Genomic DNA, 61,521 nt, shown 5'->3' with positions numbered 1-61,521 from the left:
GCTGTGTCTGTCAGCGTAGTGTCCAGAGCATGGAGGCGCTACCAGGAGACAGGCCAGTACATCATGAGACGTGGAGGAGGCCGTAGGAGGGCAACAACCCAGCAGCAGGACCGCTACCTCCGCCTTTGTGCAAGGAGGAGCAGGAGAAGCACTGCCAGAGCCCTGCAAAATGACCTCCAGCAGGCCACAAATGTGCATGTGTCTGCTCAAACGGTCAGAAGCAGACTCCATGAGGGTGGTATGAGGGCCCGACGTCCACAGGTGGGGGTTGTGCTTACAGCCCAACACCGTGCAGGACGTTTGGCATTTGCCAGAGAACACCAAGATTGGCAAATTCGCCACTGGCGCCCTGTGCTCTTCACAGATGAAAGCAGGTTCACACTGAGCACGTGACAGAGTCTGGAGACGCCGTGGAGAACGTTCTGCTGCCTGCAACATCCTCCAGCATGACCGGTTTGGCGGTGGGTCAGTCATGGTGTGGGGTGGCATTTCTTTGGGGGGCCGCACAGCCCTCCATGTGCTCGCCAGAGGTAGCCTGACTGCCATTAGGTACCAAGATGAGATCCTCAGACCCCTTGTGAGACCATATGCTGGTGCGGTTGGCCCTGGGTTCCTCCTAATGCAAGACAATGCTAGACCTCATGTGGCTGGAGTGTGTCAGCAGTTCCTGCAAGAGGAAGGCATTGATGCTATGGACTGGCCCGCCCGTTCCCCAGCCCTGAATCCAATTGAGCACATCTGGGACATCATGTCTCGCTCCATCCACCAACGCCACGTTGCACCACAGACTGTCCAGGACTTGGCGGATGCTTTAGTCCAGGTGTGGGAGGAGATCCCTCAGGAGACCATCCGCCACCTCATCAGGAGCATGCCCAGGCGTTGTAGGGAGGTCATACAGGCACGTGGAGGCCACACACACTACTGAGCCTCATTTTGACTTGTTTTAAGGACATTATATCAAAGTTGGATCAGCCTGTAGCGTGGTTTTCCACTTTAATTCTGAGTGTGACTCCAAATCCAGACCTCCATGGGTTGATAAATTGGATTTCCATTGATTATTTTAGTGTGATTTTGTTGTCAGCACATTCAACTATGTAAAGAAAAAAGTATTTAATAAGATGATTTCTTTCATTCAGATCTAGTATTTTTTTGAACAGTATATATCCCAGGGACCAACCAGCTTAGCCTGCTACAGCTTGATAGTAGACTGTCCTATAGTCCTATTGTCCTGTTGTGTTCAGATTAGTCATGTAAATCAAATTTCTTCATTTTTTTTCATTCATTTGAATTGAAGAAAATTTAATTGGGAAATTGCCTGTATGTGTGTGTGTGTGTTTAAGCAGAAAGGGGTCTCTGTTTCTCCTTCTTTGTCAATATCAGGATTTCCTTTTTCTTCTAAAACCTTAATGAATCACATTAAGACCAATCTATGGTATGTCAATGTTTTCAGTGTGATTCCAATCCTTTTGGATGTGTGGATCAGGTATGAAGCTGTGAGATTTGGCATTACTCATGATAGGATTGGAAAATAGCATGAAAGGCATTTAAACGATTAGTGTAATGATGAGTGAAGGTAAACAAATCACATTGAATCAGATCTGGCTGGCTCTCTATCTCTGACGCATACACACATGCATGCGCACACGCACACGCACACGCACGCACGCACGTACACACAAACGCTGATATGAGAAAAATCTGTCTAAGCCCTCCGCCTGAGGGAATGAGATAATTTTAGAGTGTGTATGTGTGTGCGTGTACATGTACGTACGACTGCAGGCGGGCGTGTGTCTGTATGTGTGTGTGTTTGTGTGTGCGTGTTTGTGCGTGTACATGTGCGTGCAGGCGTGTGTTTAAATGTCCGAAAGCATTGTGAGCAATCACGGCACAGCTGTGTGAGAGGGAGAGAGACACAATTGATTGGTGATGAGTGTCTGAAACACGTGTCAAACATCTGGAGACATTGGGCAATGCCCTCCACATGGCTTCTTCATTTGGCAATAGTGGGGCACACTCACAGCCTTACTGACGAATCCACTCTGCACTCACACAAGAAACAGCCATATGGAGGGAGAGAGGAGAGGATGGGAGAAAGAGAGAGAGAAGGAGACCGGAAATGAGTGTGCAGGAGAGAAAGAGGAAGAGAGAGCGAGAAAGAGGGAAAGGAAAGAGAGATACAAGAGTTGTGAAGTCATCTAACAGGAAATGAATGCACTTTGAAGATAAGTGCTGTTCGAAAGATTCAAGGAGAGGCCCCACTGCCCACCATCACTCAACAACAAAATCCCAAACGTAAACCTTTATCTCTCTTCCATCAAAAAAGGGAATCCCCATCAGATTCCAAATTGCATTTTAATATCATGATGTTGTTAGCTTAAGCAGGTCTGAGTATAAAACCCCGCAACCCGGCCACATGAATAGGCACAAGGCAGGCATATGAGGCTAACGTAGCATAGCGTAGCATAGCCCAATTAAAAGCAGTGAGCAGGAATGCGGTCGATGCTACATGCCGTACCAAAGAGATATCAAAGAGATGCTAACGACTACATGGTTGGGGGATGAAGGGGGGGGGGATGAAGGGGGAGAGGGGGGGGATGAAGGGGGAGAGGTTGAAACGGTTCACTCTGGCTTATTTCAAATATGCACCATTACAGGAATCTAAATATAGCACCCAGAGTCTGCTACTTAACAGATTAAAATGAATTAAGATTGCTTTTCCTGGCTCCAAAAACAGAAATGAAATAAACTGTAACATGTTTGTTCTCAGATGTTTTTATGTACAGTCGAGAGAAGAGAAGGTTTGTAAAATAACTTTTCCTTTTCAGACATTTTCTGTATAGCCTACAACCACTGGGTTTTTTTTATACCTCACTAAAATGGGCAAAATGGTGTTTCAGTGGATTTTAGATAATCAAGTCAATGTTCTACATGCTGTTAAAAATATTAGGTGATTTAGGCCATAAAGGGAATACAAAGGCCACAATTTTAGGATATGCAATCTGAAAGGATTTAAAATGCTTCTCATTTCACAGTATGTGCCTTACTGGTCATCTGGCTATAGCTGGTTATAGCTGGTTATAGCTGGTTATAGCTGGTTATAGCCAGCATGGCAACAAACTGCTAGGCCGCTCACAGCAAGCTGCTTTCAAATAGCCTCCCACAAAACGTGTTTGAGCCCAGATTAGATTCTGACTCTGTGGCATTTAAAAACTCAACAAGCCACCACAGTCAGTAAAGACCTACCAAATAGGGGTGATACAGTGGTTCTTCCTTTAGAAGTATGTTCGATCTCCCGGCAAGCATTTAGGGACATTCTGTGGCCGTTAGTTATCCGAATGTGGTAGAAAACAGTAAAGTGGTATTACAGCACTACTCCTTTAATGCAACACACTGAATACACACACCAACACGTCTGTGTCAAGCTTTTCCAGCTGCGGTACTGCAAGATAGAAGAGACATTGCAACTGCAAAAGGAAGATATTGGAGTCTTCTTTGTGTGCAAAACTCTTCTCTTTTTCCTTTTTGACGTAACAAAAAGACATCAAATCAAATCAAATCAAATGTATTTATATAGCCCTTCGTACATCAGCTGATATCTCAAAGTGCTGTACAGAAACCCAGCCTAAAACCCCAAACAGCAAGCAAAGCATGTGAAAGAAGCACGGTGGCTAGGAAAAACTCCCTAGGAAAAACTCCCTAGAAAGGCCAAAAACCTAGGAAGAAACCTAGAGAGGAACCAGGCTATGAGGGGTGGCCAGTCCTCTTCTGGCTGTGCAGGGTGGATATTATAACAGAACATGGTCAAGATGTTAAAATGTTCATAAATGACCAGCATGGTCAAATAATAATAATCATAGTAGTTGTCGAGGGTGCAACAAGCACGTTCGGTGAACAGGTCAGGGTTCCATAGCCGCAGGCAGAACAGTTGAAACTGGAGCAGCAGCACGGCCAGGTGGACTGGGGACAGCAAGGAGTCATCATACCAGGTAGTCCTGAGGCATGGTCCTAGGGCTCAGGTCCTCCAAGAGAAAGAGAGAAAGAGAGAAAGAGAGAATTAGAGAGAGCATATTTAAATTCACACAGGACACCGGATAAGACAAGAGAAATACACCAGATGTAACAGACTGACCCTAGCCCCCCGACACATAAACTACTGCAGCATAAATACTGGAGGCTGAGACAGGAGGGATCAGAAGACACTGTGGCCCCATCCGATGATACCCCCGGACAGGGCCAAACAGGCAGGATATAACCCCACCCACTTTGCCAAAGCACAGCCCCCACACCACTAGAGGGATGTCTCCAACCACCAACTTACCGTCCTAAGACAAGGCCGAGTATAGCCCACAACGATCTCCGCCATGGCACAACCCAAGGGGGGGCGCCAACCCAGACAGGAAGACCACGTCAGTGACTCAACCCACTCAAGTGACGCACCCCTCCCATGGACGGCATGGAAAAACACCAGTAAGCCAGTGACTCAGCCCCTGTAAAAGGGTTAGAGGCAGAGAATCCCAGTGGAAAGAGGGGAATCGGCAAGGCAGAGACAGCAAGGGCGGTTCGTTGCTCCAGCCTTTCCGTTCACCTTCACACTCCTGGGCCAGACTATACTTAATCATAGGACCTACTGAAGAGATAAGTCTTCAGTAAAGACTTAAAGGTTGAGACTGAGTCTGCGTCTCTCACATTGGTAGGCAGACCATTCCATAAAAATTGAGCTCTATAGGAGAAAGCCCTACCTCCAGCCGTTTGCTTAGAAATTCTAGGGACAATTAGGAGGCCTGCGTCTTGTGACCGTAGCGTACGTGTAGGTATGTACGGCAGGACCAAATCGGAAAGATAGGTAGGAGCAAGCCCATGTAATGCTTTGTAGGTTAGCAGTAAAACCTTGAAATCAGCCCTTGCCTTAACAGGAAGCCAGTGTAGGGAGGCTAGCACTGGAGTAATATGATCAAATTTTTTGGTTCTAGTCAGGATTCTAGCAGCCGTATTTAGCACTAACTGAAGTTTGTTTAGTGCTTTATCCGGGTAGCCGGAAAGTAGAGCATTGCAGTAGTCCAGCCTAGAAGTAACAAAAGCATGGATTCATTTTTCTGCGTCATTTTTGGACAGAAAGTTTCTGATTTTTGCAATGTTACGTAGATGGAAAAAAGCTGTCCTTGAAACAGTCTTGATATGTTCTTCAAAAGAGAGATCAGGGTCCAGAGTAACGCCGAGGTCCTTCACAGTTTTATTTGAGACGACTGTACAACCATCCAGATTAATTGTCAGATTCAACAGAAGATCTCTTTGTTTCTTGGGACCTAGAACAAGCATCTCTGTTTTGTCCGAGTTTAAAAGTAGAAAGTTTGCAGCCATCCACTTCTTTATGTCTGAAACACAGGCTTCTAGCGAGGGCAATTTTGGGGCTTCACCATGTTTCATTGAAATGTACAGCTGTGTGTCGTCCGCATAGCAGTGAAATTTAACATTATGTTTTCGAATGACATCCCCAAGAGGTAAAATATATAGTGAAAACAATAGTGGTCCTAAAACGGAACCTTGAGGAACACCGAAATTTACAATTGATTTGTCAGAGGACAAACCATTCACAGAGACAAACTGATATCTTTCCGACAGATAAGATCTAAACCAGGCCAGAACTTGTCCATGTAGACCAATTTGGGTTTCCAATCTCTCCAAAAGAATGTGGTGATCGATGGTATCAAAAGCGGCACTAAGATCTAGGAGCACGAGGACAGATGCAGAGCCTCGGTCTGACGTCATTAAAAGGTCATTTACCACCTTCACAAGTGCAGTCTCAGTGCTATGATGGGGTCTAAAACCAGACTGAAGCGTTTCGTATACATTGTTTGTCTTCAGGAAGGCAGTGAGTTGCTGTGCAACAGCTTTTTCTAAAATTTTTGAGAGGAATGGAAGATTCGATATAGGCCGATAGTTTTTTATAATTTCTGGATCAAGATTCGGCTTTTTCAAGAGAGGCTTTATTACTGACACTTTTAGTGAGCTTGGTACACATCCGGTGGATAGAGAGCCGTTTATTATGTTCAACATAGGAGGGCCAAGCACAGGAAGCAGCTCTTTCAGTAGTTTAGTTGGAATAGGGTCCAGTATGCAGCTTGAGGGTTTGGAGGCCATGATTATTTTCATCATTGTGTCAAGAGATATAGTACTAAAACACTTTAGTATCTCCCTTGATCCTAGGTCCTGGCAGAGTTGTGTAGACTCAGGACAATGGAGCTTTGGAGGAATACCCAGATTTAAAGAGGAGTCTGTAATTTGCTTTCTAATGATCATGATCTTTTCCTCAAAGAAGTTCATAAATTTATTACTGCTGAAGTGAAAGCCATCCTCCATTTGCGAAGGCTGCTTTTTAGTTAGCTTTGCGACAGTATCAAAAAGAAATTTCGGATTGTTCTTATTTTCCTCAATTAAGTTGGAAAAATAGGATGATCGAGGAGCAGCGAGGGCTCTTCGATACTGCACGGTACTGTCTTTCCAAGCTAGTCGGAAGACTTCCAGTTTGGTGTGGCGCCATTAACGTTCCAATTTTCTGGAAGCTTGCTTCAGAGCTCGTGTATTTTCTGTATACCAGGGAGCTAGTTTCTTATGACAGATGTTTTTAGTTTTTAGGGGTGCAACTGCATCTAGGGTATTGCGCAAGGTTAAATTGAGTTCCTCGGTTAGGTGGTTAACTGATTTTTGTCCTCTGACGTCCTTGGGTAGGCAGAGGCAGTCTGGAAGGGCATCAAGGAATCTTTGGGTTGTCTGAGAATTTATAGCACGACTTTTAATGCTCCTTGGTTGGGGTCTGAGCAGATTATTTGTTGCGATTGCAAACGTAATAAAATGGTGGTCCGATAGTCCAGGATTATGAGGAAAAACATTAAGATCCACAACATTTATTCCATGGGACAAAACTAGGTCCAGAGTATGACTGTGGCAGTGAGTAGGTCCAGAGACATGTTGGACAAAACCCACTGAGTCGATGATGGCTCCGAAAGCCTTTTGGAGTGAGTCTGTGGACTTTTCCATGTGAATGTTAAAGTCACCAAAAATTATAATATTATCTGCTATGACTACAAGATCCGATAGGAATTCAGGGAACTCAGTGAGGAACACTGCATATGGCCCAGGAGGCCTGTAAACAGTAGCTATAAAAAGTGAGTGAGTAGGCTGCATAGATTTCATGACTAGAAGCTCAAAAGACGAAAACGTCATTGTTTTTTTTTTTTGTAAATTGAAATTTGCTATCGTAAATGTTAGCAACACCTCCGCCTTTGCCGGATGCACGGGGGGTATGGTCACTAGTGTAACCAGGGGGTGAGGCCTCATTTAACGCAGTAAATTCATCAGGCTTAAGCATTTACATACATTACATTTAAGTCATTTAGCAGACGCTCTTATCCAGAGCGACTTACAAAATGGTGCATTCACCTTATGATATCCAGTGGAACAACCACTTTACAATAGTGCATCTAAATCTTTTAAGGGGGGGGGGGGGGGGTTAGAAGGATTACTTTATCCTATCGTAGGTATTCCTTAAAGAGGTGGGGTTTCAGGTGTCTCCGGAAGGTGGTGATTGACTCCGCTGTCCTGGCGTCGTGAGGGAGCTTGTTCCACCATTGGGGTGCCAGAGCAGAGAACAGTTTTGACTGGGCTGAGCGGGAACTGTGCTTCCTCAGAGGTAGGGGGGCCAGCAGGCCAGTGGTGGATGAACGCAGTGCCCTTGTTTGGGTGTAGGGCCTGATCAGAGCCTGAAGGTATGGAGGTGCCGTTCCCTTCACAGCTCCGTAGGCAATCACCATGGTCTTGTAGTGGATGCGAGCTTCAACTGGAAGCCAGTGGAGAGAGCGGAGGAGCGGGGTGACGTGAGAGAACTTGGGAAGGTTGAACACCAGACGGGCTGCGGCGTTCTGGATGAGTTGTAGGGGTTTAATGGCACAGGCAGGGAGCCCAGCCAACAGCGAGTTGCAGTAATCCAGACGGGAGATGACAAGTGCCTGGATTAGGACCTGCGCCGCTTCCTGTGTGAGGCAGGGTCGTACTCTGCGAATGTTGTAGAGCATGAACCTACAGGATCGGGTCACCGCCTTGATGTTAGTGGAGAACGACAGGGTGTTGTCCAGGATCACGCCAAGATTTAAGCCATGTTTCAGTCAGGCCAATCACATCAAGATTATGATCAGTGATTAGTTCATTGACTATAACTGCCTTGGAAGTGAGGGATCTAACATTAAGTAACCCAATTTTGAGATGTGAGGTATCACAATCTCTTTCAATAATGGCAGGAATGGAGGAGGTCTTTATACTAGTGAGATTGCTAAAGCGAACACCTCCATTTTTAATTTTGCCCAACCTAGATCGAGGCACAGACACGGTCTCAATGGGGAAAGCTGAGCTGACTACGCTGACTGTGCTAGTGGCAGACTCCACTAAGCTGGCAGGCTGGCTAACAGCCTGCTGCCTGGCCTGCACCCTATTTCATTGTGGAGCTAGAGGAGTTAGAGCCCTGTCTATGTTCGTAGATAAGATGAGAGCACCCCTCCAGCTAGGATGGAGTCCGTCACTCCTCAACAGGCCAGGCTTGGTCCTGTTTGTTCAACCAGCGATTGAGTTGTGAGACTCTGCTGTAGAGCTCATCACTCCCCCTAACTGGGAGGGGCCCAGAGACAATTAATCGATGCCGACACATCTTTCTAGCTGATTTACACGCTGAAGCTATGTTGCGCTTGGTAACCTCTGACTGTTTCATCCTAACATCGTTGGTGCCGACGTGGATAACAATATCTCTATACTCTCTACACTCGCCAGTTTTAGCTTTAGCCAGCACCGTCTTTAGATTAGCCTTAACGTCGGTAGCCCTGCCCCCTGGTAAACAGTGTATGATCGCTGGATGATTAGTTTTAAGTCTAATACTGCGGGTAATGGAGTCGCCAATGACTAGGGTTTTCAATTTGTTAGAGCTAATGGTGGGAGCCGTCGGCGTCTCAGACCCCACAACGGGAGGAGTAGAGACCAGAGAAGTCTCGGCCTCCGACTCCGACTCGCTTAATGGGGAGAACCGGTTGAAAGTTTCTGTCGGCTGAATAAGCGACACCGGTTGAGCATTCCTACAGCGTTTCCCTCCAGAAGCCATGAGAAAGATGTCCGGCTGCGGGGACCGTGCGAGGGGGTTTATACTAACGTTACTATCTGTACTTACTGGTGGCACAGATGCTGTTTCATCCTTTCCTACACTGAAATTACCCTTGCCTAACAATTGCGTCTGAAGCTGGGCTTGCAGCACAGCTATCCTTGCCGTAAGGCGATCGTTCTCCTGTATATTATAAGTACAACGACTGCAATTAGAAGGCATCATGTTAATGTTACTTAGCTTCGGCTGTTTGAAGTCCTGACGAACCATGTCCAGATAAAACCTCCGGGGTGAAGAAGTTGAATGAAAAAAGTTGAGTGAGGGAAAAAGTACAAATATAGTTGACCTAGAGCCAACTACTGATCACACCTACTGTAGAATAATTTACTGTGAGATGCATGCAACTCCCAATCAATGTAATGACTGGGACTGCTCTAAATAGGGGTACTAGAAAAGTACAGCGAGATATCCACAGCTACAAAAATGAATTTATTTTTGAATTTGGAACGGTGTACTGCAATGCACTGCAATACAGTGTGCGCTTATATAATAGGCCCTGTTGATTTAAGATATGGGCCCTACGCGATCACATCTGCAGTGTCCATTTTAGGACGTTCTCTCTCTCTCTCTCTCTCTGCTGTGATGGCAGACTGTGGGGGAGACTGTGGGGTAGCCTAGTGGTTAGAGCATTGGGCCAGTAACCAAAAATGTGTAGGATCGAATCCCCAAGCTGACAAAGTAAAAATCTGTTGTTCTGCCCCTGAACAAGGCAGTCGTTCCTTGGTAGGCAGGCATTGTAAATAAAAAAATATTTTTAACTGACTTGCCAGGTTAAATAAAAATGGTGGTATTTCACACAAAATTGGGTTTGTTTTGAAATTCTTTGTGGATCTGTGTAATCTGAGGGAAATATGTGTCTCTAATATGGTCATACATTTGGCAGGAGGTTAGGAAGTGCAGCTCAGTTTCCACCTAATTTTGTGGGCAGTGTGCACATAGCCTGTCTTCTCTTGAGAGCCAGGTCTGTCTATGGCGGCCTTTCTCAATAGCAAGGCTATGCTCACTGAGTATGTACATAGTCAAAGTTATCCTTAAGTTTGGGTCAGTCACAGTGGTCAAGTATTCTGCCACTGTGTACTCTCTGTTTAGGGCCAAATAGCATTCTAGTTTGCTCTGTTTTTTGTTAATTCTTTCCAATGTGTTTTGTTTTCTCATGATTTGGTTGGGTCTAATTGTGTTGCTGTCCTGGGGCTCTGTGGGGTCTGTTTGTGTTTGTGAACAGAGCCCCGGGACCAGCTTGCTTAGGGGACTCTTCTCCAGGTTCATCTCTCTGTAGGTGATGACTTTGTTATGGAAGGTTTGGGAATCGCTTCCTGTCTGTTTGTGAACAGAGCCACAGGACCAGCTTGCTTAGGGGACTCTTCTCCCGGTTCATCTCTCTGTAGGTGATGACTTTGTTATGGAAGGTTTGGGAATCGCTTCCTGTCTGTTTGTGAACAGAGCCCCAGGACCAGCTTGCTTAGGGGACTCTTCTCCCGGTTCATCTCTCTGTAGGTGATGACTTTGTTATGGAAGGTTTGGGAATCGCTTCCTGTCTGTTTGTGAACAGAGCCCCAGGACCAGCTTGCTTAGGGGACTCTTCTCCCGGTTCATCTCTCTGTAGGTGATGACTTTGTTATGGAAGGTTTGGGAATCTCTTCCTTTTAGGTGGTTGTAGAATTTAACAGCTCTTTTCTGGATTTTGATAATTAGCGGGTATGGGCCTAATTCTGATCTTCATGCATTATTTGGTGTTTTACGTTGTACACAGGTTAGATTTTTGCAGAATTCTGCATGCAGAGTCTCAGTTTGGTCTATGTCCCGTTTTGTGAATTCTTGGTTGGTGAGCGGACCCCAGACCTCACAACCATAAAGGGCAATGGGTTCTATAAGTATTTTTAGCCAGATTCTAATTGGTATGTCGAATTTTATGTTCCATTTGATGGCATAGAAGACCATTCTTGCCTTGTCTCTCAGCTCGTTCACAGCTTTGTGGAAGTTACCTGTGGCGCTGATGTTTAGGCCGAGGTATGTATTGTTTTTTTGTATGCTCTAGGGCAACGGTGTCTAGATGGAATTTGTATTTGGGGTCCTGGTGACTGGACCTTTTTTGGAACACCCTTATTTCTGTTTTACTGAGATTTACTGTCAGGGCCCAGGTCTGACAGAATCTGTGCAGATTCTCTCTCTCTCTCTCACTCCCTCCCTCTCTCCCTAGTCCTGCGCCTGTTGACTTTGAGCCGTGCTCCAGGACAGGAGCCAAATCCAGGGTGTTGTGGTGCACTCCCCCTGCAGCAGCCAGGAGCCACGGCTCCAGATGAGCTGAGCTGCTCTCCAGTGTGTAAAAGGAGCAGTCACACTAGAAGCTTCGCCTCCACTGCAGCTGCCACCCACACAGTGCAGAAACACATTGACACACACACACACACACTCTGCCACTTCACTTCACTGTAGCCTGCCTGCAGACATATGATTAGAGTTAAACAAAAGGCATGTGTACAGTTAGCTGAATACAGAAATAAAACTGTAACACACACTCACTGGATGGTACACATTGCTGGGTAACTAGGAGTGTGGAGAACGCCCTCCAGAACAGGCAGCTAGACCAGCTGACAAGCAAGAGCCTCATTACCGCCTATACTTCACTCACACACTCTCTGCCTCTCGTACAAACATATTGTACACAGCATGCATGCACACACACACACACACACACACACACACACACACACACACACACACACACACACACACACACACACACACACACACACACACACACACACACACACACACACACACACACACACACACCTTCACACACATTCTCACACATGAGCGAGTTTCACATCACTCCCCTCTGCAGGGAAACTAGCCCTCCCCACAGCACTCCAGCACCAGTCTCCATAGCGACGGCCAATCCAGAGCTGGGGGGGGAGTCCGTCATCTTCGAAGCAGAACTGGCAGAGGAAGTCCAGGAAAGGAGAGGTGCAGGAAAATATGGAGCAGGAGAGTGAGGAAGAAGGGGGGAGAAGGCGAGGGAAAAAGGCTCTGGGGCAGGGGCCAGGAGGAAAGAGTTCAAATTTAACCAGAAGAGAAGAGAGGGAGAAGACAGGAGAGAAGAGGAGCTCTTGGGGTGTAGAAGTGAGAGGTTGCCGTGAAGCCTTGCGGGATAGGTAGAACAGTTTCCACTTCCACGCCCCACACCACTGAATAACTGTCAAATCTCCGCATGTGCCGATACTGTACGTAACTGTCAGCATGTTATGAATGCTTCTCTAGTTTAGACAGCCTATACCGGCTTCAGGGTAAACATTACAGAGGTTATAGTCAGAACCTAATGCACATGTCTTTAGGAAAGAGTTGGTTTCCACCACGTAGTCAAATTGCCTGTTGCCAGGATTCAATCAAAGCGCAGTGTTGACAAGCGTACTGCAATATGCGTTTAAAGGTAATTTACTTCACCGTGAATGCAATCGCCTGAATGTCCGAAAAACGCCTTCAAAAAGGCACATTGTCGACAATGCAGTTTGCTTGTGAACAACGCATCTAATTGAATCCTGGCCTGTGTGTCGGCTACGTAAAATGGTGATGTCATCCTGAGATTATGGAAAGTTTCTCTGACCCAGCAGGCCTCTGGAGGGATGGTTATAGAGAGTACAGTTGTAGCTAGCAACACGTCCATTCAACAATATTCCAGCAGAATCTGGAAATGTCCTGTTCCTGGAACCTCCTTTGACACTTCAGTGTTTCAGGGATCAAAACTGAGAGTCGCTCCCTCAAGTTAGGGGTTGGGTTAAATGCAGAAGACACATTTCAGTTGAATGTGTTCAGTTGTACAACTGACTAGGAATCTCCCCTTTCCCTTTCCATTTAAAGCCGTCCCTTTCGTTTTCCACCATCCCATTGAGAAGCTGCAATAGGACAATAGATTTTAGTCACAGTGCATTCAGAAAGTATTCAGACCCCTTTACTTGTTTAATTCTAAAATGGATTACAAAAGAAATGAATCTGAATCAATCTACACACAATACCCCATAATGACAAGGGAAAACAGGTTTTTAGACATTTTTACAAATGTATTAAAAATAAAAAACAGAAAAACCTTATTTACATACGTTTTCAGACTCTTTGCTATGAGACTCGAAACTGAGTTCAGGTGCATCCTGATTCCATTGATCATCCTTGAGATCTTGCTACAACTTGACTGGAGTCCACCTGTGGTAAATTCAATTGATTGGACATGATTTGGAAAGGCACACACCTGTCTTTATAAGAAGCCATGAGATCGAAGGAATTGTCCGTAGAGCTCAGAGACAGGATTGTATCAAGGCACAGATCTCTGGGAGGGTACCAAAAAATGTCTGCAGCATTGAAGGTCCCCAAGAACACAATGGGCTCCATCATTCTTAAATGGAAGAAGTTTGGAACCACCAAGACTCTTCCTAGAGGTGGCCGCCAGGCCAAGCTTAGCAATCGGGGGAGAAGGGCCTTGGTCAGGGAGGTGACCAAGAACCCGATGGTCACTCTGACAGAGCTCCAGAGTCTCTATGTAGAGATGGGAGAACCTTCCAGAAGGATAACCATCTCTGCACCAATCAGGCCTTCATGGTAGAGTCGCAAGACAGAAGCCACTCCTCAGTAAAAGGAACATGACAGCTCGCTTGGAGTTTGCCAAAAGACACCTAAAGGACTCTGACCAGGAGAAATAAGATTCTCTGGTCTGATGAAACCAAGATTGAACTCTTTGGCCTGAATGCCAAGTGTCACATGTGGAAGAAACCTGGCACCATCCCTACGGTCAAGCATGATGGGGGCAGCATCATGCTGTGGGGATGTTTTTCAGCAACAGGGGCAGGGAGATTAGTCAGGATCGAGGGAAAAGATGAACGGAGCAAAGTACAGAGAGACCCTTGATGAAAGCCTACTCCAGAGCACTCAGGACCTCAAACTGAGGCAAAGGTTCACCTTCCAACAGGACAACAACCCTAAGCACAATGCCAAGACAACGCAGGAGTGGCTTTGGGACAAGTCTCTAAATGTCCTTGAGTGGCCCAGCCAGATCCCGGACTTGAACCTGATCTAACATCTCTGGAGAGACCTGAAAATAGCTGTGCTGTGTTCCAATGGCACGATGTGTTAGCTAATCCAAGTTTATCATTTTAAAAGACTAATTGATCATTAGAAAACCCTTTTGCAATTATGTTAGCACAGCTGAAAACTGTTGCACTGATTAAAGAAGCAATAAAACTGGCCTTCTTTAAACTAGTTGAGTATCTGGATTTGTGTGTTTGATTACAGGCTCAAAATGGTCAGAAACAAAGAACTTTCTTCTGATACACAGTATATTCTTGTTCTGAGAAATGAAGGCTATTCCATGCGAGAAATTGCCAAGGAATTGAAGATCTCATACAACGCTGTATTCTACTCCCTTCACAGAACAGCGCACACTGGCTCTAACCAGAATAGAAAGAGGAGTGGGAGGCTCCGGTGCAAAACTGAGCCAGAGGACAAGTACATTAGATTGTCTAGTTTGAGAAACAGACGCCTCACAAGTCCTCAACTGGCAGCTTCGTTAAATAGTACCCGCAAAACACCAGTCTCAACATAAACAGTGAAGAGGCGACTCCGGGATGCTGGCTTTCTAGGCAGAGTTGCAAAGAAAAAGCCATATATCAGACTGGCCAATAAAAAGAAAAGATGAAGTTGGGCAAAAGAACACAGACACTGAACAGAGGAACTCTGTCTAGAAGCCTGTAATCGAACCCACAAATGCTGATGCTCCAAATACTGAACTAGTCTAAAGAAGGACAGTTTTATTGCTTCTTTAATCAGGAGAACCGTTTTCAGCTGTGCTAACATAATTGCAAAAGGGTTTTCTAATGATCAATTAGCCTTTTAAAATGATAAACTTGAATTAGCTAACACAACGTCCCATTGGAACACAGGAGTGATGGTTGCTGATCATGGGGCTCTGTACGCCTATGTAGATATTCCATAAAAAATCAGCCATTTCCAGCTACAATAGTCATTTACAACATTAACAATGTCTACACTGTATTTCTGATCAAGTTGATGTTATTTCAATGGACCAAAAATGTGTTTTGCTTTCAAAAACAAGGAAATGTCTAAGTGACCCCAATCTTTTGAACAGTAGTGTACATTGACATGTGACGCATCCTCTATATTGTGCCACAATTTTTTGTTGTGTATAGCCAGGGGCGCAACTTTGGTTTTAGAAGTGGGGGGACATAACTTATTATTCAATTTTTTTAATCTAATCGCATAGACACTCCAAACAGCCTACCCGACCGCTTGGAAGCGTCCGCATGGTCCTAAAGCACACCGTTGCCTCGTTTTGTATGACATTCCAATGATAAAACTGGGGGGGGGGGGGACAAAAATGCAACGGGGTCCACCCTGACCCAATTTCAGAATGTGGGGTCCCCCCGACCCAGTGAAAGTTGCACTCCTGTATACAGCGATAGAGTAAGGATGCTATACGTTGATGTGTTCCGCACCAGTGCATTGATATGCTGTGCCTGAGCTTGAAACTGAACTGTACAGTCAAGGTGAACTTGAGAACACATTCAAGTCCTATTTCATCACTCGTGTATCTCCATAGATATCGCAACGCAACCTCCAAATCAAATGGAGACATTTGCCGTAACTGCAGGCAACGGAGATTATGGAGTGTGTTGCCCTTTTTTATTTACTGCAGTCTAGATGTATTTAATCATGTTGATACTTACAGGAGAAAGGGATTCACAATGATTTACAAACAGTTTACTGTAATGGTTAATAAACCACTTATAACGGTTAATAAGTAGGCTATGACCTTCATGTCCGTGTGTCACTTGGTTATTCACCAGTGTCTTCTATATCCTACCCCTCATTACTCATCGCTCACTTTGCTGTCAACTCTGCACTGCAACCTAAACTACAAAGGTCAGGAGTCATATATCTTGACAACCCTGCACGTCAGACTGGTGATCACTCACACTGCCTTAATTACATTACAGCCTGGATTGAATAGGCACACATCATAGAATACATCAGTGGGATTTCTATCTCCAACTACAACCGTCGCTCATTAATGCTGGCGGCCTTCGAATCTGATTGCGCACGGAACTCGATACCACCCGGAAACAATTAGAAGGCTGATTCGGTAATCAGTATGCCCGTGACATTTGGCTCGCTCATTATCGCGACAGCTTTTTCAGACCTGTCAGATATGCCAACCTCCCGTGCCACCGCCGCAGAACCGCTCTTCAGGCCATCGGCACGCTCGGCTACAGTGGAGGAAGAGGTGGGAGGAGGAGGTAGGATGTGGGAGGTAGGAGGTGGGAGATGGGAGGAGGAGGTAGGAGGAGGTAGGAGGTGGGAGGAGGAGGAGGTGGGAGGAGGAGGTGGGAGGAGGGAGGAGGACGGAGGAGGAGGTAGGTGGGAGGAGGAGGTGGGAGGAGGAGGTAGGAGGTGGGAGGAGGTAGGAGGTGGGAGGAGGAGGTAGGAGGTGGAGGGAGGAGGTGGGAGGTAGGAGGTGGGAGGTGGGAGGTAGAAGGTGGGAGGAGGAGGTAGGAGGAGGTAGGAGGTGGGAGGAGGAGGTGGGAGGAGGAGGTAGGAGGTGGGAGGAGGAGGGAGGAGGTGGGAGGAGGAGGTAGGTGGGAGGAGGAGGTGGGAGGAGGAGGTGGGAGGTGGGAGGAGGTAGGAGGTGGGAGGAGGCGGGAGGAGGTGGGAGGAGGAGGGAGGAGGTGGGAAGAGGTGGGAGGAGGTGGGAGGAGGAGGGAGAAGGTGGGAGGAGGAGGTAGGAGGAGGGAGGAGGTGGGAGGAGGAGGGAGGAGGTGGGAGGAGGAGGAGGTAGGAGGTGTTTGCGTGCGCTATGCGAGGCCATGCCGAGACAATTTGGAGTGACATTCTCGTGTGGCGGCTCTGAGCCTCTGGGCTATGATGTGACAGGGTACCCAGCTTGACCCCTCCCCCCCAACACAAACACACACCCAATCCCATAGTGTTACAGGCTGGTTTGCCAGGGAGATGGAAAAGTCCGAAGAAGGGAGGGGAGGAGGTAAGGAGAGTACAGTCCGTCTTCCTTGGCTGTCAAAATGGTTATTGAAGAAAGCTGTAGGGTGAAAGAGAGAGGGAGGGGGTGAGGAGTTAGTGGGGGGCAGGGGGTGTCCAGTAGGCTAGGGGGTAAAGTGAAAAAGATGGGAAGAGAGGGAGAAAGTGAGAGACGGAGGGGTGTTTGTGGGGTTTTGACTATAGGAGAAAAGAGAGAAGGAGAAAGAGGATTGGGGAAAAGTGAGAGAGAAGAAAATAGGGGGAAGGAGATGGGGGTACATAGAGAGATAGAGAGGTGGGGGGCGGAAGGTAGCCAAGTCGTTAAGTGCTCTGGGCCAGTAACCGAAAGGTCGCTGGTTCGAATCCCTGAGCCGGCTAGGTGAGCAAGGCACTTAACCCTAATTGCACCTGTATGTTGCTCTGGGATAAGAGCATCTGCTAAGTGACTTAAATGTAAAAGTGAGCGGGTGGAGAAGAGATGGGCACCACTGGGAAGGACCTTACATTGAGGCATGGCACATAACACAGCCGTAATGAAGGGAACCTCTCATCCAGTTCCGTAGGGAGCTGAGCGAGGCTTTGAAGAGCGCAGAGATAGACAAGTAGAGACATTACACTGCCACACTCTCAAGCAAGTGCTCTTTGTCTCCCTCTTCAATTCTCTCAGGCTCAAACTCTTGCACCGGCACACCAACTTGCACACGCACATTCTCCCTTTGTCAGCTATTAGACTAGTTGTCTTCTCAAAGGTTCACACACAAACACTTCCCACCCATCCCTCCTCGTAGTAAAACAATAAGTACAATTATTTCCCTCATGTAATCTTCCTGTTCTCTACCATCTATTATTTCTTTCACACAGCGCTGTACTTCTTCGGGTATTTCCTTAGCTCAGTGACAACTGAATAACACTCCATACTGGTTTAATCAGTAGCAGGCCAAGGCCTTGATACCCGTGGTCAAAACACTGGATGCGTCTTAAATGGCACACTATTCTCTTTATAGTCGCCTCCTTTTGACCAGAGCCCTGGATACGAGGGTCTTGCTGAAAAGTAGTGAGCCCTGGTCAAAAGTAGTGCACTAGAAAGGGAATAGGGTGCCATACGGGACACAGCCACAGTCGTCTCCCTCCTCTCGATGGAAGGAAAAGCGTTGGTCCCCCCAGCAGTGTTGTCAAGGACACTATGAGGCCTTGATAATTGAAAGGGTTGCAGTGTGTCCACCACTTAGTCACCGCTCATGATCACTGCTCTGAGGGACAAACTGGCCTTTGGCTTTGCTCCTATCATGTTGGCATTCCTACCTTGCAATAGTAATACTGTAACACATGCTCTGCTAGGTGAAGATCAACGACTTAGTCTAGACTGTTTTTCTACTCAGACATTGTCTGCACTGCCATCACATCATCGTAATGTAACGGCATCCAGTGGTTGTGGACGGTTCCTTGTTGTCATACGTGAAATAAACCTGCACTAGAGTCTTTCATGAACTACAAACATCGGAAAGGGTTATGTTCAACCTAATATTTACTTCACCTGGGAAATCAGATTGAGGTTTACCATCTATCATCTAGTGTGATCAGAAAAACAGATGCTCTGGGAGTCCGTGTGGATCTATCATTTGAACCCGTGTTAGTTAACAGCTGTGTGGTGGTATGTTGTTGCTGCTGCTACTGATTGGACAGATGGCAGAATGGAGTTACGTGGGGGACTGCTTGACGCAATCCACGTTGACGAACAGCTGAACCAGCCCACTGTTCACAGGTGGCACTGGGAGCGTCGGGCCGCCATTTTATGATGTCTAATATGGTCTCGAGAATAGCGCCATGTTAAATGGGACTTAGTACCCCCCCCCCCCCATTGGCGCTCTGTTGTACTTTCTGATGCTGTGTGAGTACGATTCACTGCAGTTTTACACAAAGAGAAGATATAAAATCATGACAACGTACAAGACACCACAAAAGCTTTCTCAGTGAGTAAGGATGAGTCTTTATTGGTGTTTTCGGGAAAAGCCAGATCACATTCCTCAGCATCCCTATAGGCAGGATCAGTAGACATTACTGGTGCAATTGGGTAGTGGTGTGCTCATGGGACTTGTAGTTTATTTATAACAGTCACAACAGGGAGTAGTTTGTAATCCACATGGGGAAGGGAAAATTGGCTGTGCACATTACCCGCAATGCCGTTTAGTAGCATACCATCACTGTGAGGATGGGCTACAAATGCCCACAAAAAGTTGCAGTATGCATATACAGACACATAGAAAAATAGCACTGTCAAAAGTTTATAAGTTTCTGCAAACAAGTTCCAGGTATCAAAAAGTTGCTTCTTTGTCCATCAAAAGATGGACGGTGTTAGAAGCCTGCTGCTGGGAGATGTAGTTCAAATTCTTCCAGGCTTTCAAGTCCATAGTTTGTGGTTGTTTCAGCTTTTGTTCAATTACAAAACACACGGACAAGACTACAGTCCCCACAGTGCACCTGGAGCTTTGTACAGTCTCATTGGATGGTGCCGATAGTGAACAGGCTCATAGAAAATAATGTAGAGTAAAGGATGGTCTTGAAAAATACAAGGGCGATAAAAATGAGAACTGCATTCTCCCTTAAAAGTTGTAGCAAGGAAAATAAATTAGAGTAATAATAACAACAACAACAACGATAATACTAGCAATCATAACTGTAATAATAATAATAATAATAATAATAATAATAATAATACAAAATAACATTGAATGCTATGTCTGAAATCAACAAAGACCTTCAAATCCAGAACTGGTTGAATTAGAACATCCCTCCCAAGGTGAGTTGGTAGTACGCAGTAGAATTCCATCGAACTCTACCTAATTGCACTGCCAAAATGGGCCAGCTCCGAAATGTAACCGGACAAACCGGATAAAAAAAGAAAAATAAGAAACACAACCTCTGTAATCAAAGTTAAGATTTATCGTAAGAGTTTTTAGGTTTTTTTTGTCCCCCAGAACGCCTGAGAAATTGACAATGATTCCAATCATCTTATACTGCATTTATATATTCAAGCTATGTATATTATTACATCTATAGTCACGGATATATTATATGTTCAAGGATATATTATATACACACACATATCTAGTGAGAGAATAGCTGTAGTATTTAATTGTACATGTGTATGGTGCATAAGGGTGCATTGTTTCACTGAGTTATCTGGTTTAGGAGAGGTATAGACATACTATTTTGTGTGTCACTCTATACGAGACTTACTCTTGCAATATGACACGCAAAATAAAGAACAAATAAAAAGAAATAAAAAGGCTATAGGCAGTTCAGTTACTGTGTTGGGTTGTCTATGTTCAGATGGAGGAACAGGTTGAGCACCATACATAATCCACAAGAATAATCATCATTATAATCAAACTCGGGGTGTGTTAAGTGGCAGCATGCTCCGGTTCATGCTGAACACTGCCAACTTAACCTGGGCGATCAATTCTAAACCAGTTTCACACTTCAAAATGGATCAGGATGAGGGAGAGAGAGAGAGAGAGAAATTCCCAGCATGTGCTGTAGAAAGTGATGAAGTGTTATTTGCCTTGACTGGTTGTGCGCTATCGTACACCAGCCCTGTGTTTCAAGGTCCAGCTTGCTTTCAGGGCCAAATAGAGGACTGGCCACCCCTCATAGCCTGGTTGCTCTCTAGGTTTCTTCCTAGGTTCTGGCCTTTCTAGGGAGTTTTTCCTAGCCACCGTGCTTCTACACCTGCATTGCTTGCTTTTGGGGGTTTTAGGCTGGGTTTCTGTACAGCACTTTGAGATATCAGCTGATGTAAGAAGGGCTTTATAAATAAATGTGAAATAAGAGTGTGTGTGTGTGTGTGTGTGTGTGTGTGTGCGTGCGTGCGTACATGCAGGCGTGCATGTGTGTGTGTAATGTGAAAATGCATACGTAGTCACTGGTCCAGGTTATTGGACTGTTTGGCTAGTAATGTTTGTTTGTGGTGTGTGTCTGTCTGTGTTTGCGGCTGAGCCAAACATATTCACCCATCTACATGTATACCTGGCAACGCATTTGACCAATATTTATTCACAAACATCAGTGCGTATGCAGCTGTTCTCGTGATGGATCACTGACTGCACCATTTCAATAAATTCTCTCTCTCTCTCCCCCTCACTGCCAGACACACAATTAAAAAGATTTAATTCAAGAAAGGAATCAAAGAGACGATAACAAATTAAAGGTCAACTCCACCACTTTTCACATTCATCATCTCCAGCACCACCCCAACATCAACATGTGAAAATTGCGTGTTTCTAAGATAAGTGTTTCCTCCAATGACATCGTCGGTGTGCATCGTGTGATTTTTAACCAATTATGAGTAGGCATTGCCTACTAATTTCCTACTAACTGGTTTATGATCTAATTGGAAACACTTACCTTCCTCTATTTATTTTACTACAAAACATAGAAACGCGCCATTTTCACATATGTTGATGTTGAGGTGGTGCTGGAGTGAGGAAAAAAAAAAGAACATTTCCTTTAAGTGCTTGAACAAACCCACAAGAACACTATTTAAACTACACAATGTTTATTTAACCTATCTGTTCATGTCCACAATCATTTACTAAGATACATCTCCTCTCTCGCCATGTTATCCCTGGATTCAACCATTATACATTCTCTATTACGACCTCTGACCCTTAAAACCTCTTCAGGATCGATGTCCCTAAACCGGGATGGTTGTTCAAAGTTCAAAATATAGAATTTATCCATCTACCCCGTGGTTAAAACATCTTCATATAGCCCCTCTCTCTCTCTACTAAACTCACCCATATATAAAATATACAAAAGATTATTTCCAAAATCTCCTCCGAACTGTCTTTGCAAATATAAAAATATACAGTTATCCTATGTTGAACTCTCTTTGCTGTCCTCTCTTCTGCCTACCTCTCCTAATCCTCCTCCTCTAGATATAGCTCATCCTCTGTTTTCTAGTTTGCCCATGCCTCCCTCCCTGCTCAGTACAGTTAAAAAATATACATGTTCAGTCATAGAAAAAAATGACACATCTGTCCTCCCCTGGCTTGTCTCCTTGTCTTTAGCTTAAAAAACATTAGTCGTCTGTGATCTGTATGATTTGAACACACCCATCTGAATGGGTGCGCGTATGGCCTGCGCATTACCCGAAAAAGAAACACTGCAACACACCTGATATAAACACTGAATGACGTCACGTCGCAACCTGTCAAAGAGACAAGGGAAGTGAAACCAGCATAGCACAGATACACAAAATGGAGGCTGCACTCACTACAACACTGCGGGCAACTCACAACACGGATGCTTACGCCAGGTGTCATACAATGCTTAAGTCACGTCTACGTAGGCCCTACGCGCACCCCCTCAACTAAAGTGCTGCCAATGTTGTGGCTGCCTTCTAACCCTCTCCCTCCTCCACCCTTCCCCTCTTCTTCTTCTTCTCCCTCACAAGTCTCCGTGTCGGCTCTCGAACTTGTTGAGGATGTTGCGGCAGCGGCCCAGCTCCTTGTGCATGTCGGCCACTTCCTGTCTGAGAGCAGCGTTCTCTCGCTCCAGGAAGGCGGCGCGCACCGTGATCTGGTTCTCCTTGAGGCGCCGGGCGTCACGTGAGCGCTTGGCTGCCTCGTTGTTCTTGTAGCGCCGGCTCCAGTACTTGTCGTCCTGCAGGAGTCAAGGCAAAGTAGAGGCGTGTTGTGGGGAGGGGGGGGGGGGGGGGGGAGTAGAGTGGCAAGAATGGTCAGTTTTGTGATGGCAATGGGGGAAGGGGGAGAGGTGTCAAAGCTGAGCATTGTAGTTGCACACTTGAAGCACGTACAGTTGAAGTCGGAAGTTTACATACACCTTAGCCAAATACCTTTAAACTCAGTATATAATAGTTGAGAGAATGATTCATTTCAGCTTTTATTTCCTTCATCACATTCCCAGTGGATCAGAAGTTTACATACACTCAATTAGTATTTGGTAGCATTGCCTTTAAATTGTTTAACTTCGGTCAAACGTTTCGGATAGCCTTCCACAAGCTTCCCACAATAAGTTGGGTGAATTCTGGCCCATTCCTCCTGACAGAGCTGGTGTAACTGAGTCAGATTTGGAGGCCTCCTTGCTCGCACACGCTTTTTCAGTTCTGCCCACATATTTTCTATAGGATTGAGGTCAGGGCTTTGTGATGGCCACTCCAATACCTTGACTTTGTTGTCCTTAAGCCATAGCTTTGGAAGTATGCTTGGGGTCATTGTCCATTTGGAAGACCATTTGCGACCAAGCTTTAACTTCCTAACTGATGTCATAAGATGTTGCTTCAATATATCCACATAATTTTCCTCCTCATGATGCCATCTATTTTGTGAAGTGTACCAGTCCCTCCTGCAGCAAAGCACCCCCCACAACATGATGCTGCCACCCCCGTGCTTCACGGTTGGGATGGTTTTCTTCGGTTTGCAAGCCTCCCCCTTTTTCCTCCAAACGTAACGATGGTCATTATGGCCAAACAGTTATATTTTTGTTTAATCAGACCAGAGGACATTTCTCCAAAAAGAACGATCTTTGTCCCCATGTGCAGTTGCAAACCGTAGTCTGGCTTTTTTATGCGGTTTTGGAGCAGTGGCTTCTTCCTTGCTGAACGGCCTTTCAGGTTATGTCGATATAGGACTCGTTTTTACTGTAGATATAGATACTTTTATACCTGTTTCCTCCAGCATCTTCACAAGGTCCTTTGCTGTTGTTCTGGGATTGATTTGCACTTTTCACACAAAAGTACTTTCATCTCTAGGAGCGGTATGACGGCTGCATGGTCCCATGGTGTTTATACTTTTGTACTATTGTTTGTACAGATGAACGTGGTACCTTCAGGTGTTTGGAAATTGCTCCCAAGGATGAACCATTTTCTTTCTGAGGTCTTGGCTGATTTCTTTTGATTTTCCCATGATGTCAAGCAAAGAGGCACTGAGTTTGAAGGTAGGCCTTGAAATACATCCACAGGTACACCTCCAATTGCCTCAAATTATGTCAATTAGCCTATCAGAAGCTTCTAAAGCCATGACATCATTTTCTGGAGTTTTCCAAGCTGTTTAAAGACACAGTCAACTTAGTGGATGTAAACTTCTGACCCACTGGAATTGTGATAAAGTGAATTATAAGTGAAATAATCTGTAAACAATTGTTGGAAAAATTACTTGTGTCATGCACAAAGTAGATGTCCTAACCGACTTGCCAAAACTATAGTTTGTTAACAAGAAATTTGTGGAGTGGTTGAAAAACAAGTTTTAATGACTCCAACCTAAGTGTATGTAAACTTCCGACTTCAACTGTATATAAAGATTTTATTAAAGTGTGTGCCTTAATAACAATGCCGTCACAATTAGCTACTCTACAGAAAGCAATATGAGAGTTTCCTACCTTGTTATTTATTGCATGCATATCTACATGCCAGTTCAAACGTTCCACTTTTGGCCCTTCCCAATGTGTGCCCTCCCTTGAGGCATGCCCCCATTGTCATTCACTTGAGTAAACAGGAAGTTGCCCCGCTTCGTATGATGACATCATATTGCTAACTTTACCTTGAAGCTTCTTAGGTGCAAACTACGTTTAAAGCCAAGAATCGCAAGAAATGTAGTACCTTCTGCTCATCTGGGACCAGCATCTTGCGGGCTTTCTTGATCATGGGCTGTGGCTTGAGCTCCTCGTCCGAGAAGCGGTGCCTCCGGGGGTCGAAGGCCTCCTGGCCCGGCACGCTGGACAGCGCCACGTCCGCCGGGTCAGGGTCAAAGTTCACCATGACGTCAGCGCTGCCGTTGGCGACCAGTGAGCCTCCTGGCGGCCCGGGGAGGCAGGAGGAGGAGGTGGTGGAGGAGGGCGAGAGGTCTGGAGGCATGACCTGGCAACCTATAATGAGAGAGGCCAACAAAAACAAAACTTTTGGTTGGTCACATGCTTCACACCGTGGCCAGGGTGAAAGGTCAAAGCCTCCAGCATGCCGAGAATAAGGTAAAGAGGATTTGTTATTTCTGTGTATATGGCAACATCACTCATTTATAAACTGGCTGCTGCACGGTGGCTGCAGTGATACAGATCGTCCACCAGGTGGAAGCATAGGCTACATCAATCAGTCAGTCATGTGGTTGAGCTGGCTGATCCAGGATAAGCCGACACGAAAGCCTAATCCTAATAACAACCATTTTGGGCAAAAAGTTGAAACTGATCCAAGAACAGTGCTGCTGTGTAAACAACCTTCTACACACAGCACTGAGCTTTCGTATGGCCATTGCTCTCTCCCCCCTCTTTAACCTTTGATCAATGTCCTACTATATTTCCCTCAGTTAGTAAAATATGCATTATCTTTAAAGGAGTAGTTCAATATTTTACAACTTGATGTTAGATGGTTCCTCACCCTTAAAGTAGTCTATGTAATCCAAGGTTCAGTTTTCTTTAAACAGCCACTACACACTTCAGCTATCTTTAGCCACCACAAGCTAAGAGTGAATGGAAGTGATAGGGGCACGTGAGCATGTTTACAAACATAATGTCCAAATCCCCTGAAATCAATTTAAATCAACTCCATATTTAGTTTGATGTTGCTTAAAAGGTGATTTTGCCATTTTAAAAAAAACACACACGCCCCCATCACTTCCATTGATTGTTAGCTTGTGGTATCTAAAGTTAACTGACGTTTGTAGTGGCTGTTTATAGAAACCTGATTACAGTTTCTCCTGGCCCATAGACTACTTTCAGGGTGAGGAACCATCTATCATCAAGTTGTAAAATAGTGAACCAACTCCTTTAATATACATTTTTGACATTCGATAGCAACACATGCTAATTTTCCAGGTAACACTTCTGAGCAGGATTTTTAAAGCGCTCATAATCCAAACACACTATAATTTGTTATTATTTTTTCACACTCAACTTTAACCAGTGAAATTAGACTGCAATTTATTAGGCCTTCACTACATTGTTTTACTTCCCTGTGGTGTAATATGAGCTGTAGCTATGGCCACAGCAGCTTTTTGTCAAGGGGTATAGCCTAATCAAGACCAGCTGCTCTCTGGAAGACAACCAATACATTCCCTATACATTCATAAATTAGCTATAACATAGCCATTTAATTTTACATTTCAAATAAATATTGGTCTCGTGTTATTGATTATTGCATTCTCTCTGGGGAAATCAGTCTTGTTGGCAACAATTGTTTGATTGTGCTCTGTCTTTAGAAAACACTTGAGGAAATGCAATGCTGAAATGGAATGTAGGAAGTGTGTTACATAAAATGCATTCCCCAGTCCCCTTGCTCCATAGCCACCACAAAGACAGTTCCCTACAATACCCCTCCAACCCCTACCCCACCCAACATACCACCACCTCCCTCTAGCTTATATTTAAAATATACACAGAATTCTTCCTTCCTAAGTATTCATAAGACAAACTATCCCCCCCCCCATCACACACAAACAATACACCTCACCTTTCATTTCACAGTAGTCTTTCCCTCAGTCCTTGTCAACAACATGAAATTCTGAAATGTTATGTCACAAAGTTGTTCAGTGTGTAACACTGGTATGGCGACATGGTGGCGTTATCTCTGCAATGTAAATCTCTCTGCTTCTTTATGCTAGGCTAGTCTTATGCAATGTTATCTCTCGCTCTCTGCTTTACTCCCCCTCTATGCCTCCCTCCGACCCCTCCCTCTTCCTATGCCCCACCCTTCCCGTCTCTCGCTCCATTGCTCTCTGCATCGGCACGTGACGCGATGCCTGCACATGGCCCAAGCGTGTGAGAGAGGGAGGGGAGAGAGTGAGGGAGAGAAAAATGACAGCTCTCTCTCTCTCTCTGTGCAGTTTTTACTGTACTGCAGTCTTCCTTAATAACCCTTTCATCTCCACATTTCATTCAAATGAATCATTGTGGTAAAAGAGGGGAGATCTTAAGTTAACCTCACCATTTCAATGATTGATGTATTTGTTTATTTCTCTAAGCTAAGGTGTAACTCTGTTTTTCCTGTTCTGTAACCAGTCAGTGTAGGTTCTCTTTATAAATGTAGTGTGATTGTGTTGCACGTATTTAGCAGATCTGTATTTGTAAACTCTGAGTGGTTGTTTTGGACCCAGTACCAGATCCGGCAAGAATGTTTTGTCAGAAAATAGAACGTGACATAACTATTTGAAGGCTACAGTCCCCTTGTCTTTTTGGAAATCGAACTAAAATCTTACTGCTGGCAATGTCATAAGAATCTGCCCCCTGCAACCCATGGAGTCTGCAATATAAGTCAAGTCACCAAAAGTGCAAACATTTAGTATGCATGGAAAGGGTACACCTTGATGGTTATTGTAAAGCATGTGCTTGTAGTTTTGAAAACTAAATGTACTTTATAAAGGTAGTATACAATATCATGCGTCGTTTAGAAAATGCCACCAGAAGGCGTTAGCGTCAAAATAAAGGGCAGTGAAAAGTCTATTGGACTAGCTTGAGACTATACCCTGTCTTTTTATATAGCTTCTGCTGACATAACATCTTCTGCCAGCATCATGCCACCAATTTCACACTAGACAAATGAAACACAAAGCCGTTCCACTGGCCCTCCTACATACTTGTTTTTGCCTTTGTGCTCCACAAACTGCCGTGCTTTCCCCCACCAACCAATGCCGACCTAGGGAATGTTGAGGGTGCAGCAACTACTGCAATGACGGTTCCAGTCATCTTGCAACATTGTCGAGCTTGCGCACACAAGATTTGCTTAGACACACAGATTTGCGCGTGCAAACGCGCGCGTGTATGGTTGTGAAATTGTTAGATATCACTTATTAGATATCACTGCACTGCTGGAGCTAGAAACACAAGCATTTCGCTAGCACCCGCAATAACATCTGCTAAACACGTGTATGTGATCAATAAAATGTGATTTGATACACCAACGCAAAACATGCAAACATACGGTCAGAATGAAACAGAAACACTCGTGTGGACACAATCAAACACACACACATACCTGGACAAACCCACACCCTCCCCTCTTTAACCACACACCCTACTAACCACGTAGGCACTCGGGCCCTCCCATCATGCCTGGCAGTCTGTTTGGTGGTGGCGGCCCGTTGTCCAGGCCCAGCAGTGAGGAGGAGGAAGATGAGGAGGACATGGAGGATGATGAAGAAGAAGAACATAGCGGAGGGGAGGATGGCGGGCACTGGGAGCTCTGGTTGGGCACGGCCGACTGCAGGGAGCTCTGCGAGGGCACCTGTGCGCTGGCGCTGGAGCTGTTGCCACCTTTGCTGTGCATGGCCATGCCGTTCTCAGTCAGGAACTCCTCCAGGTCCATGTACTGCAGCTGGAAGAGGCCACCGTCGCTGCAGGGTAGCGTGCGCTCCCACAGATGGGGCCCCAGGAAAGCCGACTGGGAAGGCCGACCGCCTGGGCCCCCACCCATGGTGTCCTCGTCCGAGTCCTGGGGCTTGTCTTTGTCTGTTGGCGGGAGATTGGGAGAGAGAGAAAAAAGATGGAGAGAAGAGAGTTGGAGAGAGAGAGAGCGAGCATGAAAGAAAGAAAGAGAGAATAAAAGAGAGAGAACATTGAGGAGAAGAAGAGATAGCAAAAGAGAGAGAGAGAAAGAAAGAAAGAAAGAAAGAAAGAAAGAAAGAAAGAAAGAAAGAAAGAAAGAAAGAAAGAAAGAAAGAAAGAAAGAAAGAAAGAAAGAAAGAAAGAAAGAAAGAAAGAAGGGCCATTGAGTACAACAATCCAGCCTCTTCAGTGTTCATCACTGATGTCTCTTATCATCACATAATCTGCCTGCGAGCCTCGTGCCCTTATCAGCTTTGCAGGCAACCAACCGCCATTACATGGATGCATCAGCAACAGTGGCAGCAGTCTTCCCATTCACACACAGGCTGGCTGAATAACGTGAGGAAGGGAGTGAGATGCTATGCAAATATCATGAAGGTGGACTGAAATGCTACTCTGACATCATGAAGAAGAAGTGAGATGCTAAGCTGACATCATGAGGAAAGAGTGAGATGCTACGCTAACATAATGAAGGAAGAGTGAGATGATATGCTAACATAATGAGGCAAGAGTGAGATGGTAGGCTAACATAATGAGGAAAGAGTGAGATGCTAAGCTAACATCATGAGGAAAGAGTGAGATGCTAAGCTAACATCATGAGGAAAGAGTCAGATGCTACGCTAACATAATGAGGAAAGAGTGAGATGCTACGCTAACATAATGAAGGAAGAGTGAGATAATATGCTAACATAATGAGGCAAGAGTGAGATGGTATACTAAAACTATTAGCAGAGGTGGCATCGTCTGGTGTCTCAGCCCTCATTCCCTTGAGTTGGAGGGGGTAATAAGGGGAGGCGAGAGCAATCAGATTAATGAGCAAGGAGAGGGGGCTCAAACATGGCGGATGACTATCAGTGTGACCCCGCTGAGAGCTAGGCAGAGGGTTTCACAGAGACAAGGTAGAAGTGGTAGGGGAATGGGTGACAGGCCTGATTCATAGCGTGACGATCACACCCGGACTGTACTGGTGGCTCTGGACAGCACAGCACATTATTGTCAGCAAGCACACACATGCAGATGGAGATGGAAAGGAGAGAGACATGTAGGAGGGAAGAGCGAGAGAGAGGGAGTGGAGAAAAAAAAGGGAATGCAAAATAAGCAAGACTGACAGGAGAGAGGACAGAGAAGACAGGAGAAATGAGAGGGGAGAAAGGGAAGGGAAAGCAACGCCAAACCAGAGAGAGAAGGAACAGAGGAGTAATTACAGGGAATGGAGACAGTAAAAAGAGACAGAGGGAATGAATATAAAAGGAGATGGGTTGATAAGGGAGAGGAAAGGGAAGAGGAGTGGAGATTAAAGAGATTCAAATAGGAGGAGAGATGGCTGATAGGGCGATATTGGGGGATGAGAGGAAATACAGCAGATGATAATGAAGGGTGAGGAGAGAAATAAGAGGGAGTGCAAATAGGAGGAGGGGGTGATGGGAGAGGAGAGAAAAGAGAGAGATATGCAATGCAAAGAAAAAAAAGAGGGATGATAAGAGACAGAAGTGAAGGGGGAGTGAGGGAGATGTGAGAAGTGCAACAGGAGTGAATGAGGAGATATGGTAAACGTGCTAGAGGATGGAGAGGAGAATAGACGAGGGAGACAGAGGAGAGATGCGTACAGCGTGTGGGTGTATACGAGGGCGTAGAACAAAGCATGCCAGGGAGAGGAATATACTGTTTTTGTTTAAAGGGAAATGCATCATGCATCGAAGCCACTAACTCTCTCGGATGCAAAAAAAAAAAGACTCAAGACTCCATCTCATGTAATAAAAACCCTTCTCCATCCCTTAACATTAGTGATGCCCCACGACTATGCATGTTCTGATGGTGAACTTGATGCTGGTAGGCCCTTTGTACTCGGACTCCATCGGAGGAGCTGTCAGTCTTGATCAGCATCGTCTCTCACACAAAGACCATCCATGTAAATGGTGGAGGGACGTTGTTCAACTATATAGCCACCAGGGGGGGGATGTTAGCCAGACAGATGCTGACTGAGGTTGTGACATCCATTCAACTTAAACGTTAAGTCCCCTATTTAGGGGACTTTGTGTGGTTCTGGACTGGTTCCGCCCGTCATTTTTGTGTACAGAGTACTCTGTGAACGGCATAACATCAATGGCTGCGCACTCCATGAAAGCTCTGGTTGTCCCGCTCCGCATGCTTCTCTCCGCTCTCATCTGAGATGCAGTATGTGAAAATCGAACACCTCATTTGCATAGGGAGCAACACGTCACACTTTCTGGCCTATCCAGACAAAGGATCAATTTCCTCTGGCTGTGAACCTTGTAGCTCCGCTTCCAATGAACACGGCATATGAAACGGGAAAGCCTAGCGATCGCAGCAAAAGCAGTAGCGTCTTGCTGCGACCTTCTCAGCTGGATTTAGATCTTTCAACAAGAAAAGATACAAAAATCATTTTGTAGAAGTTAAACAAGACCACTTTCAATTGCTCAAAGATTAACTTTGTGCTTAAAGCTGAAGTTGTAACAAGTTAGTGGGCGTTTAAATGGCGTCTCTGCTTTGCTGGGCAGAAACTTGTCCCTCGTCATTTATATGAAATGGTGCCAATTTTTATACTGTCACTAAGTGTGATCATATTTACTTCACAGTTACAGGACAGGTGGAATATTATAGTAAGTCATTTATCATTTGATTGTTACTATATTTAGAAAGCATTTAAATAAGGTCAAGACCTATTTTTGTTGAATTCATAGGTTGCACCTCCGTCACTCGGTCGGGTCAGGAACGTTCTCAAGCCGCCCTCTATCAGCGGCGCAATAGTGGTGCCCTAAAATCGTGATAGGCCTAGTCATTCCGGACAGAGGCTGACGCCTGTTCAGTGTAAATTACAATATAGTGCCTGGAAATACGATGGCATTAGTAAAGTTGTGAAATGTTTAGTAGGAAACAACTTTGTCAGCATTATCATGTCGCCAAATGTACTTTAGACAGATGGCAATGTTGTCATTGGCTAGCAAAGTTCGTCCCCAAAAAATAGCTAGCAAATCTAACCTTAGGTAGCTTAAAATCAGGTGACCTCCCCTCAATTTTAGCTAACGTTGTACTGCCTCTAAAGTCAATCTGGCGACATCAAAATGATGACAAAAGGTTTTCCTACAAACTAATTGCCTCCCTTTGAATGTCATTGTATTTCCAAGCCAATGTAATGCACTTTTGATGAAATCTTCATCAGCGCTCATTGACGATGCATTGTGTAGAATGCTCAATTGGGCATCAGTAAAAAGCCAACGTTCAAAACAATATTGTGACGAAACATGCAACCCATGAATAGGAAAAAAATGATAGATGATTTTTTATATTTCCATCATAAATGTACTGTAAATTTGAGTTTGTGTCCTCAAAAGTAACTACACCTCAGCAATTTATTAAAAAAATTACCAGAAAAGTGAGACTTTAATCTTTCTGGCAGTATAAGAATTGCTAGGTATTGCTTATGGCACTCATGATAAATAATACTTTTGGGTATGTCTATTTAGGCAGAAATCTAAAATGTGTACTTTACATTAAACAACAGCAGCGCTTAGTTAACATTTGACCACTTAAAATGGCTCTAGTGTGAAAATCAATGTTTGTTGGATTGAGAACTGGTGGTAGACATCTATATACACTGAGTGTACTGAACATTAAGGACACCTGCTCTTTCCCTGACATAGACTGACCAGGTGAATCCAGGTGAAAGCTATGATCCCTTATTGATGTCACTTCAAATCAGTGTAGATTAAGGGGAGGAGTCAGGTTTAAAAAAAATTCAGCTTTGAGATTGTGTGTGTGTGCACGCCATTCAGAAGGTGAATGGGCAAGACAAATGTAAGTGCCTTTGAAAGGGGTATGGTAGTAGGTGCCAGGCACATTGGTTTGAGTGTCAAGAACTGCAACGCTGCTGGGTTGTTCACGCTCAACAGTTTCCTGTTTGTATAAAGAATGGTCCACAACCCAAAGGACATCCAGCCAACATGACACAACTGTAGGAAGCATTTGAGTCAACATGGGCCAGCATCCCTGTGGAACACTTGACACCTTGTAGTGTCCATGCCCCAACGAATTGAGACTGTTCTGAGGGCAAAAGGGGGTACAACTAAATATTAGGAAGGCATTCCTAATGTTTTGTACACTCAGTGTACATCAATATCATGAGCTATGACCTTATTGAAGGTCTTTATTGAATGATAAAAGCGCTAATGTTCAACGCTGTTTGTGTGTGTTCTTGTTGCTGTGTTGTCTTAAAAATATGAACCTATTTCCATAAGTAATGCATGATACAAGTCAAATCAAGAATTGTCAAGCCTATACGCTTTATATTTATAAACATGAATTCAAGTCAACAGAATGAAAACAAAGATTGCAGGCCAGCCTGTGTGTGTATTTATTAATTTTAACATTTGATATGCATGAACTTTCCGCTTCCATCCCTCCCTGCCCCCACCACACACACAAACCTCACCTTTCATTGCACAGCAGTGTTTCGCTCGCTGGTCAGCCTTGATGGGCAGCTGTAGGAGAGTTTTGAGGCTGGCCATGGAGTTCAAGTGTCCGCCGGTCGGGACACTGCCCGCGAGGTTACCGGTACTGAACTGTGGGCTCGCTCCGGCCGGGAGGTCAGGCGGTAGGAGCTGTGTGAGCGGCCTAGACATTGGTACGCCGTTGATTCCCACCGTGGAATGAACGCGGAATTTATCCGATTAATCCACAAATGATTGACTGGCTATCAGCGGGTTCACAACACAGTGACGTGACGATTAAAAAGGTGGACAGCTGAATACACACTGCTACACCAACTGCTGTTTACCTCATTCGAACACCGAATGATAGTTTTTCTAAATATGAATTAAGAAAGTGTTAGAGAATAATAGTGAAATTCGACATATCAAATATAACTTGACATCAACAATAAACTATTGCTCTCCCAAATGTCCATGAAGAAATCAAAAGTGAAAATGATGTCCTCAAAGAAATGTCCATGGTCAAATAAGTGTTCGATTCATTAATCTTGCCAGATGGAATGGGCCCTTTAATAAATCTCTTATTCCAGCCTCTATCTATGAGATAAACAAAGTTGGACATCAGCGCTCAGATTTCGCGAAACATGCCTTGCTTGATGATGTCCGTTTATTTGAGGATAATAGGTATCACAACCGAGTTGATTTTCTTCTTGACCTGGACAAAAATATTCCGCGAAAAATAATTGAAATGGATTTTGGTGAAATGCCTATAATATAACGGACAGCATTGAATGTGTAGTCCTACGTAAAGTCTCAAAACTCAAAGAAATCCAATAATAGAGAAAGTTGAAAAGAAGTGTATGTTTGGGGGTGGAGGGGGGGGTATAGGGTGGGGGGTGATAAGGGGGAAAAAGGCTTCGTCAAATAATATCCAACAACATGAGAGTAGTATAGATGTTGATGTCCCTTGTTTTCCTCTCCCCACTTAGTCGCGCGCTCTCTCTCTCTCTCTCTCTCTCTCTCCCTCCCTCTTTCTCTGTCGTTATTTTTGTCGTTCACCTTCACCCACTCCCTCCCTCCCTCCCTTTCTGTAAACTGCCAGCAAGGAAGCAACCAAGCGCCGCGCGGCTAGAGTCAGCTGGAATGAACACGGGCCGCTCTCATGACATCACTGCTCACCGGGGATTGGCGCTGGGGGAGAGACTGATCAATATTCATTATCCACACCTACTAAAACGCCCCAAACAGCATTAATGAGCCCCTCCCCTTCATAAGCAAAACAGTCACAGAAGGAGTTAGTTGTTGATTACTATTCTCAAACCTGCATAACTTTCAATGGCCGTCCTGGTGATGGAACCTATGGAACACGTGGTTGACTTTACTGTCAGTCATAAAGCTAAACCAGTAACCACGAGATTAATGGACCAACATACATATATGTTTAATTGATTATGATCACGGGTCCTGTAGCCAATCCTAGGCCAACACAATAATGGAATTGCTCTGCAATGTTCAGTAGCCTCATTTATTTTCAAAGATTTTACCAATAAATTCATTGTATGCTACTTGGGGTGTGGGCTATCTCTGTAATTTAAAGGATTCGGATCCCTGTCGTGATTTTGTGTGATTAGTTACAAATTAAACAAATCATTCAAATCATCATTATCAATATTATCACATTTACTTCGGTCCAAAACGTGAAAGTCAGTGTTTTGGCCGCAACAAAATATCTCCCTACCACTTTAAGAACGATTCCTGCTCTCAAAGCGAGCACATGGCCATGGCACGCTCGAGTGGTGCCAACCGGCAGCCTTGCTTCGCTGCGATTGGTCCGAATTAGGTCAGTCTCTGCCCTTTGCCGAACGCTATTGGACAAAAATAGGTCATTGGTTCCGCCCAAAGACATCCCCATGGTAGGGCCGCGTGAGACAGAAGTGAAAGAGGCAAGTGAGGACAGAGAGATTGAACGGATTAGTGTTGCATTTAGCAAGATCGAGATACTGAATTTGCTTTGACATGTATTAAAGTATTTAGTTGGTGACCACCCCACAGTGTAATAGTTTGGCTTGATACTTTTCCTTATAGTATTCCAATAGTGACAATAGGCTATTAATACTTGGCCCTACTAATAATACAATGTAGCCTAATAAGCGTCAATACCAATATATATATAAAAATAATAAAAATATAATAATAAATGTACTTGTCTATACTACCCCCCCCCCCCCCCCCCCCCGCTAATATTTTCTTTGAAAGTTAAAGTATCTTCATAATCATAACTAACTTCCCGTTAATGAGTCACACTTCAGAAGTACAACATCTTAATTGATGTGCTACCTTAAAAAGTGCTTGAAAACACACTCCTGTATCCATTAGACCTACAAGCCACTAGATGGAGGCAATAGTGCGGTTTTTAAGAGCAAAAATATAAAATGCCACAATCAACACATTCAAAACATGGACAAATATTCACACAGATGAATCAATCCTTGATTTGTAAATATGGTGCGACTACGTTATAGCATGGATTCTTTAAATGTGCATGCATAACTTCATTTTTTAAAATGTAAACTGCAATGTTTCTCACACAAAATATTCCCTCCCTCTCTGATTAGGTTTCTGTAAGCATTCATAAAAGGGCCTCATATGGCCATCTAGAGGACACTGAATAATATTACCCCAGTCATTTTCCAACCACAGCTGCATGCCTGCCCATTCTCTCAACAGAAATCAAATGTTACTAAGAGTTTGATGTGTATCACACCACTGACACTGATAATCTGACCGAAGTGTTAAATGCAGGCCCTGCCAAACTGGTGACCAAATACAGTATATTATAAAATAAAGGACTTTCTGAAAAGTGAATTCTAGCAAATGCACCCATATACAATCTTCCAGATACAGAAGAAAACTCTCAGAACAGCCGGTCGTGCGCCTTTGGCACTAAACAGCCGTACTCGTCTACTGGGCTTTTTTCCTCCGTTTCTAATTGAGTGTGGCACTGCACAGGGCATGTGCCAACACGTGAGCTGTAAACATCTCTGCAGTGTAAGGTAAGGACAGTGCACTAAGGTAAGGACAGTGCACTAAGGTAAGGACAGTGCACTAAGGTAAGGACAGTGCACTAAGGTAAGGACAGTGCACTAAGGTAAGGACAGTGCACTGTGTGGAGCACCTTGCAGTTTTGCCATTTATTTGAACCTACTTAAATGATCAACATATAGGAAGGTAAATATAAACAGTGAAATGTGTAGGAGCGATCATTTGTGCATTGGCAAAAAGAAAGAGTTCAGAATTGCTCAAGATTTAAATCAGTGGTATTCAAAACCTTTTTCAGCAGGGACCCCATTTTCTTCGCCAGAATTTGACGACCCCATCCCAAATCTGATGACAACCTTTACATTTAATTTTTTTTTTTTTTTTTTTAAATTGGTACATTTGGATTGTCACATCAACAAATTGCCTGCAATTAATTACATTTCTCTCCTATCAAAATTAAGAATCAAGTAATACACATTTAATCATTCAAATGTTATTTTTCTAATCATCTTTCTCAATAACATTAGTATATGTATTTTTTAAATGATCTTTCTCAATAACTTTTGTATATTGTCCCAAAAATAATCTAATTTTTGCCCACTGCATTTCCCCTGCGACCCCACTAGGGGGAGACTTTGAATACCAACAATTTAAATAACAGGAAGGGAAAGCATGATGACATTTTTAATTTTTTTTATTTCATTTTTAAGGGTTTCAACAATTCACTTTAGGCAAAGAAAACGATAGTTATTTAGTAATAATATTTCATGTTTTAGTTTACTGAAAGGAAAACACTGGGGGACAGGACCTAAGTAATGAACGATGTGTACACGTGTTACGGGATAGGGCTTAACTAAGGCATAGGGTTGGTAAATGGGGTAGGGAAGGAAAAAAATTATAATCACACTGATACATATATTCATCGTCCTCCCTTTGTTTTACAAAGATAGTCCCAAAACATATTCCCACCCACCCATACAATAGCAACAATGACAAAAATAAATGATACTTGGAGTAAAAAAAAACAGCAAATAATCAATATATAATAAAATATAATACGAATTGTACAGTACACTCCGGTTGTTCCCATTATCCATTCCTGACACCTAAGTCCCATTGTTTTCCCCTATATATGATGGAAGTGTACAGAAAAATGGTCTCTTTCATTCCATTCTGATCCATTCCAACCTGTTCAGCTAGCCAGTTTTGCACAATTTTACCGATTGTTTGACAAGATACGTCCAGTTACACTAAGTGATTATTCAATTCAGTGAGTCAAGTTTCATAACAGGAGTGACTAACTGACAACTATCTTTTATCGGTTCAAATAGCTTCTTAGACTGACTTGCTTACCAGACAATTGTTTTTGCTTCAGGCCAAACATCTGTACGAAAAAAAATCTCTACAGGGAACAAAAGAAAAACACATAGTACAGAACAAAAGACAAATACTATTACTGTTTAACTGTGAATAATGACAGAAAACAGAAAACATCAGTACTTTTGGTACTCCACTCTTACTAGTATGCATTCATAATCCCAGACCAAACACAGCTAACAAAAATTATACTGTGGTAGAATGCATTTCAGAAGAAAAGAGGTGCTACTCAAACACTCACATGATCTAGAATCCTCTCTCCGCTTTGGGGAAGCAAAGACAGACGGATGGTGCTTTTGATGTTGGCCTTTAAAAAGTCCATGTTATCTTACAAACATCTCTGCTATAGTAAGGATTGTATGAATGTAGAGGGGATATATGGTAGTTATACTAAGCCTGTTGCCCACATCTTTAAAACTTGCTAGTTCTTGCTTGCTTTTTAGTTTAAAAATCCTAGACTAGAAAATAATTAGTGGCTGTATTCAGTCACCACTGTTGTTCTCCCAGGCTGGCCCTCCTGAACCGCTTCTTCCGCTGTCTTCTCAACAACCTCTCTTGGGGGCAAGTTCACGTTCAAGCCCCAGCTTCCACTACCTAAGAGAGATTGACCCCGGCAAGCAACCCTGTGCCTCTCCAGGAGAGATCCATTCCAGAAGCGGGAGCGGCATTTGGGACATGAGAACCGCCCTTGGGAAAGGTGACGTCCACGATGAATGAGGGCTTTCCGTAACGTCCGAGAACGCTTTCCGCAGACCGAACACTTCAGACGGGCCTGGTGGCCGTTATTTCTTGGAGGATGCCTCACACAACGATGGATCAAAAGTTTGGCCAGACTGGCGAATGTGGTGCTGGGGCAGTACTGGCATGGAAAACGTTTTATGGGGACTTCCATAGATGACAGCCCACTGACCTTAACCACACCTCCGCACCATTGTCTAACTCTATACCCTCCTCTCATCCTCAGGAGCTGGGCGAGCAGTTTCTTTTGCTTAAGCTTCTCATGCATTATTCCTTTTTTCCGCTTCATCAGTTTGAGTCTCCTGCTCGTGGCCTTATTCAAGGCAACCCCTACTAGTTGCCCCCCTCTCATTATACTTTGATATTCAACCCTCCTTTTTTTCTCTCTTTTTCTCTTGCCACCAACCCATCCTTCTTGGGACTGGAACTGAAAAGGGCGGTGTTGACCTTGGGAGGATTGGTTTGGCATGTAGGAGCCAGACGGATAAGTTGAGGGGTGGCCTGATTCAAAAAGAGGGATGTACTCAGCTGCTTGGGAAGGATGTTGGGTTCCACCAGCTGGTGGGTTTGCCGAACCAGTGCGGCCCAATCCATGCTGCGATTGCCTGTGCCTGGACAAGCTGTTAGAATAGGCGAAAGCCTTCCCGCATACCTCACAGCAGAAATTCTTTTCACCCCTTATTCCACCACCATGGACAGTTTGTTGATGGGCTGTCAGGTGGAACTGATGGCGGAATGATTTCCAGCATGTTGTGCATGTATAGAGCTTCTGAGAGGGTTGAGTGGACGAGCTGGACCCCTGAGACTTATCTTGAGGGTATGGATAATAAGATTGAGAGTTTGCTTGATTTCCATCTAGATTATTAACCCCTCCATGGCCCTTAGCTATTTTTCCTCCTGGTGTACCATCGGATTCCCCTTTTGTGTGTAATTTTCCATGTCTCACCAAGCTCTGAGCATAAGCAAACTCTTTACCACATATGTCACATTTGTAGTTCTTCTGACCAGAATGCACAGTGGAATGTTTAGTAAGATGGAAGTACTCCCGGAACTCTTTCCCACAAACATCACACCGGTGTGGCTTTTCACCTGTGTGAACACGGTCATGCCGACGTAGGGTCTCACGTCTCCTGAACCCTTTACCACATACTCCACATGAATATGGCCGTTCTCCCTCTCCACGACTTCTTCTTTGTCTAACTATGATTCCATCAGGTCCTGGTTCTCTCTTCTGTCGAGGCTTGCGGGGCTTTTTCGGTTTAGCATTCATCATCTGCTGGCTTGGATGGGTTAAAGGCATGGTAGAGCCACTACCTGCTCTGTAAGTCTTGTCGATTTCAGATGTAGATGATGGACCACCTGGTGAGACTCCCATATTCCCAAAGCCAAGTCCTCCAAGCAAACCTCCAATGATGTCTCTTCGCTCCTCTCCTCGACTCTCGCCAGTACTTATCTCGCAGGAGGCAGCGGCAGCTGCTGCAATTGCAGACATGGCACTGCTAGTGACCTCATCCTCAGAGTCATCCAATAGAGATGAAAGAGGAAGATGAGGCTGCTGTTGATGGAGATGGTGTTGTTGTTGACTTTGAGGGTGTGGGTGTAAGGTAGGAGCCAAGGGTGCTTTTCTAAGTGTCTGGCTTGACATCTCACTGCTATGGGAGCTCTCTCCAGAATAACAAGATTGGTTAGCCTGCTGTCGTCGGTAGTCATCCACACTGTAGGATGGTTGGTAGGATGGCCGGTTTCTTGAATAATCCGTGCCATATTTGCTCGCTCCATCTCGTTGGTAATCACCTGTACCACTGCCTCCAGCCACCATTTCAGTTTTGCTGCTACTTGCACTTGATGAGCTTTGATTTTCACCACTACCGCTTGGTCTGGGCCGGGAATTCCTTCCAGGCTTTCCACAGGTGCCAGACGCAGCATGATTTAGCAAAGAGGTGCTCTCTCGGAAGCAGCGACCACAAGCAGGGCATCGGAAAGGCTTATCATCATGGATCTTCTCATGCCTAGTGAGGGACTCACGGCGGTTGAAAGACCGTTGACAGACACCACATGCAAATGGACGAGCCCCTGAATGGATAACACCATGCTGGAGGAGGTGCCCTCTTTTCTTGAATCCCTTTCCACATTCGGTGCAACAGAACGTTTTGTCTTCGCTTGAAGTGTCTGGCTTGGCATCTTCAGAAGTCAACCCATGACTACGGAGATGTCTTCGAAGGCTTGTAAGATGACTGAAGGTCTTTCCACATTCACCACAGTGGTAGATGGCTTCAGGGTCAGGTTGACAAGGCATGGAGGCCATGGGATTTGCAGGTTTAGGTAGCTGTGAATCATTAGCTACCAGCACCGAGGCTGTGGATGAGGAAGGAGCTGAAGAGGAAGAGGAGGAGACCGTTGAGGAAGACTGTGTTGATGAAGAGAGGACTGATGAATGGTTATTACCAAGGCTGGTTATGGCTCCTCCTACAAGGCCCGGTTGAATGATTGAATTTTGACTGTGTTCAGTGGAGCTGCTGTGGCAGTTACTACCACTGCTACTGCTGTGACTAGTGCCATCTGCTTTTCTCTGAGGAAGGTAGCCAGCCATAGCCTTCTTTCTCCTGCTACCACCACTTCCACCAGACCCAGATCCACTGTCTCCTTTCCCTTCATCTTTCGAAAGTGATAAATGGAGTGGTAGAGGGAGAGGCATACCACTAGCTTCTTGTTGCATCAACGAAGCCAGCTGATTGGAGGAGAGAACTGGAATACCTTGGAAATCAAAGCCACCCAGAGACGACGGCTGAGGTGTTGGGTGAAGAGGATGGTGTGGGTGGGTATGGCTGTGAGGGTGAGATAAAGCATGGGGTGCCAATGGTTGCTGCTGCTGTTGAGGTTGGGGAGTGGAGTGACTATGACTGTGAGAGGAGTGAAGAGCTGGAGGTGGGGCGAGGGCTGAGTTTGAGTCACTAGCTCCTTGGCCCAAACCCAGGCCAAGATGGTTATGACCCCCTTGTTGAACCAGAAACTGCTCCAGACTGCTGTTAGTCGGGACCCCAGAAAGAAAGTACTGATTGGCGGCAAGCATGCAACTGAACTGCTGATGTAAGCTACGTGGATCAGACTGCCCAACGAGTGGTTGCCCTAGGGAGGACACTGCACTGCCAGGGTTGTTACTGGTGGACGATGAAGATGACGGGGAGGGCGAGGAGGATGGTCCAGGTGAGGCTTGGGGAACAGAGAGGCCAGGGTGTAAAGGTGGCGGTGGGGGAGCCGATGTAACCACTCCTCCAATAACACCAGACCCTCCACTGCTACTACCACCAAAGTCAAAACGTCCCATTCCCGAGTGCAGCTGCTCTTGGGCTAGAGCTGCTTCTGCAGGGTGAAACGGACGTAAGAATTGTGGGTATCCCGCAGCAGAGCTCCCACTCCCACTACTGCTCATCTTACTGGATTTCCGTGAACTATGCGAGGATGAGGACTGGCTCTGGTGTGATATTGGTGGAGGTGGGGCACTCATTTTGGCAAATATCGATGAAGAATCAGCAAAAGCATTACTTCTAGACCCCTGAAGAGACCCCAGACCAAGCCCAGAGAGAAGAGCGCCTGACGACTCTCCCTGCTGTTGGTGCTGCTGCTGAAGCTGTTGCTGGTGCTGGAGTTGGACTTGCTGTTGGTGCTGCAACTGTCTTTCCAATCCAAGGCCTTTAAACTGGTGAGCTTGGTGTCCACTTAGCATATCTAGAATGTCCAAGGGGTACTTACTGAACTGGAACATCTCCCACTCACTGATGGGAGGTTTTTCCTGGGTCACTCGCCCTACTGTTGAAGTACAACAATATCGCACCAATAATAATCAATAGCCACAGCTATTGAAAGTAATGCTTCTTGAACAACTTTCTCTAGAATGACTCCCGCTGCTACCAATATCTATCCCTTATCCCTTCTTATACAGATGAATGCCTAGTGCTTGCACTTTAAACCAAGAAGAGCAGGTAAAGGTCCTTTTAAATAAATGCTGTTCCTAATTTGAAATACAATGTATAAATAGTATGCAGTCTATGTAGTGTTTGTAGATTCCTTCTTGTATAGTGGTAGTCTTTGTTTTTCACCAAAAATGTGAAGCTGTCCGCATCCAGCTGGGGTGATGAAGGATGAACAGGTGTTCCACTTCTTTGTCTGCCCGTTGATGCCACACTCTTGAAGACTGGGGAAAAACAGAAACATTGTTTAAGTCTCTTGGTTAAATAGGCCTAGAGCTTGATAGCGCCTCGGGACAAAGTGGAGTCGCAATTCAACGGCTCAGACACGAGGGTCTACAGGAAATAACGGACTACAAAAAGAAAACCAGCCACGTTACGGAAACCGACATCTCACTTCCAGACAAACTAAAACACCTTCTTTGCCCGCTTTGAGGATAATACAGTGCCACCATCGTGGCCCGCTAACAAGGACTGCAGCCCCCCCCCCCCCCCCCCCCCCCCGCCCCCCGCCCCCTTCTCTGTGGCCGACGTGAGTAAGACATTTAAACATGTTAACCCTCGCAAGGCTGCTGGCACAGATGGCATCCCTAGCTGCGTCCTCAGAGCATGCGCAGACCAGCTGGCTGGTGTGTTTACAGACATATTCAATCGCTCCCTATCCCAGTCCGCTGTCCTCACATGCTTCAAGATGGCCACCATTGCTCCTGTACCCAAGAAGGCAAAGATAACTAAATGACTACTGCCCCGTAGCAGTCACTTTGTCATCATGAAGAGCTTTGAGAGACTAGTCAATGATCATAGCACCTCCACCCTACCTGCCACCCTAGACCCACTTTAGTTTGCATACCGCCCCAACAGGTCCACAGACGACGCAATTGCCATCACACTGCCCTATCCCATCTGGACAAGAGGAATACCTTTGTAAGAATGCTGTTCATTGACTACAGCTCAGCATTCAACACCATAGTACCCTCCAAGCTCATCATTAAGCTGGAGGCCATGGGTCTCAACCCCGCACTGTGCAATTGGGTCCTGGACTTTGACGGGCCGCCCACAGGTGGTGAAGGTAGGAAACAACATCTCCACTTCGCTGACCCTCAACACTGGGGCCCCACAAGGGTGTGTGCTCAGCCCCCTCCTGTACTCCCTGTTCACCCATGAATGCGTGGCCATGCACGCCTCCAACTCAATCAAGTTTGCAGACAACACAACAGTAGTGGGCTTGATCACCAACAATGATAAGACAGCCTACAGGGAGGAGGTGAGGGCTCTCGGAGTGTGGTGTCAGGAAAACAACTTCTCACTCAACAAAACAAAGGCGCAGATCGTGGACTTCAGGAAACAGCAGAGGGAGCACCCCCCTATCCACATCGAAGGGACAGTAGTGGAGAAGGTGGAAAATTAAGTTCCTCTGGGTATACATCACAGACAAACAAATGGTCCACCCACACAGACAGTGTGGTGAAGAAGGCGCAACAGTGCCTCCAACCTCGAGAGGCTGAAGAAATGTGTCTTGTCACCTAAAACCCCCCAAAAAACTTTTACAGGCGCACAATCGAGATCATTCTGTCAGTCTGTATCACCGCCTGGTTCGGCAACTGCACTGCCCTCAACAAGGCTCTCCAGAGGGTGGTGCGGTCTGCACAACACATCACTGGGGGCAAACTACCTGCCCTCCAAAACACCTACAGCATCTGATGTCACAAGAAGGCCAAAAAGATCATCAAGGACAACAACGACCCGAGCCACTGCCTGTTCAAACCACTACCATCCAGAAGGTGAGGTCAGTACAGGTGCATCAAAGCTGGGACCGAGAGATTGAAAAACAGCTACTCTCTCAAGGCCATCAGACTGCTAAACAGCAATAACTAACTCAGAGAGGCTGCTGCCTACATAGAGACTCATATCACTGGCCACTTTAAACATGGCCACTTTAACCTGTTATGGCTAGGGGGCAGTATTTTCACAGCCGGATAAAAAACGTATCCGATTTAATCTGATTATTACTCCTGCCCAGAAACTAGAATATGCATATAATTATTAGCTTTGGATAGAAAACTCTCCAAAGTTTCTAAAACTGTTTGAATGGTGTCTGTGAGTATAACAGAACTCATTTGGCAGGCCAAAACCTGAGAAGATTCTGTACAGGAAGTACCCTGTCTGACCATTTCTTGGCCTTCTTGATTATCTCTATCCAATACAGGGGATCTCTGCTGTTACGTGACACTTCCTACGGCTCCCATGGGCTCTCAGAAGGCGGCAAAAAGCTGAATCGTGGCTTTGCAGGCTCTGGCTGAAAAACAGTAGCGCGTTTGGATAGTGGCCGGTCACAGTACTATGAGACTCAGGCTCGTGCACGAGTCGACTCCATGTTTTTATTCTTTCGTCTGTGAACGAAAACCACCACTCCCGGTCGGAATATTATCGCTTTTTTACGAGAAAAATGGCATAAAAATTTATTTTAAACAGCGGTTGACATGCTTCGAAGTACAGTAATGGAATATTTAGAATTTTTTTGTCACGAAATGCGTCGGGCGCGTGACCCTTCGTCACCCTTGGATAGTGTCTTGAACGCACGAACAAAACGCCGCTATTTGGATATAACTATGGATTATTTTGAACCAAACCAACATTTGTTATTGAAGTAGAAGTCCTGGGAGTGCATTCTGACGAAGAACACCAAAGGTAATCAAACTTTTGTAATAGTAAATCGGAGTTTGGTCAGGGCTAAACTTGGTGGGTGTCAAAATAGCTAGCCGTGATGGCTGGGCTATCTACTCAGAATATTGCAAAATGTGCTTTCACCGAAAAGCAATTTTAAAATCGGACACCTCGATTGCACAAAGGAGTTCTGTATCTATAATTCTTAAAATAATTGTTATGTTTTTTGTGAACGTTTATCGTGAGTAATTTAGTAAATTCACCGGAAGTGTTCGGTGGGAATGCTAGTTCTGAACGTCACATGCTAATGTAAAAAGCTGGTTTTTGATATAAATATGAACTTGATTGAACAAAACATGCATGAATTGTATAACATAATGTCCTAGGCGTGTCATCTGATGAAGATCATCAAAGGTTAGTGCTGCATTTAGCTGTGGTTTTGTTTTTTGTGACATTATATGCTAGCTTGAAAAATGGGTGTCTGATTATTTCTGGCTGGGTACTCTGCTGACATAATCTAATGTTTTGCTTTCGCTGTAAAGCCTTTTTGAAATCGGACAGTGTGGTTAGATAAAGGAGAGTCTTGTCTTTAAAATGCTGTAAAATAGTCATATGTTTGAAAAATTGAAGTTTTTGTATTTTTGAGGAATTTGTAATTCGCGCCACGCCTATCATTGGATATTGGAGCAGGTGTTCCGCTAGCGGAACGTCTAGATGTAAGAGGTTAATAATGTTTACATATCTTACATTACTCATATGTATATACTGTACCTTATACCATCTATTGCACCATGCCTATGCCGCTCATCCATATATTTCTATGTACATATTCTTATTCCTCCCTTTAGATTTGTGTGTATTAGGTAGTTGTTGGGAAATTGTTAGATTACTTGTTAGATATTACTGCACTGTCGGAACTAGAAGCACAAGCATTTCGCTACACTCACATTAGCATTTGCTAACCATGTGTATGTGACCAATAAGATTTGATTTGATCCCCAGAGAATTGACGAAGCATCATATCAAATTATTTTAAGCTCCCAGTATAGGCATACATAACCACTTACCACTAGACAAAACTCAGGAGATCTTCATTTTCTAACTTAAGATTTGTCAAAACGTAAACAAGCGTTTGTGCTTTTAAAATAGTGATTATTTACAATAATTGTATTGCCTAGACCAATGCAGCCATCAACTCTGTTAAAGGTGCATTCTGTAACATAGCCACATGCAATTACTAAGGATTGACAATTATTTAACAAAAATAATTATTGAAAACACAAAAGTGCCCACATTTCCAGGTCAGAATCCAGAATCAGTAACTGATTTGAAAGAGCAAAAAAAAAAGAAAACAGGACTCTGGCCCGAGAACCAAACTCGCTTGACCCAAGGGTCGTTGCATTTGATTTCAATCACTTTTTGACCGCACGTCTTGACTTGAACAAACATTTCTAAACATGTTAGGCCATGGCAGAAGCAGGGGTCGCATTAGCTTTTAGAAATCTGCACTTTCAAAACGCAGACCATAAAATCTGCATTTTAAACCATTTCACCTGCATTTTATATTGAAATAAGTGTTTTCTTGCTTCAATAGTGATCAGGGGCGTGCATCAAGTTTTTCAATGCTATTTGGCTTGCATTATGTCAAACAGAATAGGTTAGACCCCAATTGCACTCTGACTCATTGGTCAAATAAAAACTGAAGCTGTGTCGTTCCATATAATTTCAATCACTTTCAAACTGCACCACTTTTGACTTGAACAAAATCTTCAAACAAGTTTGCCCATTGTGGAAGTGGTCAGAAAGTGACATTTTGGACCTGGATGCCAAAACAGGTGTTCGAAGTTTACCCATTTTGCATACCCCACCCTACCATGAGATGTCATCACTGAAAAAGATAAACGGTTACATTTGATATCATTTGAAAGCTTACAAAACAGGGTTGTCAAAAAACAAAATGTTTACGTCAATATATATATTTTTTTAACTAAACCCAGATTCTCATTTTCACAAATGTACCCTGGATAAGGAATGTGACAAAGGACAATTTTTCTTAACATTTAAACGTAAACAGTTTTACGTTTTTCCATTAAAAAAAGAGAAGACAATTCATAAAATTCCATGTGAATTTACAATGCAACTGTGCTGCTGCCAGCAACGGTTTGGGTCTCACCGTGCATCCCTTTCAGATAGTTAAAGTAAAGATTCAACCATTTTGAATGTTATATTGTTTTTGTGCATCTCTGAGCAATGTTCCATCGATTCCCTGGGTCAATTCATGTTTATCTGAGATATTGCCATTCAAGCAGGCAGAAATTCAGTTGGTATGACGTAGCATTAAGATAAAGCCGCTCTCACCACACTGGAAGTTAACGGGAATACGACTTTTAGATCGGAAAAACATGTCAGATTTCAATACTGACCGATGTCAGATTGTCTTTTCTCCAATGAGCCATTGATCATATTTTTGTGATATAAATACCTAGAGAAATGTGTAATTTAACAAAAAGGGTTTAACACATTTCTCCCATTTGTCTGCCTCTTCAGTCCTGTGTGAATTGCATGGTGCCGTTGTGAATGTCAGACTGCATCGATCGGCATGTTGATCATGGTGAGATTGTAGACTGGTAAATCGATAGTTAGTGCAGTTTGTTTAGGTGATTTTACAGCCCTCTCCTTCACAGGCTGATATTGACTTTGGTATTATTGTGTGTAGCTACATTTGCTAGCTAACTACCTAGCCAGCCAGCCCACAGAGACAGCATTGCGGGTTTTGTAGTTGACTTGAGCTGCAACAGATTTCCACATGTTGCTACCAACCTTAAACAAAATGAAACGTGTTCACCCACCAAAAATTATTGTCACATATTAGTGTTATGCAAATGAGTGGTTTGGTGGAATTTTATTTTTAAAGCATTGCACCTGTTCTACCATTACTGTACCTCAACTCAAGTTAGATGTTCCTTCTCATTTAACTTCTCAAAGTATTGCCACACAGGACTTCGCTGCGGTCACTTACCTTTCTCTGCCATTTTTCCAACTGTTAACAACAATGACGTAGTGGAGAGTCAACTCCAAAATAATTGTTTCCTCGAATCCTTGCACGTCTAGTGTGAAGACTCCTAAGATTCTGTATTTTTGGAACGCAGGAGACTGAGTAGTTGCCGTACCTCCAAGAACACAAACACTCACAATTTTCAGTGAGCTAGCGAGGGACGGAGGGAGACAGTATGGGAAGGTCAGCCGCCAGACACACAGAGTCAGAACCGTGCACTAGGCCTATCTGACGGCAATCAAAAGCTGTATCTCACAATGGAATCCTGTATATCACAATTTCTTGGCTTGCAAAGTCTCACAACTTCAGTAAAGCAGGGCCTATTCATCAACGAATAGGCTAGGATATTGAGATAAGCTAGATGCAACACTTCGATCTCATAGTGCACGGGTTCGCTTTACGCTGTTCACAGCGTGGTAGCCAGGGCACCAAGACAAAGAAGAAGTTGAGCCTTAGTTGATGCGGAAATTGACCCACTATGTTGTTGTTCTTTCTGCATCTACGCAAAAACAAACAAAACATTTTCAGTCATGGATCTTTCTTAACGTTAAGATCCAAATGTTCGTTTAAATAGTTTAACGTTTACAACACTACCTTAGACTAGGGCTGGGTGATATAGCTAAAATATCACTTTTTTTGTTGAATGGCGCCATTTCAAGTTTTTGAATAATAAAAGTTAAAAACTTGCTTTATGAGTAGTGTGACCCTAGGGTGGCAACACATACATTCTAAGTGATTTCATTGGGTCTTTCTGCATTCTGGTTGTTTCATACTCTTCAATTCAACTAAAAATAATTTCTCAGCGTTATCATACATTTCTGCTTTTCCTGCACTCATTTGAGATCATTTCCACACTGCCACGTAGTGCTGCACAATATCGGCAAAGAATCTGGGCCTTATTTTTAACCAAATGTTGCAATTGCGATTTGACTTGCGATTTAGAGGAAAACACTTGGGTGAACTGTTAGAATCATGGAAATTCTATAGTTAGAATATAATAGTGGGCACTTTAAATAAAGTGTTTGACTTGACAACAACTGAAAATGCCAAGGAGGAGTTATTGTGACAGGGTAGGAAACAAAGTGTTGACAAGTGTTTCCTATGGGAACCTTAAGCTTTGGCGGACCGACTGGCAAGCGTCTTCACTGACATTTTCAACCTCTCCCTGGCCGAGTCTAACACCTACATGTTTCAAGCAGACCACCATAGTCCCTGTGCCCAAGAAAGCAAAGATAACCTGTCTAAATGACTACCGCCCCGTAGCACTCACATCGGTAGCCCATTATCCCGGATACCATAGACCCACTCCAATTCTCATACATCCCCAACAGATCTACAGATGACGCCATCTGAAATCGCACTCCACACTGTCCTTTCCCACCTTGACAAAAGGAACACCTATGTGAGAATGCTGTTCAGTCACTACAGCTCAGCGTTCAACACCATAGTGTCCAGAAAGCTCTTCACTAAGCTAAGGACCCTGGAACTAAATACCTCCCTCTGCAACTGGATCCTGGACATCCTGACAGGCCGCCGCCAGGTGGTAAGGGTAGGTAACACCACATCTGCCAAGCTGATCCTCAACACGGGGTCCCCTCAGGTGTGCGTGCTTAGTCCCGTCCTGTACCCGTTCACCCATGACTGCGTGGCCAAGCACGACTCCAACACCATCATTAACCTGTTAGGGCTAGGGGGCAGTATTTACACGGCCGGATAAAAAACGTACCCGATTTAATCTGGTTATTACTACTGCCCAGAAACTAGAATATGCATATAATTACTGGCTTTGGATAGAAAACACCCTAACGTTTCTAAAACTGTTTGAATGGTGTCTGTGAGTATAAAAGAACTCATATGGCAGGCAAAAACCTGAGAAGATTCCTTACAGGAAGTGGCCTGTCTGACAAGTTCTTGTTCTTCTTGACTCTCTTTATTGAAAACTGAGGATCTTTGCTGTAACGTGACACTTCCTACGGCTCCCATAGGCTCTCAGAACCCGGGAAAAAGCTGAATGATGTAATTCCAGCCCCTGGCTGAAAAACATTAGCGCCTTTGGTAAGTGGTCTATCAGAGGACAACGGACTGAGGCGCGTGCACGAGGCGACCCCATGTTTTTATTTTCTCTCTCTTTGTACTAAAACACAGATTCCCGGTCGGAATATTATCGCTTTTTTACGAGAAAAATGGCATAAAAATTGATTTTAAACAGCGGTTGACATGCTTCGAAGTACGGTAATGGAATATTTAGAATTTTTTTGTCACGAAACGCGTCGGGCGTGTCACCCTTGTTTACCCTTTCGGATAGTGTCTTGAACGCACGAACAAAACGCCGCTATTTGGATATAACTATGGATTATTTTGAACCAAACCAACATTTGTTATTGAAGTAGAAGTCCTGGTAGTGCATTCTGACGAAGAACAGCAAAGGTAATAACATTTTTCTTATAGTAAATCTGACTTTGGTGAGGGCTAAACTTGGTGGGTGTCTAAATAGCTAGCCCTGTGATGCCAGGCTATCTACTTAGAGTATTGCAAAATGTGCTTTCACCGAAAAGCTATTTTAAAATCGGACATAGCGAGTGCATAGAGGAGTTCTGTATCTATAATTCTTAAAATAATTGTTATGTTTTTTGTGAACGTTTATCGTGAGTAATTTAGTAAATTCACCGGAAGTATGCTAGTTCTGAACGTCACATGCTAATGTAAAAAGCTGGTTTTTGATATAAATATGAACTTGATTGAACAAAACATGCATGTATTGTATAACATAATGTCCTAAGATTGTCATCTGATGAAGATCATCAAAGGTTAGTGCTGCATTTAGCTGTGGTTTGGGTTTATGTGACATTATATGCTAGCTTGAAAAATGGGTGTCTGATTATTTCTGGCTGGGTACTCTGCTGACATAATCTGTTTTGCTTTCGTTGTAAAGCCTTTTTGAAATCGGACAGTGTGGTTAGATTAACGAGTCTTGTCTTTAAAATGGTGTAAAATAGTCATATGTTTGAGAAATTTAAGTAATAGCATTTCTAAGGTATTTGAATAACGTGCCACGGGATTCCACTGGCTGTTACGTAGGTGGGACGAAATCGTCCCACTGGCCCTAGAGAAGTTAAGTTTGCTGACGACACAACAGTGGTAGGCCTGATCGACAACGATGAGACAGCCTATAGAGAGGTGGTCAGACACCTGGCAGTGTTGTGCCAAGACAAACTCTCCCTCAACGTGAGCAAGACAAAGGAGTTGATCGTGGACTACAGGAAAAGGAGGGTCGATCACGCCCCCATTCACATCGACGGGGCAGTAGTGGAGCGGGTCGAGTCTCAAGTTCCTTGGTGTCCACATTACCAACAAACTACCATTGTCCAAACACACCAAGACAGTCGTGAAGAGGGCACGATAACACCTTTTCCCCCTCACGAGACTGAAAAGATTTGGCATGGGTCCCCAGTAGAGGTCGACCGATTAATCGGAATGGCCGATTAATTAGGGCCGATTTCAAGTTTTCATAACAATTGGAAATCGGTATTTTTGGACACCGATTTGGCCCCCCCCCCCAAAAAAAATAGTTACACCTTTATTTAACTAGGCAAGTCAGTTAAGAACACATTCTTATTTTCAATGACGGCCTAGGAACGGTGGGTTAACTGCCTTGTTCAGGGGCAGAACGACAGATTCTTACCTTGTTAGTCCAACGCTCTAACCACCTGCCTTACATTGCACTCCACGAGGAGCCTGCGTGGCAGGCTGACTACCTGTTACGCGAGGGCAGCAAGAAGCCAAGGTAAGTTGCTAGCTAGCATTAAACTTATAAAAAACAATCAATCTTCACATAATCACTAGTTAACTACACATGGTTGGTTGATATTACTAGTTTATCTAGCGTGTCCTGCGTTGCACATAATCGATGCGGTGCCTGTTAATTTCTCATCGAATCACAGCCTACTTCGCCAAACGGGTGATGATTTAGCACTGTCGTTGCACCTAACCATAAACATCAATGCCTTTCTTTAAAATCAATACACAAGTATATATTTTTTAAACCTGCATATTTAGTTAATATTGCCTGCTAACATGAATTTCTTATAATTAGGGAAATTGTGTCACTTATTCCTAACAAAGAGCGTAATTCATTTGCCAGAATTGTACATAATTATGACATAACATTGAAGGTTGTACAATGTAACAGCAATATTTAGACTTAGGGATGCCACCCGTTAGATAAAATACGGAACAGTTCCGTATTTCACTGAAAGAATAAACGTTTTGTTTTCGAAATGATAGTTTCCGGATTCAACCATATTAATGACCAAAGGCTCGTATTTCTGTGTGTTATTATGTTATAATTAAGTCTATGATTTGATATTTGATAGAGCAGTCTGACTGAGCGATTGTAGGCAGCAGCAGGCTTGTAAGCATTCATTCAAACAGCACCTTCGTGCGTTTGCCAGCAGCTCTTTGCAATTCTTCAAGCATTGAGCTGTTTATGACTTCAAGCCTATCAACTCCCGAGATTAGGCTGGTGTAACTGATGTGAAATGGCTAGCTAGTTAGCGGGGTGCGCACTAATAGTGTTTCAATTGGTGACGTCACTCGCTCTGAGACTTGGAGTAGTTGTTCCCCTTGCTCTGCAAGGGCCGCGGCTTTTGTGGAGTGAAGGGTAACGATGCTTCGAGGGTGGCCGTTGTCGATGTGTTCCTGGTTCGAGCCCAGGTAGGAGCGAGGAGAGGGACGGAAACTATACTGTTACACTGGCAATACTAAAGTGCCTATAAGAACATCCAATAGTCAAAGGTATATGAAATACAAATCGTATAGAGAGAAATAGTCCTATTATTCCTATAATAACTACAACCTAAAACTTCTTACCTGGGAATATTGAAGACTCATGTTAAAAGGAACCACCAGCTTTCATATGTTCTCATGTTCTGAGCAAGGAACTTAAACGTTAGCTTTCTTACATGGCACATATTGCACTTTTACTTTCTTCTCCAACACTTTGTTTTTGCATTATTTAAACCGAATTGAACGTTTCATTATTTATTTGAGGCTAAATTGATTTTATTGATGTATTATATTAAGTTAAAATAAGTGTTCATTCAGTATTGTTGTAATTGTCATTATTACAACAACAAACATTTTATATATATATATATATATATATAAATAAAAATGTATATGTAACTTTTTTTTTTAATATAAAATACAAATAATAAAAAATAAATAACAAATTAAAATTAAAAAAACAAAAAAAAACAAAAAAAAAGCGGCCGATTATTTGGCATTGGCTTTTTTTGGTCCTCCAATAATCGGTATCGGCGTTGAAAAATCATAGTCGGTCAACCTCTAGTCCCCAGATCCTCAAAAAGTTAGTTGCACCCATATGAAATGAGTAAAGCAGTATGTAAACATTATTAAAGTGACTAGGTCCTGGGTGGCAGGAAGTTTGGCCCCAGTGATGTATTGGGCCGTATGCACTGCACTCTGTAGCGCCTTATGGTCAGATGCCGAGCAGTTGCCATACCAGGCGGTGATGCAACCGGTCAGGATGCTCTCAATGGTATATACTGTATTTTAGTCAATGCCATTCCGACATTGCTCATCCTAATATTTATATATTTCTTAATTCCAATCTTTTACTTTTAGATGTGCGTATTGCTGTGAATTGTTAAGATATTACTGCAGTGATGAGCTAGGAACACAAGCATTGATACAACCACAATAACATCTGCTAAATATGTGTATGTGACCCAAAAGATGTGATTTGATATCAAGTTTAGCCAACTTGGATCTAGGTAAAATTTCACAAGCTCTGAATTCAGCTAACAAGGCAAAACAGTTGAATTGTTATGAACACAACTTGTCCGTCTCTAACTGTTTGAAAAGCATGCTAGCCTGTCCGCTTTGTTCAGATGTTGAAATCAAGTGGCCTACCTTATTTCTCAGAATGAGTTGGCAATTCCTTATATAATTGTTGTATGCTCATTGCACAAAGACTAAACAGCTAGTATTATGATCTTTAACCTGTTGGGGATAGGGGGCACTATTTGCACGGTCGGGTATAAAAAACGTACCCGATTTAATCTGGTTACTACTCCTGCCCAGTAACTATAATATGCATATAATTAGTAGATTTGGATAGAAAACACTCTAAAGTTTCTAAAACAGTTTGAATGGTGTCTGTGAGTATAACAGAACTCATATGGCAGTCAAAACCCTGAGACAAATCCTAACAGGAAATGGAAATCTGATGTGTGGAATCACTTCAAACCTTTGCCATTGAAACACACAGGGACTTAATCATTTAGCACTTCCTAAGGCTTCCACTAGATGTCAAGTCTTTACAAAGTGGTTTGAGTCTTCTATGGTAGAAAGAGAGGCTTGGGAAGTTGGTCACAGGGGGAGGGCCATTACTACTATGACGCGGGCGCCCATGGGAACCCTTTTTTTCTGAAACGTTTAGTAAGACAATGCAATCGTCCGCCTTGAATATTATTGAAGCTCTGGTTGAAAAAGTCCCTAAAGATTTATGTTATACAACGTTTGACTAGTTTGAACGAACGTAAATATATATTTTTTTGCACATTCGTGACGACAAGTCCCGCGCGCTTCAGTACATTATGAGTAGCCTTCGGAACGTGCTAACAAGAAGGAACTATTGGGACATAAATTATTCACTTTTTCGAACAAAACTACATTTGTTGTGGACCTGGGAATCCTGGAAGTGCCTTCTGATGAAGATAATCAAAGGTAAGGGAATATTTACAATAGTATATTTGATTTTAGATGGTTCCAAGATGGCGCTAACATGTATCGCCTAGCCTATTTTTCTGAGCATACCACGTCGTTTATTGCAAAGTGTGATTTCCCAGTAAAGTTATTTTTAAATCTGGCAATGCGGTTGCATTCACGATATGTTAATCTATAATTCTTTGAATGACAATATTAAATTTTAACAATGTTTTCGAATAGTAATTTTGTAAATTGTAGCGTTGATTCACAGGAAGCATTTGAGGGAAAATATTTTCTGAACGTCACGCGCCGATGTAAAATGCTGTTTTTATATATAAATATGAACTTTATCGAACAAAAAATGCATGTATTGTATAACATAATGTCCTAGGAGTGTCATCTGATGAAGATCATCAAAGGTTAGTGCTGCATTTAGCTGTGTTTTGGGTATTTGTGATGCATGCTAGTTGCTTTGAAAATGGCAGTGGGATTTTTTTTGGCAGGGTACTCTCCTAACATAATCTAATGTTTTGCTTTTGCTGTAAAGCCTTTTTGAAATCGGACAACGTGGTTCGATTCAGGAGAGTTGCATCTATAAAATGATGTAAAATAGTCATACGTTTGAGAAATTGAAGTTATAGCATTTATGAGGTTTTGTATCTCGCGCGACTCCACTGACTGTTGACTAGGGTCCCACGTTCCCAGCCAGGTTAACTGACTAAAATGCTGCTAGCAATACGTGGTACCGTAATGCACGCGTGACAATCAGAATTAATTTTCCAGAATTACTGTTAATTTGATACATACGTTTTAGCAGTGTCTGCTCGGCTCAAAATTTGAGGAGTTAAAACATGAACAGGGTATGGTTCGAAAGGTTAAGTTCTCTATTACAGTAAAATTATGTCTCCATGTGTTTCGGTGTCCATATGACTGATTCTGTTGGACCAAACCTCAAATGCAAAATAGCAAGTTGAAACCGTTTGTCAGAGAGGAAGAAGTGATCTCTCATCTTGGGAGAAAGAGGCAAAGCATGAGGTTTCCCTCTCGCCAACATCTGCCCAAAATAAGCCTAATGCGTTTCTATGCACTTATTTTGAACCTAAGCTTGTCGCCTGCCTTCCCACCTTTGAGACAACGACTCCCATTGTTAGGATGGAGAAGTGAGCATCTCATCATTATATACAACTCTCTGATGTAAACGGGAAGGTGCAGAGCACAGGAGCGAACAAGACGAGACCAAAAAGACAACATGGGAACAAGCGGACATAAACTTTCATAAAAACAAAAATGAATATGATATATATTGGCCAGGCCTACACTACACATGGCGCATCACATAAAAAAAAAGAACATTCAAATACCGTTATAGAAGGTAAAGTAAAAACCCAAACCGGTCCGTGCATCAATACCGGTATATTGTAAAATACGGTATATCACCCAGCCCTACCTTAGACCTTATTTTACATCGGAAGCATTTGTGTTGTGCCCGTCAACGGTTGAGACAGCATACTCGAATACAGGGTGGGTTTCATTTCAATCATAGAAATAGAATTCATAAAATGGACCTATCCCTTCAGACACCTGCAACTTATCTGGTACACCATTGCCATTTCAATTTAATTGAAACTACCTTCCAATTACTAACAGTAAGATAGCAGCTGGTCCACCCACTGTCGAATGTCAACTTGAATGGAAACATATTATCTATATAATTTCAATAGGTTTCACATGGAAGATTGACAGTTTAAAACAGGTCCAATGCAACCTTTTTATCTCAAAATTAAATAATTTCTAGGAAACAATTAAGTACCTTCCTGTGATTGTTTTCAATTAAAATGGTCAAAAAGAAACGAAAATAGCTTCTTAACAAACACCAATTGCTCAAGCAAGAATTTTGCTATTTTGGTTGCTAGCTTAGCTGTTGTTAGCTACTTAGTGCTGCTACTCTGTCTCCCACAGCTCCCTGCAGTGAGTCTGAGTAGCCTAGCAACGAGTCTCTACTCATTTGCTCATGGCTCACTGACTAAAGACAGCCATTAGTTGACGTAAGAAAGCTACTTTCTAACTCTATAAACTCACTGTACATTACTATTTTCTGCTAAATAACAATTCTGGTCGACTCCCGACACTGTTCCCGTTTTATGACTGACGAGATTTGTTAAAATTCTGACACTAATTGAATTACGCAAATTAACCTAGACTGATAAGCATGACCGGTCAAATGTATTTTCAGCGGCTAATGGTTATGTACGTACGTACAGTCACTGTGGGTACGACGTTATCGATGCACTCGGAAGAATCCCAGAACATATTCCAGCCTGTGCTAGCAAAATAGTCATGTAGCTTAGCATCTGCTTCATCTGGTCACTTTCTTATTGACCGAGTCACTGGTGCGTCCTGCTTTAGTTTTTGCTTTTGCAGAAGGATAGAATAGTGGTCAGATTTGCCAAATGGAGGGCAAGCTTTGTACCCATCTCTGTGTGTGGAGTAAAGGTGGTCTAGAGTTTTTTCCCCTCTGGTTGCACATTTAACATGCTAGTAGAAATGAGGTAAAAGCGGATTTGAGTTTCCCTACATTAAAGTACCAGGCCACTAGGAACGCCGCCTCTGGATGAGCGTTTTCCTGTTTACTTATGGCGGTATACAGCTCATTGAGTGCGGTCTTAGTGCCAGCATCGGTTTGTGGTGGTATATAGACAGCTACGAAAAAGACAGATGAAAACTCTGGTAAATAGTGTGGTTTACAGCTTATCATGAGATACTCTACCTCACGCACCAGCTGTTGTTCAGAAATATACATAGATCGCCACCCCTTGTCTTACCAGAGGCCGCTGTGCTATCCTTGCCGAAAAAGTTTCAAACACGCCAGCTGTATGTTATCCATGTCATCGTTCAGCCACGTCTCGGTGAAACATAAGATATTACAGTTTAATGTCCCATTGGTAATATCGCCATTCCGCATCTGTGGTGAAAGGTGGTCAAATTAACCTTGGTATGGCCATCTTAAAACAATTCCATGTTAGTTTAGAACCTAGAGGGTTAACCCATCTCATCCCCTTCATCTAGACTGATTGAAGTGGATTTAACAATAAGGGATCATAGCATTCACCTGGTACATCTATGTCATGGAAAGAGCAGGTGTTCTTAATGTTTTGTATACACAGTGTATATGAACAAAATCTGAGTTTACATGTTCTTAGATAAATGTAAAAAATGTCATGTTTTATAAAAAGAAAAATGTATTTCAATAAATCATAAAAGATTTTAACAACCCTGTTTGTAAGCTTTGAAATGATATCAAACTCAACCTTTTTCAGTGATGAAGTCTCATGGTAGGGTGGGCTTTGCAAATTGGGTCAAAATTTAGCAATCTCCTGAATGTTTTGGCATTCAGGTCCAAAATGTCACTTTCTGACCACTTCCACCATGGGAAAACATGGAAGGTTTCATTCAAATCAAAAGGGTTCAGTAAACAAGTTTTGGAAATCATATGGAACAACCCAGCTGTTAGTTCACCCAATCATACTTTCCTCATGCACCCCAGGTTTGCTTTGAAAATAGGAGAGACGTGAATTCAGTGTGTGCAGTTAATTATGTGCAATGCTGGTCCTAGGGGTCCACATCTTTGTTCTAGCCCAGCACTAATTCAATTAACCAACAAGTCCTTTATTAGTCTAGTTGAGCTGTGCAGATGTGTAAGGGCAAATCCGCCTATAAATATATTCAGTGGAAATGGGGGCGGGAGGTAGCCTAGTGGTTAGAGCATTGGTCTAGTAACCAAAAGGTTGCAAGATCGAATCCCTGAGCTGACAAGGTAAAAATCTGTCGTTCTGCCGCCGAACAAGGCAGTTAACCCACTGTTCCTAGGCCGTCATTGAAAATAAGAATTTGTTCTTAACTGACTTGCCTAGTTAAATAAAGATAAAATAAAAACACTGGTGGTCTAAATAATTTCTCACCTCCTTTACTTTTTCCCAGGTTACTTTTCTGACTTGGTTAGAGACATGGGAGGCCTGCCACAGCTACACAACCACCTCACCTAGACTAATTATAGGCTACATTTCAAAATGGTAACACCAGCGCCGCATTCAGCAGGACGCAGCGTTTTGTAACGTTCAGATATAAATATGCTATGTAGAACAGACATGTGAAATAAGGAACCACGTCAGCTCTATTCATAGAATTTCTATCTGCAACGTTCAAGAACGTTTTGCAACTGAACGTGGCCCTGGGCTACACTCAACCTTCAGTCTTTTAAGGTAAATATCACAGGAACCCCAGGGTGAAACTTCTGCTAGAGGACAACAGTGAATTCACTGTGTCCTTCCCCATAACAATAGACACACAAAAACAGTTGTGTCTTGTAGGCAATGTTCCAATTACCTTTCTTCTAGGGCAATAAGGTCACCCAACCTATTGTTACCAAACAAGGAAGGTATTATAATAGCCAAGAAAATAAATAGATGACCCATATAACCTTGTGGAGGTTGGTACAATTGTCTTATGTTATAATAAACAAACAAGTAGCCTACTCCAGGGAGACTTTTTTGTTGTCATGAAACTTTGTAAACAAATGATTTAGGCCATTTACTCCAAATCAAGTCCAAATTATTAATGGCGTTGCTCTGGTGGAATGACATTCCTTGAGCACTATAGTTAGGTCTAGCCTCATCTCATAGAAATTAAGTGTTACCAGTAAAGGTATTTACATGGGACGCATGTTCTGTTTTCTCCATCATTTGCTTTTTTCAAGGGCCCACTCTTTGATATAATGCACAAATTGCAGATTGAAGCCTACGGGGCAATGCTAGTTATGAAATGATATACCATGAACTTGAAGCCATTAGTCTAAAGTGCCAAGAAGGCAATCAAATAGGCCTAAATAGAACGTAGCCTAGGCCTAGGTAAAATCAATTCAAAGTTTATTGGACATGTACAAATATTTGCTGGTGTTATAGCAGGTGTAACGAAATGCTTATGTTACTAACTCCAACAGTGAAGTAGAATGTTTCGCAAATGTAATACAAATAAAAAATATATAAATTCAAGGAATTACAATCAAAGTGGATATATTACAGTGAGCATATGAGAACCCAGAATATAAATATGTGACAGAAATTGGCATAAAATGATTGGCATGGACAGCATTTCATTTTTATGATAACATGCTGTGCATCATTATGTAAAACAAATCGACGAAACTATGGGTGATAGCCAACATGGCCATGTCTAGACCTGTACCTGATAGGTGCCAATAATAGCCTACTGTTGAGATATTTGCAACCATAACAGAAAATATGTTTTCATATAACTTACAAAGGACTATTAATGTGCTAAAATGTTTTTCAGTGACGTTCCCAGTATTTCCTAATAATTCCTGCTGGTCTGTGAAGACCTTGCCTAACTACAAGGTTATAACGTACCATTTAACAATAAACTCATTTTAAAACATCTTACCAACAGGTTTGGTGGGATGTATATGGGCTGGAAACTGGTGTAGCACTTTCTGCTTGATTGAAGACCAAAACGTGTTTACAGGTAGAAACGAATGGGTCTGCTTCCATTGATCATCTGGTGGGTAGCCAAGTTAGCTAGACTAACTTGAAAACCCACCAAAATTGCAGGTGGTGGCAAAATTCCAAAATTAGTAGCGCGGCATTCGTCATTAGCTAACTAACGTTAGCAGGCTAACATTACCTTGTTTTTATAAGTGGTTGAGTAAAGTTGTCAACCAAAGCAACAATACAAATGAAATTGGATATAAATAAAGGAGTCTTTCGATCATGTCGTTGTTAGCTAATAAATTAAAATGTCGTTTGAAATCCTGGTTGCATAGGTAGCCGATGCTAAGCTAACCTAGCTACCAAGCTAACAGATAGCTTGATAGCTGTCTTTTTTAGCTAGCTAACCTTATAAATACCATTAAAATCGCCTGTCAAAAAGGTAAAAGAAAAACATAGGATAAAAATGGCGCGGGGAATGCCGTGATAACTTATTTATGTCAGATAGCCATTCTTCATCCAGGGACAAATATTTTCAAAGGCCTGCCTCTCCATCGGCCCAGGAGGGCTGTTTTCGACTCGATAACAAAAACTATTTCCGCTGGGTTGGCCTGCTAATTCAGATATGTCCCTTGTTTGAAGCGGTAGTTTCGATGCTTGAATCGTTAACTCTTCGAATTTACCGAAATTAGCCCTTTCTTTAGTGTTTGTCGTATTTTCATAATTTTTCTTCGGTCAAATATTTTCCGCCCCGTGTCAATTTTAGGTGTCCCCGTCTATGGACTATGCCTACGGCTCCTAATGTTCTTCGAGTTAAAATGGTAGCTTCCGGTCTGTATTCTATTTCCGGGTAGTGTCACAGGCTAAGAAGTCCAACCGTGCGTGTGTGTGCGCGCGCGCGTGTTAGAGTATGTGTGCTCGTGTTGTTTCTGAATTTGTGCATAACCCAACCAATTTATCTATGGCCATTGCATGACCATTGCCAAATGCATTATTAAATGCATGTATTTAGTTGAATTATGCACTTAACACACAATTGAGATTGCTTATTGCTTATATTAAAATAAAAAATGTTTTTTTTTAAGGACATTTTGTCAGATTATCTTCCATGTGTGCTTACCATCGATCACCACATTCTTTTGGAGAGATTGGAAACCCAAATTGGTCTACATGGACAAGTTCTGGCCTGGTTTAGATCTTGTCTGTCGGAAAGATATCA

General features: G+C 43.5%; 2 protein-coding genes across 2 annotated transcripts; both read right to left on the bottom strand.

The window, feature by feature from the left end:
- Nucleotides 1–21,771: 21,771 nt before the first annotated feature.
- Nucleotides 21,772–34,262, bottom strand: LOC106588446 (hepatic leukemia factor). Its single transcript, XM_014177456.3, has 4 exons — nucleotides 33,234–34,262; nucleotides 28,262–28,687; nucleotides 24,852–25,117; nucleotides 21,772–22,897 (listed from the first exon to the last, which is right to left on the bottom strand). Exons 1-4 carry the CDS (start codon nucleotides 33,421–33,423, stop codon nucleotides 22,682–22,684), a joined length of 1,098 nt encoding a protein of 365 aa, XP_014032931.1. The 5' UTR covers nucleotides 33,424–34,262; the 3' UTR covers nucleotides 21,772–22,681.
- Nucleotides 34,263–36,946: 2,684 nt separating this feature from the next.
- Nucleotides 36,947–61,135, bottom strand: LOC106588448 (uncharacterized). Its single transcript, XM_014177457.3, has 2 exons — nucleotides 60,259–61,135; nucleotides 36,947–42,577 (listed from the first exon to the last, which is right to left on the bottom strand). The coding sequence occupies exon 2, from the start codon at nucleotides 42,146–42,148 to the stop codon at nucleotides 38,117–38,119; it is 4,032 nt and encodes a 1,343-aa protein (XP_014032932.1). The 5' UTR covers nucleotides 42,149–42,577; nucleotides 60,259–61,135; the 3' UTR covers nucleotides 36,947–38,116.
- Between the last annotated feature and the right edge of the window lie 386 nt (nucleotides 61,136–61,521).

This window comes from Salmo salar, chromosome 27 (assembly GCF_965601325.2).
Source record: "Salmo salar chromosome 27, fSalSal1, whole genome shotgun sequence".
In the NCBI taxonomy this organism is placed as follows: Eukaryota; Metazoa; Chordata; class Actinopteri; order Salmoniformes; family Salmonidae; genus Salmo; species Salmo salar.
The sequence above is the reverse complement of the archived record's forward strand: the minus strand, read 5'-3'. Positions and strand labels throughout refer to the sequence as shown.

What these genes read in the sequence shown, in the direction of transcription:
- LOC106588446 (XM_014177456.3), bottom strand. Translation starts at nt 33,423, where the DNA reads ATGTCTAGGCCGCTCACACAGCTCCTACCGCCTGACCTCCCGGCCGGA. An exon ending in ACACTGCTGTGCAATGAAAG is followed by an intron (nt 28,688 to 33,233) that starts GTGAGGTTTGTG and finishes TCCCGCCAACAG; the next exon opens with ACAAAGACAAGCCCCAGGAC. An exon ending in TGGTCCCAGATGAGCAGAAG is followed by an intron (nt 22,898 to 24,851) that starts GTACTACATTTC and finishes TGACTCCTGCAG; the next exon opens with GACGACAAGTACTGGAGCCG.
- LOC106588448 (XM_014177457.3), bottom strand. Translation starts at nt 42,148, where the DNA reads ATGTTCCAGTTCAGTAAGTACCCCTTGGACATTCTAGATATGCTAAGT.